This window comes from Canis lupus, chromosome 35 (assembly GCF_003254725.2).
Source record: "Canis lupus dingo isolate Sandy chromosome 35, ASM325472v2, whole genome shotgun sequence".
Taxonomy (NCBI): Eukaryota; Metazoa; Chordata; class Mammalia; order Carnivora; family Canidae; genus Canis; species Canis lupus.
Window position 1 is genome coordinate 25702030 of NC_064277.1, and position 70832 is coordinate 25772861.

The following is a 70832-nucleotide window of genomic DNA, read 5'->3' on the forward strand; positions in this document are numbered from 1 at the left end:
AGGCAGTTGGCCCGGGAATCCTGCAGTGGCCACAGACGACCGGTGCCTGCGGTTGGAGCGCCCACGGGGACGCAGCCGCAGCAGATGGCTGTTAAGAACCGCAGAGCGCCAAGCACTGTTCTCAGCACGGTCTACAGAACCCAGCGACTCATGTACCGGCCCAATCACGTGGCGACTAGTACCGCCACTTTCCCTATGGAGACACTGACACAAGGATAGCCGTGGGTCTGCCCGAATTCACTTAGTATGCCTGGAAAACTAGTACCTACACTGCCAGGTCCTTTAGCGGGTATGAGATGGTGAGATGCCCACTCCTAAATATTTTTCAAGTAGGCACAACTGACGCAGTAGATGAAAGTGAAATATACGTATCAAGCTTATAGAGGAATGAATAAAATCCTAACCATAAATCATAAGGGACAAATGACCCCCACTTGAGGTCCTTCTTGGGATAGCCTGGACCAGGCCATTCCGGGTAAGATGACTGGTCGAACAAACATGCGTCCCCCAAAGACCACTTTCAACTGTTGGCTGAAAGCTCTGGGAGCCAATGGGTTTTCAGACCGGGGAGTCAGTGGTTTCCAATATGAAAACTGCTGGCTTTCAATGATGGTCTTACCATGTGAGCTAAGGAGTTACTCAACTGACTTTACTTATTTGGCTTTGTCAAAATCGAATTACGTCTAAAGCCTATATACAACATATTTTTATAAAATACATTCATACATATATCCTCTCTCTATATATACACAAAAAAACTATACGTGAGTAAAAAATGTGCAAGGACTCCTTACCAATTACCCCCAAAAACATTTGGAATGAGAGAGAATTCAAAGAAATTTCCAATAAAATGAACTGCTAGAGAATGTGGTATGAGAACTTTTAAGTGTGAAAGGACAAAAGTTGAGAATATTTAATTAAAGGTTATCAAATGATAATCCCTAAGAGGAATAGTGCAACTTGTTGCTCAAATTCTGGGCTTGTGGCGCCAGGAGACACCTGAAAAAACGATTTTATATACTTATGTTTCCTTCAATCTTAGAAGTGGTGTTAGCTACAAATATAAAACCCTCATCAAGGGTAGATCCATATGGGTTATTGGATAGACCCATAATGGGACATCTAAATCTTTATCATTTGTATTAGTGAAAACTGCCAAATACCCTGAATTCTGTCAGAATGGAGGGTGATCCCTTCCTATAAACATATAGAGAGCCCTCTTTTAGTGGAATGTCTCCTTTGGACACCCTCCTTAGGTAGGCAACAAGAATTGGGGTTCATGTCAGGCTGACCAAACCTCATTCAAGATTTAGTGTGCAAAGAGGGTGGTGATATTACCTTGGGTGTTTAGACCTGGGACTCGGGTTTCTAACATATCTTTCAGAATAATGACAAGAGTAAGAAAGTTTCCACATATAATTACTAGAGACACTGATTACCACTGCAACATAGGGTTCCCTCAACTGAAGTAAACAGGAAGTGTGGGCTCTGGAATTGGGCTGCGTGGGTTCAAAGCTTGGCTCCACCACACAATAATTTTGTGACCTCAGATGGCTTTGATTTCAGTTTCCCCAGCTAAAAATAAAATAAAGCACTTAGTAGTGCCTGGCCCTTGGTAAGCCATTAATGTTAGGCATTAACAAATCCTTTTCTTGACTTGCAAAGATAGCCAATAAGGCATCTGTTCAGAGCACAGGAGTACAGAGCTGCTCTTCTTGGATCTTCACGCTCTCTACAGCTGGCCTCACCACACAATTGAATGTCTTAATTGACATTCTCAATTAAGAGTCCTACTCAATCCCATTCTGCTTCCTCATTAGCTTTATTTCCCACCTAAAATTCCAGCAACCTCTTCATACAACTGGGGTTTTTTTTTGAGGGGGGCCCCAGCTTTCATCCCTTTGTCCCTTTCCATTAAATCCTGGACCCCCTGTTTGTCAGGTTACTTTTCATTTAAAGCCCCCTTTTCACTGTTTTAGTACTTTGATTCTCCCCCAATTTCTCCAGGTTTTTTTTTTTTTTTTTGTCTTTTTTTGTCTTAAACACTCAATATCTTGTTTACCTTGAATCAATTAGAAAAGCCAGGCAATCTCACTCTCCCTTATTTCTAAGCCACCACTTCATGATTCATCATTTGAATGTTACACCAGTTCTTCAACCTGGCTGTTATGTTACTATTCTCGACTGACCTTATTTCTACCTTGGACTTGCTTCAATTTCACATTTTTCTTTTCCATCCTACCGGCTGTTATTGTTGATGATTTCAAAATCCACAAAGGTAAGCTACTCCAAAGGACCCTAATTTCTAGATGCTGTCACGGTTACAGCATGTCTACCTTTTATCCATAAAGATATACTCTGGACTTCGTCATGGGGCACTCTGTTCACCACATTCCCCAGTTTCATCTCTAACCCGTCATGTCCCCCACTTGCCCCTCAGGGCCTTCGCCTTCTGTGTTGCCAGTTTAGCTGGCGTTATTCCACTCTATTTTCTCCTTATCCTGGATAGTTTGACCCCTCTGATGCCTACTTGGAAATTCCATGCCATCCCACCCTTTCTTGGTTCTGCAACTATATATAAGTACAAGAAGTGATCAGAACAAAGCCCCCACCTTCACTTTTAAACCAGTGATGAACTGTATCCTATTGAAGGGGTACATCCTGCTGCTCTGGGTCTCTGTCTACAGCTCCTTTATGTTAGGCAGTTAAGGACATCAGGGGCAGATGGAGGATGTGTCTGCGTTGAAAGAACGTGTTAAGCAGATGAACTGCACAACCTGCAAGTAACAGCACTGCAAACAGAAAATAAGAACTGAGTTCCAGTGAACAGTAAGATTATGAGAGAGGCTCAAAGGGACTATGAAGAGTAACTTCAGTTTGGACACCGTGTCTGAAACCAGATCGGATGGCAAGGACAGATAGCATCAGCTGGTATAGAGGAAAGGTGCACGTGGGTTCTCATCACTGAGTAGCAGAGAACTTGCAGGAGAGTGAGAGACACATGGCAGGGTGAGCTGGGGAACAGAAGCATACGACTGAGTACACTCAGGCTCACTCGGGGCAACAAACTGCTTTCTGGATGTAAAAAAATTAGGTGTCCAGCCCTGGCGGCTTCAATGTCTCATGGGCTCAGCACCAATGCTGGTCGTAGGATAAACACCCTAAAGAGTTTTCAACTTATGATTGAGTTGTTTTTCAAATGTTCATTTGCTTTCCCCTATTGCGAACTCAGAATGTTTTCCCAGTCATGTAAATTACAATCCCAAAAGCAAATGTGATACATAATATGCCTAAATTATAGTAGTGATACCATTATTATTTTTATATGAAAATGTGCTCACACCTACGAGCTTAGAAGCTACATATCTATTTCTCCAGAGACTCTTCTGGTTCCAAGTCAGTGATGATATGCTTATGTTCTGTAAAGGACTGTGGATAGAGGGGCAAGAGAAAGGGGCCACTGGGAAAGGACACCAAGTACATTACAGGAGCAGGGAGGAAATGGGATAAAGACACAGGGCTGGATGCAATGGGAGTTAGGAGTAGCCAAAGGATAGTTACCCTTGTCTTTTACCACCCCCTTTTGTCACTATCTTACCACTTCAAGCCCACTAACCAGCTAGAGGTGAGGGGTGGAGAGGATCCTGGAGCCACATGGGATAAGGTGGGGTGAGGAGGTAGCCCCAGAAATTGCAGTCTGCCATGGCAAGGTAGAAAGGGAAGGAAATAAGGGGAGACAGCTCAGTGAAGGTTATAGTCTCTGTAAATAGAAAGATAAACAGGGGTGCCTCAGTGACTCAGTCAGTTAAGCATCTGCCTTCAGCTCGGGTCATGATCCCAGAATTCTGGGACTGAGCCTCAGCCCCACATCAGGCTCCCTGCTCAGTGGGGAGTCTGCTTTTCCATGTCTCTCTGCCTGCCACTTGACCTGTTTGTGCTGTCAAATAAATTTAAAAATTTATTTAAAAAGAAAGTTTAAAAAAATGGTAAAAATAAAAAGACCAGGAGCCATACATGCCTCTACATGGCTGCCTATTATCCACAACAATAATCATCGGCCCTCATTAGGACATAACTATTTACTCAGTAATACAGGAGTAAAGTTAACCAGTTATCAGTTGATCTGTGTTTTCACAAGTCCCAAGGGACAAAGTCACCAATCTTTGGCTCTTTCATGTGCTCAAGAAGGTATATAGACCAAAAAATTGTAAACTAGTTCTAGAGAGCAGTTATTAGGGAATTCAGAACATGAGAACCGTATAGTTGGGTAAAAAGAGAGGTTAGGAGTAAAACAGAACTCTAGCACCCTCCCTTAACTAAACATACACAGACGTGTGCTCAGATGACCCCTGGAAGCCTTCAAATGTAGGTTAGTCTATTTTGAAAGCCTTAAGTATGAAACAGTAGGAAGGCCATTCTGAAGCCCTAGGGGCTGGACAGTGGTCTAGTTCCCTGTCCACTAAAGCACTGGTAGCACCTGGCTTTCTTTAATGCCTCAAATCTGCATGGGTCCCTGTTTACACAGACTGTGTCCAGGCGTAATCACTCCACAGGCAACCATGAAGGGAGCTGGGATTCAATGCAATGTTTCTCAGATTTATAATCAGGTGACCACAGAGCTATACAAATGAAGATTCTTGCCCTCATTCCAGACTTAATGAAGCAGAATGTCTGTGAGTGGGATACAGGCATTTCAACAAGCTCCATGGGTGATTCCGATGCTCAGAGGAATCCCTAGAGCAATGGATAGGACCTGAGGTCAGAGACCCAGGCTTCAGGGGCTGGCCTTTCCCTTTGTGTGATGTTAGAGCTATGTCACCATCTCCATAAGCAAGGGTAGCCTTGCTTTTAAGAAGGAGAGGAATGTTGGGATGCCTGGGTGGCTCAGCAGTTGAGCATCTGCCTTTGGTTCAAGGCATGATCCCAGGGACCCAGGATTGAGTCTCACATCGGGTTCCCAACAGGGAGCCTGCCCCTCCCTCTGCCTCTCTCTGTCTCTCTCATGAATAAATAAATCCTTAAAAAAAAAAAAAGGAGAAGAATTTTAATTTACAGAGATATTTTAGGAATTCAGTAAGAGTGTTCTGTAAGTGCCTTTGGTTAAGAGGCTCTTTCGCCCTCCCAATCTGTCCCCAAGTTCTGTTTCCAGCTTACTGCCATCAACTGTCCAACTGAAGCTGGTCTACCTCAGGTTGGCATGGATGCTTCCAAACCATGAGCACTCTTGCCTCTGCTTACATCTCCTTTACCCTAAATGTTTCCCATTTTGCCTTCCAAATCTGCCCATCTAACCCTCATCATCCATAGAATCTTTCTTGACCTGCTTAGGCATCAGTGATCTGTCCTCCAGAATTGGTAGCACTTACTGTGTGCCAGGTGCCACTTCAAAGATACAGGACTCATCAATCCTCCTGCCCTGCTGCCATTTGATGATCTAACCTCACACGTGGATCTTAGAAATCCCAAACTAAATTGTAAAACTTTTGAGAAGGATAATTTGGTGTTCTGCTTCTTGTTCTCCACAGCACCTGAGAGAATGGGCAGCACACAATGAATTCTTTGTAAAATATCTGAGGTTTCCTTTTAGCGAGTGACTGACGTTTTGCCCTAAAGGATTTGAAAGCTAGTATTTCTCTCCAGCCTCCACTGTGAGACAGCTTCCCTATAGTTGTCATACAGAAACAGATTTTTTTCCTCTGTGGATAATCTGATGTTGAATTAGAGCTGAAGTTTGCCTGAAGGATTCCCTACACTCTTTAAATTTACAGGGACCATCTCTGTTATGGATTCTCTGGTGTTTACTAAGATCTGACCTCTGCCTGAAGGCTTTGCCACATTCATCACATTGGTAGGGTTTCTCCCCAGTGTGGATTCTCTGATGCTGAATGAGGCTGGTTATTCCTCGGAAGGCATTCCCACACTCATCGCACTTGTAGGGCCTCTCTCCAGTGTGGATTCTCTGATGTTCTGTGAGGACTGACCTTTGAGTAAAGGCCTTCCCACACTTATCACATTTATAAGGTCTCTCCCCAGTGTGAATTCGCTGATGTTCTCTAAGACTTGTCCTCTGAATAAAGGCTTTTCCACATACATCACACTTGTAGGGTTTCTCCCCAGTGTGGATCCTCTGATGCTGAGCAAGGCCAGTCTGACTGAAGGATTTCCCACATTCCTTACACTGATGGCACTTTTCTTTGTGGTGGATCTCCTGGTGGGAAATGAGGGATGAGTTATAAACAAAGGCCTTTCCACACTTGCTGCACTCATAGGGCTTCGCCCCAGTGTGAACTCCTTGATGTTGAGTAAGTATCGAGCGCCGACTGAAACTTTTATTACACTGAGTACAATGGTATGGTTTGTCTCTTGTGTGGATCTTGAGATGGTGAAAGAGGCCTGCTTTCTGGCTGAAGGCTTTGCCACATTCATTACAGTGATAGTGCTTCTCTCCTGTGTGGAGCCCCTGATGTTGGTTAAGAGCTGACCACTGGCCAAAGGCTTTGCCACATTCATTGCATTTGTATGGTTTCTCTCCAGTGTGTATTATTTTGTGCCGAATAAGTACAGTTCTCCCACGGAAAGTTTTTCCACATTCCTCGCATTTGTAGGGCCTGTCCCCAGTATGGACCCTCTGATGCTCTATGAAGTGCAAGTGCTGACTAAAGCCTTTCCCACATTCCTCACACTCGTGAGGTTTTTCTTCCAGATAGACCATCTGCTGTCCAGCCAAACTGACTCTGTTTTCATCACCTGTAGATTGTTCACCTTCCCTGGAGTGTCCAGAAGACTCCTCTGCTTTTGCTGCAGATTCATTAACTTTTCTGTATCGAGTGGACCAGAATACTTCACTTTCAAACCTAAACATATTCCCACATGGTTCCATTTCTTCAGAAACTTCTTGCTTTAAATTCCTGTACTCCTTTCCAGTCTCAACACCTGAAACTACAATCGATCACCAAGTCAGCTAATTTCCAGCATAAAATTATTCAGGTGAAAAATACATAAGAACCTAGAGTTTCTGTAGGACAATGAAATGGCATTAAAACACAGGACTGACATAATATATAAAGCACTTCAAAAACTATTATGGAAAAGACCAAACCCAAATCAAACTGGGCAAAGGAAGAATTGACTGTCTCCAGGAAAGGAAATAATTAACTCTTAAACACAAGATACTCCACCTTAAGATAAGGGAAAAACAAATTTAAACAGTATCAGGATACAATTTTCACCCATCATCTCTGCCCATGAGTATAACACCATGTTCATGAAATGGGCGTCACACATCGCCAGTAGGAGTGTAAACTGACCCAGGCTTTACAGAGAGCAATTTGCCAATATCCATCAAAATTACAAATGTACTCAACATTTGGCCAAGTAACTCCACATATGAGAATCTATACTGAAGTACTCACACACATTCCCCACCACTACCTGTTAAAGTAAAACACTGAGGACAGCTTGGGGGATGGGTAAGTTAATTGTGTGGCTCGTCCATACACTTTAATATCAAGCTGCTGTTAAGAAATAAAAACTGCAAATTTTACTATCTTAGTGATAAAAAGAAAAAAAGATACTTATTTTGAATACGAATACATATTTTGAATTTGAAAAACATATGTATGTAAAAAAATTTCTAAGAAGAACACATAAGAACTTAAAAACAGTGACAATCTGTTTCAGGGCTGGGAGGAGACCAGATTGCCAAAGGAATTGAGTGGAATGAAAAACCTTTCACTGGGTAACTTTTGTTTTTGAACTATATGAATTTTTACCTATTTTAAAAAAATAAATATAGACAAAGTAGAGATAGGAAAATATGGGTTCTTTCACCCATTCACCAACTTTTATTTTTATTTGTTTATTAAAAGATTGTATTTATTTATTTTTAAAATGATTTTATTTATTCATGAGAGAGAGAGAGAGAGAGAGAGGGGCAGCAGAGACACAAGCAGAGGGAGAAGCAGGCTCCATCCAAGAAACCCAATGTGAGACTTGATCCAATGACTTTAGGATCACGCCCTGAGCCAAAGGCAGACACTCAACCGCTGAGCCACCCAGTCGTCCCTCATTCACCAACTTTTAACACTCTGCTATATTTGCTTTGTCGTTCCTGCTCTTTACAAGCATACACATTTATACATTTTTTTTTCCCAAACCATCTGGAACTTGCAGACATCGTGGGGCAGAGGCCTGTCTACTGACCGATAGCCAAAGTGAAGACAGTAGTACTGTCTGATCGGATAAAGGCTAGAGAAAGCAGGGAGATAAGGACAGGAAAATAACTATCAGAAGGACTAAATTAAGTGATCTCAAATAAAATATTGCAAGAATTCACACACAAAAAATTTAAATACAAAGAGAAAACAAGAACGGAAGAGTGACAAACCAAAGTGGGTGAGTCTATGCATGAGAGCCCTTCCTGACTATACTGATCAGACAGAACAAAGTACTAGAGGCCCCATGTCATGGGCCAGCCTGCCTTTTCCTTTCTCCCAGGATGGTTCTGTCTTCTTTACCTTGTTCCTCTGGTTGGGCTTCAGATTCCAGAGACTCACATTTTAGTTGCACTGTCAGGGGTGGAAGGGACGTGCTGGGCTCCTGCTCTGTCCTCAAAGGGCCCATGTCCTGCAAGGGCTTTTCCTGTTCCTCAGTGTGGACCAAGACCTGGGGCAGACGAGACACAGTTCAGACACTCTGCAAACAGCAAACAAGAGGATACAGTCCAGGGCAGTGACACCAGCTCCCCGATACCTGAACTTCTCTCCAGAGACCAGTCTGTCCTAAGCCTACTCATGGCACCTCCTCTGGGAAACCTTCCCTTCTCTCGTTCTTCACAGCTACAAAATGCTGGTTGTACCACCTTCACTTCATTTATGCTCAAAGAAGTGGAGAAAGGGAAGGGAGGCAGAAAGGAAGAGAACAGAACTTGGGGGAGAATAAAACAGGAGAAGGAAAACAGGGTGGGGATAAGCAGAGAGGAACGAAGGACAGAGGTGCTGAAGAAGGCAGAAGGAAACTAAGGGGGAGGAGGACGGAGAGGAGGTCTCCTCCCTACAGACTCTGCCCTGCCCAGGCCCCCACCCCACTTCCTTCTGGGAGATGACCTTGATTTCTCCTTGTACACGGTCAAGGTCACAGTCACATCAGGGACCGCCCACCCTTCATTTCATCACCCACCCCCACACACACACTTCTCCTTTGGTTCCCACTTAGAGGAAAAGGCCTTTTCTTGTTTGAGGCTTGTATTTCCACCCTTGCCTTCAACCCCATCCCTTCTTGCACCCTTTACCCCTGCTCTTCCAACTAACTCATTTATTTATCAGTTTAAGCTGCCTTGTAGCTTCCATGCCTGGACAAAACAATTCCCCTTGTATTTGAAAATAATAGGTTTCCCCAGCAGGGTGCAAAATGCAGGGGCCAGGGACCGCTTAGTCTGTTTCTTAGTTCAGTAGCTCTGTGACCAAGGCCCAGTTACTCGGACCGTATGGCATTGATTGTGTACCAAAGCACCTCACCCAAGGGGGGGGGGGCACTGGCACACACCAGGCCCTCAAACTGCTCCCCAATCCCCTACAGTGGCTAAATTTTGTAAATAAGAAATCACCACACACTGCCTCTATTCCGACTCAGTTTCATTTTGTAACCTCTGACCCCAGAATAAGAGCCAGAATTAGCATGATGCTATCTGAGATGGACAGAAAAAGATGTGTCCACCTCAAAAGTGGAAGGAGAAAAAGGCTGGTACAGTGAGCTATGCCTTTCACCCATGGATCTCTGGCAGGGCCTCAAAAATCAAGTTTAAATTCCATTAGCTGCCCCCAGCGTGCTCTGAGGGAAAGGGCTAGTTGGTAAACAAACTCAACATGTTTAAAACCAAATTACTGTGCTTGAGAACTCTGCTTCTTTCTTCTGGTTCTGCCTAGAATGGTGCCTGGTACAAAAATCAACATTCAGTATATGTCTTCTGAATGCGTGGACTTTTCCTTAATCCACCTTCCCCTATACCTTGAACTCTGTTAGGAGCACCTGGATCACACTGGAAAATCTTAAGCTGGAAATCCCCAGTGCTCAGCCTAGAACAGAATCCTCGGTAGACAGTTTTCATCCACTAGTCTGTCATTGTTTCCAATTAACTTATGGACGACATGCTTCATCCTTGTAGACTTACCATCACAACTCCATTTCAAACTCACATCCCTCTCCAGTGTTTCTGCCCCAATGCTGGAATGCACTTCTTGTTTGGTTAGTTACCTGTCTTACACTCTTCCTACCAAGACTTCCCAGTCTTGACTTTATGACAAGTTGGGTCAGATAATTCTTTGTGGTATGCGGCCGTCCTATGCACTGTAAGACATTCCCCAATGTCCCTGCCTGTTAGCCACTAGATGCCAGTAGCACCTCACCCTATCTGACAACCCAAAATGTCCCAAGACGCTGTCAGATGCCTCAAGGGCACAAAATTGACACCGGTTGGGAACCACTGTCTTTTAACAATGTTTAAACAAAACAGAACAGAACAAGCTTCTATAACTTTGGTTACATCCTGGGGTTAGAGAAACTCATTTAGATTTAAAGAGAAACAGAAGCTTGTATCCTACAGAATAAAATCTACACTCCAGAGATGATATTCAAGGTCCTGGACTCTCTGTTCTCAACCCTTCTACTTACAACTCGCCTGTCCAACCTAAATGGGCTTTCTCCTACTCCAGGTAACTTGGCTCCTGCCCTGGCCCTCAATCCTAACCTTCCACTCTGCTCCAACCTCACACGTCTCCAAGGTGGAGACTTTGATTTTGCCATCTTTTAATTCTTTAATGGAGGCAGGGCAGCAGATACACTATACTGCAAAACAGAAGTGATGTCTGTTTCAAACGACTGTTGCCCACCCCATTACCATGACCTCTCTAACATTTCCTCTTAGAAATCTGTTTCCAATGTTTTTGACCAACATTTCACCAACTAGAACTCTGTAGGCCTAGTACAGAAATACGCGATCCTTCCACAGAAAAAAATATAATTTTAACCAACTTTCCAAGAGGGTCGAGCCTGATACACCAAACTGTCAAGAACACATTTTGTGAAACAATGCTGCGCTTCACTCTGGCCTAGAAATCCATAATCCACCTTTTCTCAATCATAAACCAGATCTCTTTTTCTCACCTGCTCCCTGGGCTCATCCAGCTCCCTCTCCAGGTCCTCCAGCACGGCCACCACCTCGTCCCCGCTCTCGGGGTGCTGCTCCCGCACCCAGGCCTGGAGCTCCTCGGGCAGGATGGTCAGGAACTGCTCCAGCACCAGCAGCTCCAGGATCTGCTCCTTGCTGTGGGTCTCAGGGCGCAGCCACTGGTGGCAGAGCTCGCGGAGCCGGCTCAGGGCCTCGCGGGGCCCAGATGTTTCCTGGTAGCAGAACTGCCTAAAGCACTGCCGGAAGACTTCTCCGCTGTGGGTGTTGTTCTTCTGCAGGTTCTGATCCCGTGTGGGGGTATCCTTACACTCCTTTTCCTCCTCCTCGGTCTTTACTTCCAAAAGCTCATCCGGGTCCTCGTGGGCCTGGACTGCCCAAGTAGATGCCATCGTGTCTTCAAAAGCTTTGTCAACGCTTTTAGCAAGAATCCCTGGTCAAGTTCGTCCTGGGCGGACCCGAGGGAGAAGCCATCCCTTCTAACACAGGCTACACCACACAGGCAAAAATGGCAAACTCTAAAAATTCACTTTGTGCTTTGAAAGCCTCCTCCAGGTTAATTGACGATACTCGGGGAAATGCTCTGATTTCAAGAGACTTGAGAACTTAAGTAAAAGATGCCAAGTGGTCTGAGGGTTTACAAACGAATACGACGCGGCAGAAACACCTGCATTCTGTTCTAGAATAAAGGGCAAAGCGCCTACAACTAACATTTAGAGCAAATAAGCAGTAGTAAAAGGTGGAGACATCATTCAGGTCTCCTTTGTTCTGTGACGGCCGAAGTGCGGCGGAAGCCCAGGAGTTGGCAGGCAGCGGCCGCGGGACTTTATCCCCGCGGGCGCAGCCTCCGCTCCTTCCCCGCGGCCCTCCGAGGGCGGGAGACGGCCGCACGCTCGCTCACGCGCGGCGGGCAGAGGCCAGAGCACTCACCCCTCCGCGGCCCGAAGGCCCGCGGCCTAGAATAGGCCCGGAGCGGGAACAGCCGACAGCGCCCCACAAAGGCCGGAAGCGAGCGAGGTCCGCGAGGACGCACTTCCGCTACAGCCGCAGGTGGGCGGGCGACTCGCCGCGCAGTTCCCGCGGGCCCCGCGAGGTCGCGAGAGTTGGGCGGGTGGGAGCGCGTGCGCCCTCCCCGGCGGTTGCAGGGAGCGGCGAGCTAGCAGGTGCCGTAGCTCTCCCCGTCGCCCCCCACGGCGGGCGAGGCCCGGCACACCTCGAGTAGGTGCCACTTTGTCCTATAATGCTTTTTATGACTTATTCGAGTCAACTTGGCAATGTTTTGTTGGGGGTTTGCATCCCTGTTCGTGGAAAATACTGCCGGTTTTCCTTCTGTGACCTTGACCCCATGGCGCGCGGCTTTCTGGAGGAGGCTGACCTGGAGGAGGCGGCACCGCGGACGGGCCGAGGCGACGGTGGCCGCGGCGCCTACTGGAACGGGGTGGCCGTGGACGGGGGAGGAGGGCCGCGGGGGTGTGTGTGGCCACAGCAGAGCCCCAAGCACGGAGAGCATCCCCGTCGTTTACAGGGAGGAAACCCAGGCACGTAGGGATGCAGAGCAGACACCAAAGGTATAGAAACGGATCTCCAGAAAACTCATTCATCACTTTCCGTCCAAGTTTATTCCTAACATTTGGCCATTTTATAAACCAGGTAATGCTAATTTATAAGAGAGTGTTTCTTGTGATAATTTGATGAGCCTTCTAACTACTAAAAGAGGGAAAAAAAAAAGCAGACTTTGAGATCCAGGGCTCAGGAAATAAATGGTGAAACTAATGTCAGAAGATCACTTTACTTTGTGTATAAAATATGAACGTATACATTTGATTAGCTCGTAATCATGTTGGGTGTATTTAGGGAAGTTGAAAGGAAGCAAAAAAGGAGGAAAAAGTTGAACAATTATTTAGAAAAAGAGAATCCCAAAGGAACTTTATTATTATTTTTGCCCCAAGCTTTAAATCTGGGTGGACAAGGCTGTTTTGGAAAATTAAAGATGGCTACAAATTCGTCAGCACTTTTACCATTAAGAGGTAATGTCATTTGGGGGTCTATGTCATTTTCCCTTAAGTCTGAGTCGATTTGATGACTGCTCTAATAAAATACAGCAAAAGTGATGCTGTTTAAGTTTTCCAGCCTGAGCCTTTTAGAGAACAGCAGCCTTCACTTTTTGTTTTCTGGAACAACTGGTTTTTTTTTTTTCCATTTGTTTTTGTTGAAGTTCAATTTGCTAACATATAACACCCAGTGCTCATTCCATCAAGTGCCCTCCTCAGTGCCCGTCACCCAGTTACCCCAATCCCCTTCCCACCTCCCCTTCCACAACTCTTTGTTTGTTTCCCAAAATTAGGAGTCTCTCATGGTTTGTCTCCCTCTCTAATTTTTCCCACTCAGTTCCCCTCTTTTCCCTTATCATCCCTTTTACTATTTCTTATATTCCTTGTATGAGTGGAACCATAATGATGATTGTCCTCCGATTGACTTACTTCACTCAACACAATACCCTCTAGTTCCATCCACGTGGAAGCAAATGGTGGGTATTCATCCTTTCTGATGGCTGAGTAATATCCCATTGTGTATGTGTATATATATCCATTCATCTCTCAAAGGACATCGAGGCTCCTTCCACAGTTTGGCTATTGTGGACACTGCTGCTATGAATGTTGGGGGTGGTGTCCTGGCGTTTCACTACATCTGTATCTTTAGGGTAAATACCGAAAAGTGTAATTCCTAGGTCATAGGGTAGCTCTATTTTTAACTTTTTGAGGAGTGGCTGCACCCGTTTGCATTCTTACCAACAGTGCAAGATGGTTCCCCCTTCTCTACATCCTCTCCAACATTGGAACAACTGCTCTTGGAGACCTGAGCCATCACAGAAAAAGTCTGAGTGCCCTGCTGGAATCATCAAATAAGGAGGCCCTGTGACCATCTTTCTACCTGTCCCTGTCCCCAGTGCACTGGTCATGGCACTGCACTGTCTTGGATTTTCCAGAAAAACCCAGCTGCCAGATGAAGTGCCAGTAGAAGATGCCAGATGAAATGGAAGACTCTCCCAGCTGAGCCCTTCCAAAATTCCTGGCCAAAAACATCATGGGATGGCTTTCTAAGCCATTGTTTTGGGGTAGCTTTTTATGCAGCAACAGATAACCAGATCATGTTTACTATTACGGCTTGGTTAGACGATTCCCTGAGAATATTAAATTTCCTTAGGTTAAATGGTATAGTCTACAGGGAATTTTCAATTTGTAATTGATTTCTCAACTACTAACCAGAAAAAGATGTGGAAGATATGCTACTTTTTTTTTTTTGCTACATTTTTTTAAGTTGAGAAGTTTATTAGGGAAATATGAGAAGCAAAGACACTCCAGTGACAGGAAGAAAATTCTGAAAATGTCCCTTCAAGCCAAGTTGGGGCCTGGCCTTGACCTCCCCAAAAGGACAAGAAAGTGATGAGTTAGCAACAAAACTCTGTGGTGGCCACCTTGCCAGGACATGAGGGACTCAGCCAGGACTGCCTTTCACTTCTCCACCAAAGGCTGAGAGGAGACAAAGATTGTTTATAGAACCAACAGCAGAAACCATGAGAGCTCTAAGGAAAGTCTGAGAGAGAGGAAGGGAGGACTGTAACAAAGTCCCAGGGGTTTGGCTCTGAGCACCTCAAATACATTGACAAATAGTTCTACAAGATGTTACTTAAAAGGTAAAATGCCTAATGTTTCTGAGTTCCCCAGGTCCACAACCAGCTGTTTTATTATTTTTTTTAAGATTTTATTTATTCATGAGAGACACACAGAGACAGAGGCAGAGACACAGGCAGAGGGAGAAGCAGGCTCTATGCAGGGAGCCTGATGTAGGACTCAATCCTGTGACTCCAAGATACACCCTGGGCCAAAGGCAGGTGCTAAACCACTGAGCCACCCAGGGATCCCCAGTTTATTTATTTTAAGTAATCTTTACCTACAACATGAGTCTTGAACTCATGACACCAAGATCAGGAGTCACTGGTTCCTCTGACTGAGCCAGCCAGGCGCCCCCAACCTGATGTTTTTTTTTTTTTTTTAAAGATTTATTTATTTATTTATGATTAGACACACACACAGAGAGAGAGAGAGAGAGAGGTAGAGACACAGACTCCATGCCAGGAGCCTGACTCGGGACTCGATCCCAGGACTCCAGGATTGTGCCCTGGGCCAAAGGCAGGCGCCAAACCGCTGAGCCACCCAGGGATCCCCAACCTGATGTTTTTAATAAGTTAGTTGCAAGTGGGGAGATAAGGAAGAGGAAACTATTAAAAAAAACTTAAGAGATATATCAACCAAAGTATGTTTTCTTCTTGGGATCCTAATTCAAACAAATAAGCTAAAACAAAAGAAATTTAAAAATTCATGACATCATTGAGACAACTAGAAATTTGGTATCAAAGGATTATTGTTAATATTTATACATGTCATAATACTATTATGGTTAAATAAATTCCTGTCTTTCAGTCATACCTCTAAGAATCCATCTTTTGAGCTATATATTGAAATATTTACATTTGAAAAAATATATCTGAGATGTACTTCAAAATTATATGGAAAAAATAATACGGCAATGAGTTATAAATGAGATAAGATGGTCATAATTTGATAATGTTGAAGCTGGGTGGCAGGTTCATGGAGATTCATTATGCAATTTTTTTATATAGATTTGTACTTTTTCCAGAATAAAAAGAAAAAAAAAGTTTGTGGCTTTTAGTTGGTAGTATGTAAAAAAAGAAAGAAAAAAGAGGCAACTTAAAAACCCTCCATGGCTAGTTAAAAAATAATTTGAGCTTTTCCCGTAGGAGCCACTGGGTTGAGAGGAGTGCAGTCCTCTCCTCTTCATGGTGTGTACTCATCCACTGATATTTGTGTACTCTGAAAAGAGGTCATTTGGCAAAAATGTTACCTTGCCTGCTGTGCTCAAGGCTCCCATTCAACCTAATATTGTGAACTCTGTTCACACCAACTTGTGCAAAAACAACAGATGACCCTATGTGAATTAGCAGGTCATCTAGCCAGTGCTGCATCTTGGGGTACTGGCCTCCCAGGGTACAAGGTGATGGGACTCACCATTATAGCCAGGGTGCTTCTGGGAATATGTGCTGTGGGAGCTGCACGTTTGTACCAAGCAAACAACACAGAAGCAACAATGCTATCTGCTCTACCCTGGCTGCATGAGCCTTTCCAGCACTGCTCATGTCTATAGGTCATTGTACTGAGGAAGTTCCTGAACTTCCTTTGTTGGTTAAAGATAAAGTTGAAGGCTACAAGAAGACCAAGGAGGCTGTTTTTGCTTCTTAAGAAACTTAAAGCCTCGGATGTCTGGGTGGCTCAGTCGGTAAAGCATCCAACTCTTGATTTTGGCTCGTCATGATCTCAGGATTGTGGAATGGAGCCCTGTGTTGGGCTCTGCACTCAGTGGGGAATCTGCTTGAAGATTCTCTCCCTCTGCCTGTCCATACCCCCATTTCTCTCCCTCTTTCAAATAAATAAATCTTAAAAAAAAAAAAAAAAAAAAAAAAGGGAAGGAGAAGAAGAAGAAAAAACCTTAAAGCCTGGAATCCACTGAAAAACCTAGGAATCACAGTGAAGCCAGACCTGCACACAAAGACCACGTGCCAGAACATCATTCTTCGCGAGGGCAAGAGTCACAATCCAGAGCAGCAGCCTTAAAAGCCAAATCAGATGAGAAGGGGTTTCTGGGCAAGAAGCCTGTGTTAGGGAAGAAAGTAAAAAAGGATGTTGGTGTTGGAAGCAGAAGGAACGTTTGGTGGGAAAAGGCCACAGCTACCAAGAAACCAGTAGCTGAGAAGCAGCTTGTAGGGAAGAAACCCATCACAGAAGACAAGAAGCCTGCTGCATAAGCTTAAATTTGTTTGTTCTCTAACAGTTGAACCATTTTGGACAGCTAATTTTGAATAAAGACCTGATCAAAGGCAAAAAATAACAATAATTTGATACCCATAAAATGAAACCTGTTAGTGGGATGCCTGGTGGTTCAGTGGTTGAGTGTCTGCCTTCAGTTCAGGGCATGATCCCAGAGTCCTGGGATCCAATCCTGCATTGGGCTCCCTATGGGGAGCCTGCTTCTCCCTATGCCTATGTCTCGGTGTCTCATGAATAAAATCTGGGCAGCCCCAGTGGCTCAGCGGTTTAGCGCTGCCTGCAGCCCAGGGCATGATCCTGGAGACCCAGGATCAAGTCCCACGTCAGGCTCCCTGCATGGAGCCTGCTTCTCCCTCTGCCTCTGTCTCTGCCTCTGTGCGTATGTGTGTGTGTGTCTCGTGAATAAACAAATAAAAATCTTAAAAAAAATCTTTAAAAACAAAAAAAGAAAAAAATTTATGCTAGCAATATGTATGCATAACATGTAACTCTTATGGATATGTCCATAATGTATTATTAAATTTAATAGTAGTGGCAGTTGATATGTTCAGTCTGATTATATTTGAGCATATACGTGTGCTTCTCTAACAAGCACATAAAAATACTAGGTTTGTTTCCTGTACTAATTTTTTCAAAATGCACATTTAGAAATTTTTGTATTGCACATAGCTTTTGAGTCATTTTCTATTGGCTTCAATGAAAAAAAATGTTCTGCCTCTGGGTTAAGAGGAAGTTGGTAGGGATCAGGGAAGTTGGTAGTATTAAGTTAGAATGGAGGAACTGAACCATTCAATAGGAGTGAATTTTCAACAATTCTAGTCAAAGAAGTGAAGGAAGAATCACAAGGTGAAAACAATGTGTTTAAAGGAACAGGTTAAAAGTGGAAAAAAAGAGCAAGTGAAAGGTAGGGAAAAATGTTAGTGATGAGGTTTGTTTGGAAAAACACAAGAAGACATTTCCTATCTTTTCCCCCGTTGGGATCTCCTCACCTTTCTCCTGAACAGGGTGCAGCTCCCAAGGTTCAGAAGTGAGCTGACCCATTCTGGCTGGAGCCAACTCTGGGGTGAGTCCTGTGCTGCTGCCACATAAGCTGTTTGCCCCTGGGTCCCTTCCTGTTGCTGCAGGAGGACTAGGACCCAGGGACAATGAGATAAATTTGACCAGGGAGCTATATGCTGAGAGTTCTAGAGCTTCAATCCCAATATCAATGGGGAACATAGATTAGGAGAACAGAGGTTTCCTTGACCAAGGGCAGGGATTAAAAGGACAGGGAGGGGAACACAACTCTGGCCAATACATTTTTTTTTTTAAGATTTTATTTATTCATGAGAGACACAGACAGAGGGAGAAGCAGCCCCCCCCCCCCCCCCCCCCCCCCGGGAGTCCAATGCAGGACTAGATCCTGGGACTGGGATCATACCTTGAACCAAAGGCAGACGCTCAACCGCTGAGCGACCCAGGTGTCCCTGGCCAATACATCTTGACAATTTCCCTCCCTACATGTGAGAGGAGATCACAAATCTCTTATCTCTCTCTCTCTGGAGAGAATACCTGCCTTCCGATGATAGATCACTTCTTCCTTATCTCACCTTTTGTCTGGGATGATCCAGCTTCCTGGACAAGCCTTCCAAGTCCAGCAACAGCCTCCTCCCTATCCCCTGGGCTGCTCCTGCACCTGGGCTGGGAGCTCTCCCACAGGGTGGTCAGTAGCTGCCCTGGCTCGAGAAAGTCCAAGCCCTGCTCCTTGCTGTGCATCTCTGGTCTTAGCCACTGACAGCAGAGGGTCTGGAGTTGGCCTTCTGAGGCCCAGAGGAATCCTCCCAGCAGAACTGCCTTAAGTTTCGTCTGAAGAAATCCTGTCAGAAGGACCACTTCTGTGCAGGTTAGATTCTGCTACTCACATTCCTTCTGTTCTTCTGCAGCCCAGAAGGGCTGGATTGAATCCATTCCTGGGCAAACTGCTCAGAAGATTGGCTCATTATAACAGCAGGGGGAGCTTAAGGCTCATGATAACACATAACACAACACTTAACAGATCAGCTCCAAAGAAAGAACATATTTAGTCAGAGTGAATCGCTGTGATCAAGCCAGTGATTTGAAGGTAGAGATGCTCTGTAAAAGATAAAATGAACACAAACTGTCATTAGAATACTGTCATAAAATTATGCAAAACACATTACTTTAGGATTAAAGAACAATACTAGTAACTTTTAGATCTAGAAACTTCAGTGGCATATTCAGATAACAAAATATTCAGGTAACGAAGAAAAAACAATGCAAACAGTTGTCCGCTTAAGCTGCATGTCAGAGGTTTAGTCAGTTATATTTACAAATCAACCTGTCTGCCAAGAATTGTGCTAGATATGTTCCAAGGCGTTCTTAGTTTTAAAAAAGAACAGTGTGCATGTCAGTCAATGTGTCCCAAATTTGAGTCAAGAGTCCCAAGTCAATAAACTGAAGCCCCCTTTGTACACAAACCCAGTGAATATTTTTCAGTCCTTTACTTATCAGATGCCCCTACAGCACCTAACACTGCTAGCCACTCCCAGTCTTACAAGGAACTGCAATCTTGTGGCTGTTTTCCATAAGTTGGTCTCTGTAAAGTGCTTAGACCAATGCCTGGTGCTCAGGGAGTTTTTGTTTTGTTTTTTAAGATTTTATTTACTTATGAGAGCACAGACAGATGAGAGAAGCAGGCCCCTCATGGGGAGCCCAATGTGGAATTCCATCCCCAGACCCGGGATCATACTCTGAGTAGAAGGCAGACGCTCAACCACTGAGCCACTCAGGTATCCCCGGGATGTATTATATAACACTTGTCATAACTCATTCTTAAGTCTACTTTATGGCCCTTCTTCAGCTTGTCAAGAAATGTCTGGTACCGTAAGTTGAGACCCAGCCGTCTTCTCATTCCATTTTCATGCTGGGCAACCTTGTCCATTCAGTAGTAGCATCTGAGAAGTGAGATGTTGTCACCTAAGAACTCCTAAATCTGATTCTTTTTTATCCCAATCTTGCTTTGGAGCTCCAGACCATTATAGTCCAATGGTGTATCAGACCCTTCCACTTGCATGTATTAAAAGCATCTCTTGGGATGCCTGGGTGGCTCAGTGGTTGAGTGTTTGCCTTCAGCTCATGATCCCAGGGTCCTGGGATTGAGTCCCACATCGGGCTCCCTGTAGGGAGCCTGCTTCTCCCTCTGCCTATGTTTCTGCCTCTCTCTGTCTCTCTCATGAATAAATAAATCTTAAAAAAAAAAAAAAGGCATCTCAGCACCACCAAAATTAACTCATTTTTCCCCCATAATCAATGTCTCCTCCAAAATTACCTACCTACCTCACTCCTTCCTTCCCCCATCTCTTTTAAAATGGCACATTCACGGGGCACCTGGATGGGTCAGTCAGTTAAGCATCGGACTCTTGATCTCAGCATTTTAAATTCAAGCCCTGCATTGGGTTCCATCCTGGGTGTGGCACCTATTTAGAAAAAAATGGCATATTCATTCACCTAATCATCTAATTAAAAAAACTAATTATCCCTGGCTATATTTTGCTTTATTATTTTTTCTAAAGATTATATTTATTTGAGAGGGTGAACAGGGGAGAAACAGGGAGAGGGACAAGCAGACTCCAAGCTGAACATGGAGGCCTTTCACCAAGTTATAGTATTGGTTCTTTCTGTGACAACAGCACATCTCTTCTCTAGCTTCTAGTCTTGCCCCATTCCAATTCATTTACCACAATGCTTCTAGAATATTCCTAGTAGCCTAGTAGGATTATATTACTAAGCTGTCTGTAGAGTAGACCTTCCCATCTACCGTGGATGCCACAGTTCACCGGGTGCCTAGATACTGCCAGCATACTGATGAGCATAACTGGCACAGCTGCAGCCCTCGGCCTGGACTCTTCTGCAAGGCGGCTGCACTGCTGTACGTTAAATGTATGAGCTGTTACATTAAACGTGGAGCAGCACAGTGCCTTTCAATGTTTAGGGCCCTTGGCATACCCAGTTATTACTACTTTCCTCTGGGCCCCAGCTACACCACACCCGCCTTTCATTTCAATTTTCTCATCTGTCACCCACAATCAATCCCCTAAGGGCCATTTCTTTCCTCTTCGCCGTCTGCCTCCTATTGAGAGGCAGCTCTAATGGCTTCAGGGGGGTGACCTCTAACTCGCCCCTGCCCGCCTCCCAAGGCCTATATGAAGCTTACTTCCCTGAGGCACTTACACTATACTGTAAGAGTTTCCTCATCACACGGTAATGTCTGTTCCGGTGCTTAAGGCACGCACGGCGCCCAACAGACGGCCGTGCTACCTGTGGACCCGTTCTTGGCCATAGGAGCTCACGAGGCGCTGCCCTGGGCTCCTCGACATCGTGCAGGTCACGCTGCCGTATTTCAGCGAGAGCCTCCCCAGCACTACATGCAATCCCACGATCATTCCCCAGGATTTCTCACTAGTCCTCCGGCAAAACCACCACCTGCGGACCACACCAGCGCTGCGCAGCGCCTGTGTCCGCCAAGGCCGCCCAGGTCTTGGGGGTCCAGGCTATAGCCATCCCGCCCGCGGGCGGAGAACCAGCCTCCCGCCCACGCCCACGCCCGCACCCGCGACGGAAGGGGCGCCCTGGGGCCGCGGCGCCCGCAAGACCGGAAGTGCGTCACGACCCCCGAGCGCGCCTCCGCCGGCTCCTCGCCGCCTCTCTAGGAAGTTAGAGGGCCCGTCATCTCAGTGGTTAGTTGGCTCCCACCCGCAGCGGGGCCTCGCTGGCGCGGTGGGCTCGGAACCGCTCGGGAAGGCGGGTTGGCCTGGTGTCCGGCAGCCCTGGTGCCTGGGCCCAGGTCTCTCTACTCCATTGAGGACACCGGGCCCCTGGTCGTTGGAGGTCCTGCCCGCAGGGTCCCTGAAGATGCCCGCTGTCCAGATAACAGTCCACTCTGCCCCCCGGGCCAGAAGCAGTAATCAGCAGCCCCCGGAGCAAGGCTGGCTTGCTCTTCATTGTCTGCAGCCTTGTTCACACAACTTGGGTCCTTCTGAGTAACGGAACCGCATCAGATCCCTGACTACTGGGCTGGCAGAAAGCTAGGAGGATACCACCCCCTACCCCTACCCCTACCCCTACCCCACCCTACCCTCGGGAACACAACGGCACACGGGCCTGCGGCAGGGGGGCAGCGTCCGTGCTGGCCGCAGCGAAGTAAGTGGCTCAGTTATAGTAACTCAGGAAGCTACTTGGCACAGGATCTGGTCCCCATTCATCCGAGCTACTTCTTAAAATGGCTCACCTTCTGCTTTACTCCTTCAAGGTTCCCATCTAGTGCCCTACTGTCCCATCTTCCCTCTACAGTTTGAAAGTGCACATCCCATACTAGTCCATAGTCCCTATGCACTGAACGGCCCTTATGCTTCTGAAATGTCACCCTTGTCTGGTAAACCCTTCTCTCAACAGGTTCACATTAGGTGACTACCTGTATTAACAGCTTTGTTGTTTGTGTTTTGAGGGGATCCTTTTTGGGTGTTTTTTGTAGGCATACTCACCCTTTCTTACCTAATCCAATAGATGCATTAACAGGGATTATTTCAAACCAGGCAATTGGTGGTGACCCTGGTCTAGGTGGCTTCATCTAAATCTCCCATCGCTTCCTTCATAGATGTTCTACCTTTGCTCTCATGAGAACATGGACTTCTTTCTGCTTCTATCTCATTTTCTATCTCCTCAGCTGGAAAAGTCCTAAGTGGGAAGACCACACATGCTGATTTAGGCCTCTTATCTGGGTGAAATTAGTAACTGTCCCTTTCATTCTCAAGTGTCCCAAATTGGGCAATAAATTATATATATGATTACCTTATGTCTGAGAGCCACTGATAAACTAGCTAAAATACTCCCAGGTTCTGCCCTCAGAAACATTCAGCCAGTCTGGGGTAGTGCCCAGGAAACTGCAGTTCAAACAGCGCAGGGGGTTCTAACACAGGTATATATTCAAAAACAGTGGCTTCATCAAAGAGCTGAGATGCTGGCATGGAAAACTGGGTGTGGGTCCAGAGACCTAAAAAAAAGTCAGTAATTTATACACTGTGCTCTTCTCTTTCTTATGTAAAGCACCAAAATGAGTAAGGAGTGAAGAGCAGTGGGACTGTTTTCACTGTTAAGACAAGTGGACTAACAGAGACAAAGGGATCTCTAGTAAAAGGTATTATAAAGATAGGAGCCCAGGATCATGACCCAGTGGAAGGCAGCCGCCTAACTGACTAAGCCACACAGACACCCTTACTTTTCTCTCAACTTCTAACTTAAATTAACATTGAACCACAGACACACATGTATACTGGTACAGACTTTATATTTCAAAATTGCTCCTGAGAAAAATACTTCATATTTTATAATTTTGACTTTAGATAAACTTTTAAAAAAAGATTTTATTTGAGAGAGAGAGCAAGCACAAGCAGGGGGAGCAGCAGAGGGAGAAACAGGCTCCTTACTGAGCAGGGAGCCAGATGCAAGGCTCAACCCCAGGACCCTGAGATGACCCAAGCCAAAGGCAGACGTTTAACCAACTGAGCCACCCAGCTACCTTGACTTTAGGTATACTTTTATTTTAAAATCTCCTCAGAGATTTTGTCTTTGTCTTACTGGAAAAGTATAAAACAGTCTTCCACTATAAATAATAATTTTTAAAGGAAAAGTATTGTCAGATACAGAAAATAGGAGTCATTTCCAAATACAAAATGTGGACAGAGACTTGGTTCTCCTTGTGTCTTGACCTTCAAATAAAAATTACAGTGAAAGAATCTTTAGGGCTCTTATCTACATCTCTAGATAGGTGTTAGTTGCAAAATTCTCAGCCATTTTTTTCCTTACAGTGTCCAGTCTCCCAGCAGTGTTCAGAGGGGTCCTGGACTATCCCTCAAGAACCAACAGGCTTTTTAATTGGATTTCAGTCAGTATTTTTTATACCTTGCTCAGCTGTAAAACTGACTACGCTTTCAGATTAGACTTTCAAAAGCATACGGATAGATGGTTGCTGGCTTAATGGAGATCACTGCCAGAGACTTCGTGGGTTGAATAAAAAGAGCCAGGGTAGAGAAAGAAGAGAGAGAAGCGAGGGTAATTTAGGAATGTAAAAGGGACACAAGCAAGAACTTCTGGCCAGGAAGGCTGGAATAATCACAGAATAGCCAGGATCTGCATGCCATTGTCTACAGGCCACATCAAACATTAGTTTTCAGCGAATGACAAATATGCATCCCAGATAAGAGAATTAGCACAATTAGTATCAGAAACAAGTAAAGTTAGTTTAGTGAACTGTAAGTAATTTTAATCACGTTAACCATCACTGCATTCTAAGTGGCACATATCTGTACAGCATATATAACATCTTTTGTTTCTTGGTATTTCATCAGTTGTTGAGAAAATTTAGAATTTTTGAGAAGCTGTGAAAAAACAAAAAAACAAAAACAAAAAGACAAGCACAAACCAAACCAAACATCCAATCCTCAACTGCAGGTGTAAAAACAATCCATTAGAAATACATTCTTTAAAATTCTGATCTGTTCATATTTTAAATCTTTTAAGAGCTGATATAGCAGAATTATCCAAATATGCTGCTTCAGTATATGCAGATACATTTAAGATATTTATGAACTCAGGTTATAATTGTATATGTATTATATTACTATATGGAATATATATTTATTTGAGAAGTAGATTTTATTTCAAACTTAAGTCTACTATATTTTCCTTCACTTTAAAATCCACATGTATCACTTTTGGAAATCATTTAAGCTCGAGACACAGTAAAATACACTCTTGAGAAAATTTAAGATTTGGGGAAAGACCTGCAATTAGCCACAAATGGTGACAGAAATGGTTTGAAATATTATAAATAAGGATTTATAATAGAGCCAAATACACAAGACTGAAAATCACCCCATCACTTCTGCATTTCTCTGTAGAAGAATTAGGTGCAACTTTAGTTACTCAAACCCTATTTCCTAGCTCATGTGGAAGTTGTTAGCTTTTAAATGGTTTGGCTTGAACCAAATTTGGGAAAAGAATGAAACAATCTGTGACATTGTAAAGTAGTGATTGTGCATCTACGGGAGTGTGTCAAACTGCAAGAGCACCAATAAATCAAATACTGTCCCCACTAGCAAACAGAACGAGAAAGCTCTGTTACTCTAAAGACTACTGTTTCATGAACACAGAAAGGTCTAGAGTATATCATCTTTCTGTGTAAAGAAAGGAAATAAGGTTATATATACTAACATTTTCTTGTATTTACATAAACACTGAGGATACATAAGATACTAGGAAAATGGCTATCTATAAGGTCAAAGATAGGCTCCCTTTTTAATGTTGTTCTGATACTTGAACTGGATGAAGAATGAGTTATTTTTCTTGAAAACTCTGGCTAAGTAAATTAAAATTTAAAAGTTAAAAATAATCAGGTTGCCTGCTGTTTCAAGTCAGTGAAGTGTGTAACTCTTGATCTTGGGGTTGTGAGTTCAAGGCCCATATTTGAGGTATATAGATTACTTAAAAATAAAATGCCCCAAGTGAGGGATAAGTGGTGAGTCTTTCCTGGAACTGAATAGAGGAGCTGTGCATTTACTAAAACACACAGATGGGAGGCTTTGTTGAGCTACAAAAGCAAAGCCTCAGTGCCTTCTAAATCTTGTAAGTTCCATTTACTAGTAATTTCTATTTGGAGATAAAATGCTTCCAGTGGCTTAATGGAAAGAGCACTGGGAATTAGGAGACAGAGGTCTAGCTCCAGCTTCATTAATTAGCTATCTGTATGATCTTACAGTTGCTTCCCAGAACCTCCATTTCTATATCAATCATACAAGGGGGCGCAGAAGTGATCTCTGAGGGCCCTTACAGTGTTTCTATTATTAAGGCGTATTTGGTACTTCAGATTGTCATCACCAGAGAGTTTCCATTTCTTTGTGTTCTGGGCTTAGTATAAAGTAAACACTCAGTTACTTTAGGGGAAAGAAGTTTTTTTTAATGCATGACCTTGGTGATAATCAATAGGTAGTGCTGAGAAGCATGGAGCTTATAAAAAGCCAACAACAAGGAAGACTGATCATACTTTTCTCCTTTTTTATGTATTTGAAAATATCCATAACTAGGGGTTAAAGAAAGCAAAAACTGAAAACGCTTGTAAGTCACAGGAAAAATACAGAGGCCTATATTTTCATAACAAAGATCAGAAACGAGATAACCAGATTTTTAGCTAAGTTTCTTGGCCTGTGCCAATTGAATATCTCAGGCAATGTCTGCTACGTCTAGCCACTGAGCTACTAGTAACATATGATTGTTCAATTCCTTGGACCCTATCCGGAGGCTGAGTTACTGAAATGCTACAGAGCGCTTCCATAGGGAAAAGCTTTGTGTATGTCTATGGGACAATTCATCTGCCCCCCTGCTGCAGGTCAGAAAGGTATGATAATTTTATCATACCTTAATGAAAACAGAAAATAGCCAAATAGTTTATATATTTCACTGCAATTACTTTTCAATTAGTTTTTAAATTCTCAGTGAGTGAACTACTTTTAACATAATTTTGTGTTCAGGCAGCATTTAATTTTTAAAAACTTTTAAAAAGTTTCCTAGAACCAGAATGAAGAAGGCTTCCTGAAGCACACCTAGAAAACTTTTTGCACAGGTGTGTGTGAGACTGAAGACTGTGTTGATTGAGTCAACACAACAATGTTCAGTACTGCAAACTGTGGATGCTGTTGACCCCAGAAAACCTGACAGAGGTACTTACGATATTAACACTTCTCTCAGCAGAAAAATACAATTTCACTGGCTCTCCTAGGAGCTTCCTACTCGAGAGGATTACACTACTTTTTACTATTACCTTACTCAGGGACAAAGTGAGAACCCCCCCCCTGCAACCTTGCCTAGTGGTCTGATGTCAGGAAATGTTGCCCTACCTGTTCCAAGGGGCTGGCTGGACTCAGCAGAGGGTGCACTTTCCGGTGCTGAATGAGGTTGCATTGATAAATGAAGTTCTTGCCACATTCTTCACATTCGTAAGGCCTCTCCCCAGAGTGAATCCTTTGATGCTTACTGAGGACAGAGCGTCGACTAAAGCTCTTACTGCACTGACCACACTGGAAGGGCTTCTCCCCCGTGTGGATCCGGAGGTGATGGAAAAGCCCCGCATTCTGGCTGAAGGCTTTGCCACAGATGCTGCACTGGTAGCGCTTCTCCCCAGTGTGGAGTCTCTGGTGCTGAAACAGGCCTGACCGCTGCCCAAAGGCCCGTCCACACTCCTCGCACTCGTAGGGCTTCTCGCCTGTGTGTGTTCTCTGGTGCTCGATAAGGATGGAATTCTGGGTGAAGCTCTTCCCACATTCACCACAGATATAGGGTCTTTCCACTGAAGAGCTCACCCGCTGCCTTTCCAATCTGCCCTCATGGTCACAGGTGTCTCCACATTCAGGCGTCTGAATAATATCATCATTCGATTTTTCAGGTGCTTCCACAAGAGATTTCATTTCTTTAGAAAGCTCCCTCTTTGGAGTTAACTCCACATTCCAAGTCCCAGCCCCGTCACCTGAAATAATAAGTAGATCACATAAATGTTATGTTTCCAAAGGAAAATGGGAAAAAACAGCCAGGAGAGTAGGTGGCAGGAGACAAATAACCATGGTTTCTGTTTACTGTCCCTGGGTAAACAATGATGCCCAGCCCCCAGGGAGAAAACTCACGGAACCATAACTGCTGTGACTGTCTGCCTCTCCCACCAGGCTGCAGACTTCCTGAGGGCAAGGAGCATGTCTCCCCTGCCTGTCACAGTATCCCTAAAACCAAGCACACTGCCTGGCACACAGCAGACATGGAACAGAGGTGCTGAACTGATAGACACTCGGGGAGTGAGGAAGGCCTCCTGAGGAAACTCTAATCCTCACCGATCTCCTGAACCGGGCACATCTCTCGAGAATTGCACTGATGCAGCTCTTCCAAGGTTTGGAGCCGGCCACCTGACACCTCGTGGGCTGTTCCCCGGGATGCTTTCTCCTTCACAAACTCTCCCTGTTCACAGACATAAGTTAGGACCTGATGGAAATTAAGGACAGTTAGGAATCAAATATCAGAGAAGACACTGTAAGGGAGCCATCTCAGGTCCACTGCACAGGAAAGGAAGGACCAAGAAACTGGCAAAGAGGAGAAGGCAGAGAGATAGAGTACCCACAACACACCCCATCAGGAACAAAGAAATCCTCCTCTTCCTCTTGCTGCACTGAAACCCACACTCTCCCTGTAGGTACAAACCTCTGTTTTCCTATCTTCCACCTGTTCTCCTGGCTCGTCCAGCTCCCTCTCCAGGTCCTCCAGCACGGCCACCACCTCATCCCCGCTCTCGGGGTGCTGCTCCCGCACCCAGGCCTGGAGCTCCTCAGGCAGGATGGTCAGGAACTGCTCCAGCACCAGCAGCTCCAGGATCTGCTCCTTGCTGTGGGTCTCGGGGCGCAGCCAGTGTCGGCACAGCTCCCAGAGCCGGGTGAGGGCCTCTCGGGGCCCAGGGGTCTCCTGGTAGCAGAACTGCCTGAAGCGTCTACGGAAGATCTCTCTTGTATGAGGGTTATCCCCCTCTTGTTCTTCTACCTTTACTGCCAGATGTCCCTCCTGCATCTCTGGAGTCTGAAGGGCCAAGGCTGTGGCCATTTTAGGCTTAACTATTCAGGAAAAGAGTCTATGCTCGATGATGCCTTTTTGATCTTTTCTCCTAGAAATCCCAAAATCTATAAAGTAATTGCAGAGAAAAAAATATTAAAATATAGAAAATCTTTTCTGCTGGCAGGCACAGGGAGTACTTGTACCAAAAGCAGTCACTGTCTAGTGAAAAACTCTGAATGCATGAGTAACAGTAAGGACTACAAAAATTCTGATGCAGGTGATATGGGAAGGGAAATAGAACACCCACCCTATCCCAACAGACAGACAGACAGACACACACACACACACACACACAGAGTTTTATTGAAGGAAGGGACCATTCTGATCATCATGAATGAATCAGCTCAAACAAATCAGCGGGAACATACTAGGCTTCCATTTCAATGGCAAGATACTGGACTCGGAGTTAAGTTTTCAGTTGGAGGTAAACCAACGTTTTGGTGCCAAGGGGTCACAGAGGACACTAAGAATAGGAGCAAAGGGAAACAAAATGGAGAAGAGAGAGAAAGCAAAAAAAGATAAAAAGACAGAATGAGGAGAAAGGCTCCATCCTTGCAGTCAGGTGGGGTGTGGAGGAGCGAGGTCCGTGTGGGGTGGGAGAAATACGGATGGAGACCTGGTCCTCCAGGCACAACCTCTGCTGACCTATCTTTGTAGGTGGATATAGAGATCAAGTAAGACCATGGATAAAGAGCACAAGAAGCTGGGAGCTTGGGATATTCTCAAGTATTATAAATTACCAATATTATTATTTTCCTTATAAATGTTGTTGAAAGATTTAATGAATCCTAGCGGTCAAAACATTATGGCAAAAAAAAAAAATGCTCTTGAACTGTTCTTGACTCAGAGATATTAAAATGAAAGAAATACTGGTTCTGATATTTTAAAACAGAGGTAGAGTTTGAGCTGTTTCTTGTTCTTTAATTTTCTGAAAACTGTTTTCTCTTTGAATATTGAGGATGGAGAATGGCAACCGTGTGTAAAAGAAAATTAGAGCACGTAAAGAGACAAATGTCTATGACCACGTAAAACTTATGGTAAAATCTTAACCATGAGAGTAATTAATGAAAGCAATTTTCTGAAAGAATATTATATAAACCAAGTGATTTCAAAGGATCATGTTTTGGCAGAGGCTTTCAAACTTTTTTGACCAGGACTCTCAGAAATATTTTATATCGAAACAAAAAATTTTTACATTGAGACCCAGAGCATGTATGTATACATGCACAGGAATGCATGTTTGCACATGAGTGAGGTACCCCCCCCCCCACACACACACACAAATAGCTAAAATAATAATTTCACAAAACACTATGTATCCTGAATTACATCATATATACTATTAAATTCTTTTTTGAAACCCCAAAACAAAAAACCCTGCTCACAGCTGACCACATAGATTTCATGATCCACAAGTCATGATATACAGCTTTAAAAAGTTTCCACATTTAAAAAAAATAAAAAAATAAATAAATAAATAAAAATAAAAAGTTTCCACATTTAAGTAAAATTATTAAAATTCACTGTAAATACTGGGGCAACTGGGTGACACAGTCAGTTAAGCATCCAACCGTTGGTTTCAGCTCAGGTCCTGATCTCAGAGTCCTGGGATTGGGCCCTGCATTGGGCTTCAAACTCAGCAGGGAGTCTGCTTGAGATTCTCTCTCCCTGTGCTCCCCCAAACCCCCTCCTCTCTCATATAAACAAATCTTTAAAATATATATATATATGTGTGTGTGTGTGTGTATATATATATATATCCATACATACATATATGTGTGTGTGTGTGTGTGTGTGTGTGTGTATATCCCAACACTATTCTTAGGCATTGGCATGTATCACAAAATAAAAAAACTAGGAGTGGGGTGGGGGGGTTGGGGGTTAGGGGGTGGGGGGCTCCCCGGTGGCGCAGGGGTTTAGCGCCACCTGCAGCCCAGAGCATGATCCTGGAGACCCAGGATCGAATCCCATGTCAGGCTCTTTGCATGGAGCCTGCTTCTCCCTCTGCCTGTGTCTCTGCCTCTCTCTCGCTCTGTGTCTCTATGAATAAATAAAAAATCTTTAAAAAAATTAAAAAAAAACTAGGAGCATATTTAAATTACAACTGAATACAGGTCACACTACAACCACAAAGTTAAATCTATATTGCCATTATTAGTTATATTTAATCTGCAAACATAATCCTCCTCCACAAATTTCTGACATTTCTGGCTTCATTGATAGTCATGACCCTAGCACATCTTAGCTCCTTTTCGAACCCAGTGCCTCTAAAATGCTTCCCAAGTGTTTTATAACCCTAGCCTCCCAGTCACAAACATATAGTTTTTAATATTGTTTAGGTTCACCACCCCATTGTACAGGTCTTCCTTGACTTACAATGGGATTATGTCCTCATAAACCCATCAAAGTTGAAAATATCACAAGTTGAAAATGCACTGAATACACTTAACCTACCAAACATCATAGCTTAGCGTCACCTACAGTAAATGTGTTCAGAACACTTACATTAGCCTACGATTGGGCAAAATCATCTAACACATATCCTATTTGGTAATTAAATGTTGAAAATCTCATGTAGTTTATTGAATATTGTACTGAAAGTGAAAACCAGAATGGTTGTACAGGTACAGAATGGTTTTAAGTCTATCAATTGTTTCTTGTAAACAACTCGAGAAGATCAAAACTCAAAATTTGAAGTAGCATTGAACATCTATCACTTTCCATCATTGTTATGTTGAAAAATCATCCTACATCATTGGGGCCTCGGAAACAGGTCAGGAATATAATTAGCATAATAATCTCTCACAGTTAAAAAAAGAAGCACATCAGCATTTTATTTTATTTTTACATCAGCATTTTATTTATTTTTTATTTTTTAAAAAATTTTTAAAGGTTTTATTTATTTATTCATGATAGACACACACAGAGAGAGAGGCAGAGACACAGGCAGAGGGAGGAGCAGGCTCCATGCAGGGAGTCTGACGTGGGACTCCATCCTGGGACTCCAGGATCACACCCTGGGCAGAAGGCAGGCGCTTAAACCGCTGAGCCACCCAGGCTGCCCAACATCAGCATTTTAAAGCTAGTTTTTCCTAGAGCCTCAGCAAGATCAATACTTCAAAATCTACCAAGACTCTCAGAGAGAAATGTTCTTTACCAACAGGGATAGAGGTTAAGACAAAGCAGCATGCAATACAAATGTCTCTATCATAATGCCTCCCCACACTCTCTCCTCTGATGTCACCATCCAAGGCCCCCACCACTTACTGAACACATGCCCACACTCTCCCTTCTGATGTCATCATCCAAGGTTCTACCACTTACTGGACTCATCCCCACACTTCTCCCTCTGATGTCACCATCCAAGGCCCCCACTACTTACTGGACACATGCTACACTCTTGCCTCTGTCACCTTCAAAGGCTCCCACTACTTACTGGACGCATCCACACACTCTCCCCTCTGATGTCACCATCCAATGCTCCCACTACTTACAAGATGCAATCCCACACTCCCCTCTGATGTCGCCAGCCAATGTGCCCAGTAACTACTGGACACATGCCCACATTCCCCCCATGATGTCACCATCCAAGGTCCCCACCACTTACTGGATTCATCCCCACACTCTTCTCTCTCTGTCACCATCTGAGACCGCCCACTACTTACCGGACATATCCTCAAACCCTCAAGCTTGGTTTAAGACCAGTCACAGCTCAATTGTTGGGCCACATTCTTGTTTTCTCTATTCCACATGCAAAAACTGCCAACTCCATTTAGGCTTTCCTTCTCACTGCTCTTTAATCAGGCCTTCCTCTTCCCTGTTCCATGTCTGTGGTCTTGCTTTCTGTACTTATTCAAACCCTATCCAAACTCAGCACATTGATCTGACTCTCAAATCCTCTGAGGTCTTCCCCATACACTCCAGTCCATCCCCTCCTCCTCCCAGCTCTTCTATTATGAACCTTTTCTTTTCCCTCAAGTCACTATCTTGCAGTTATTTCTCATATTTAAAAAAATCCAGAATGTACAGAATAAATTCCTTCATCAAGCTCTACTCTCCAGAAGTAGATACTGTTATAGATAAGAATGGATCCTTTGGACTTTCTCTTTATCTTCAATCTCAGAGGCGTGAATGTGTGTGTGTACACACACACACACACACACACCTCTTATGTTTCCTGTTTATCTGAAGTAAGTAGAAGGTAGTATGAGGTAGCAGATCTGGTTATGAATCCTGACTTATGAACAATGTGATTCCAGGCAAGTTTCCTGATGGATTTTTCTGACCTTCAATCTCTCTTACAAAACGAGGACAACTACTTTGTAAAGTTGTGCAAGAGTATTAAATGAGATAATGCATATAAAAGGATTTTGCACAAAACCTGGCACTTAATAAGCTTCAAATCAACTACCTTCTAAAGAGATAATGTACAATTTTTGGTTTAAGGTGGCTTAATCAATAGCTGCTACCAGCGGTTTGGCGCCTGCCTTTGGCCCAGGGCGCGATCTTGGAGACCCGGGATCGAATCCCACATCAGGCTCCCGGTGCATGGAGCCTGCTTCTCCCTCTGCCTATGTCTCTGCCTCTCTCTCTCTCGCTCTCTCTCTGTGACTATCATAAATAAAAAAAAAAAAAAAAAAAAAAAAAAAAAAAAAAAAAAAAAAAGCTGCTACCTACCCTAGCAGCCAAGACTGTAATGTTTTCTACTTCCCAAAGCACAGCATGGGTATGTGGGTGGCGAAATGTGGGTACCACACAGGTGAACACACAAATGAAATCGCTGTTTCATCAAGTTTGCAGACATATTCTGCAAGACATTCAAGTCTTCAGATCTATTCTTCTGCAATTTTAGTCTTCTTTTTTTTTTAATTTTTTATTTATTTATGATAGTAACAGAGAGACAGAGAGAGAGAGAGAGAGAGAGAGAGAGAGGCAGAGACACAGGCAGAGGGAGAAGCAGGCTCCATGCACCGGGAGCCTGATGTGGGATTCGATCCCGGGTCTCCAGGATCGCGCCCTGGGCCAAAGGCAGGAGCTAACCTGCTGCGCCACCCAGGGATCCCTCTTCTGCAATTTTAAATCCTAGCTAGAAGACTAGGTCTCCTGAGGTCCAAAAGGTGCAGGATCAGATTCAAACAAGAGAAGTAACCTCCTGGGTTGTGGCTGGAAAGCTAATCCAGAAAGAGAGCAGAATCAACAGAGAGAGCAAAAGGTTTAAGAAACAGACCCTGGTGCCAGACAGCCTGGATTTGCAAGCTGACTACAGCCCTGACCCTAGCAAAGTTACTTGACCTGATTTTCTTTCTCGATGTTAAAAAGGGGGGCAAGGGGGCTTACATCATAGCAGTGCCTACCTCCTAGAGTTATGGGAAGTAAATATGCTAATACGTGCGCTTTCAACAATGCCTACCTGGAACATAGTAACTGCTATTTAAAGCCGCCGGAAAAAAACAAAACCCAACAGAAGGCGAGAGCCTGCGCCGGCTGTGAGCCAGACCACGAGAGGCTGCGGCACAGGCTGAAACGACCCCTGCTCATTGCTTCAAGCAAGTCCCCAGCAGAACTGCCGGCCGCGGCAAAACACAAACACTGTCCCACGACACGGACAGGGCGGGCGCGAAGCGGCCCGGGAACCAGGTCAGCGAGCGAACTAGGTCAGCGAACCGGTGGACGAGCTGGAAAGGGACAGAGGGGAGGGGCCGGGCGAGGAGGGAGGGGGGAGGGTGTGGCGATAATGGGTCCAGGCGCCGCCGCCGCCGCCCCGTCCGCCGGGACCCCTCGGCCCCCGCCTCACACCCCAGCCCCGCCCCTCCCAAGGCCCTGGCGTAGCCGGACTTCGAAGCTCACCGGGCATCCGTGGGACGAGAGGCCGTCGGCCAGACCGCTCCACCTCCGAGTCCTTGACAACCGCAGCCCACGCAGCCAACGGGGCAGCCCGGAAGTGCTTCCCGCGGCCCGCCTCCCAGGGACAGCAGTTCCGGCCGCGTTCGCTCTAGCAAGCTCGGAGGCCTCGCGCCTCTGTGATCGCCTCTGAGTCTCCTCCCCAGGTGGAGTGAGGGCCTGGGTGGCACGGAGCCCCCCAGGCGGGCAAATGTAGTAACGGCCGACTTAGTGTTTTGCACACGTTAACTCACTCATTCTAAATAGCAACCCTGTAAGTTAGGTACAGTAATCCCCATTTAACAGAAGAGGAAACTGACCCGCATTACTTGCTTGTAGGCCCTATCAATAATTCCTATTTTCTTTAGGATTTTATAGAATGTTTCCAATTCAAATACAAAAACATAGAGTACAGGGATCCCTGGGTGGCGCAGCGGTTTGGCGCCTGCCTTTGGCCCAGGGCGCGATCCTGGAGACCCGGGATCGAATCCCACGTTGGGCTCCCGGTGCATGGAGCCTGCTTCTCCCTCTGCCTGTGTCTCTGCCTCTCTCTCTCTCTCTCTGTGTGACTATCATAAATAAAAATTAAAACAAACATAGAGTACTTAATTTGAATGAATTCTTTCTTTTTATAGTTATGTTATAAACTTGGTATACAGTTAGGATAAGTTCTTTCTGTTTGTTTTTCTGTTTCAGGGTTTATTTTCCTTTCATCCCTTTTCATTTCCTTTCCGAACATGCAAAACACTTAATTCAAAATCTAAATGATATAAAAGGATATAACCAAAGTTTTGCCTCTATCCCTAACTCCTTTACTCCATATACAGTGGACCCTTTAATAAGATGGGTTTGAACTGTGTGCATTCACTTATACACAGATTTTTTCAATAAATACAATAGAGTTCTATAAATGTATTTTCTTAATGATTTTTCTCAGTTTACTGTACTATAAGAATACAGTATATTATACATATAACATACAAAGTGTGTGTGAATCTAATTATGTTATCATAAGACTTCAGTCAATAGTAGGCTACTAGTAGTTAAATTTTGAGGGAGTCAATATGTGCGTTTTTTATTGCATTGGGGTCAGTTCTCCAACCCCTGCATTGTTCAAGGGTCAACTGTATACACCCCATTTCCAGTAGTTTTAACTTATCCTGTCTTTCCCTCCTCTTTCCCTTCTTCTCTACTCTCCCTTACAAAGATAAGCACTTACCTTCTTTCTGTCTATAAACTATCATATTGTTTTGTACCTTGCTTTATCACTTACTAAAATAACCTGGAAATTATCTGTTCAATGAAATATCCGTCTTTGATTTTTTTTTTTACAGTGTCATAGTACTCCATCATGTAACTGTACCATAATTTTTCCAGCCAGTCTGTGAGGGATGGGTATTTGGATTGTTTCCAACATTTTTTTTAATTCCTTTTTTAAAAATTTCTTTATGATAGTCACACAGAGAGAGAGAGAGAGAGAGAGGCAGAGACATAGGCAGAGGGAGAAATAGGCTCCATGCACTGGAAGCCCGACGTGGGATTCGATTCCGGGTCTCCAGGATCTTTTCTTTTTTTTTTTAATTTTTAAATTTATTTATGATAGTCACACAGAGAGAGAGAGAGAGGCAGAGACACAGGCAGAGGGAGAAGCAGGCTCCATGCACCGGGAGCCCAACGTGGGATTCGATCCCGGGTCTCCAGGATCGCGCCCTGGGCCAAAGGCAGGCGCCAAACCGCTGCACCACCCAGGGATCCCCTCCAACATTTTGTTTTAATAAATAATGCTTAAGTGAACAACGAAGAAAGAGGAGAGAGGAGAGAGAAAGGGAAGTATCTTTGTAAACATATTATTTTGCACTCTCAACAGCAAAGTGTGAGAGTGCCTGTTTTCACATAACCTCCCCAACTGTATGTTTTCAAACTTTTGAATTTTATCAATATAGAGGTCATTAAGTATTTATTTTTTAAAAAAGATTTATTTATTCATGATAGACATAGAGAGAGAGGCAGAGACACAGGAGGAGGGAGAAGCAGGCTCTATGCCAGGAACCGGATGTGGGACTCGATGTGGGACTCCATCCCGGGGCTCCAGGATCGCACCCTGGGCCAAAGGCAGGCGCTAAAGGGCTGAGCCACCAAGGGATCCCTCATTAAGTATTTCTTAAGCAACCACAACTCCCATGCTGAAATCCCTGTTAAAAATGGATTCATAGGGTACTCCAAAAACTATAAAACATTAATGGAAGAAATTGAAGATACCCACGCTCATGAATTGGAAAAACCTATATTGTTAAAATGTCCATACTACCCAAAGCAATCTATTGATTTAATGCAATCTCTGTCAAAATACCAACAATATTTTTCATCGAACTAGAACAAATAATACTAAAATTTTTATGGAACCACAAAAGACCTTGAATAGCCAAAGCAATCTTGAAAAAGAACAAAGATGGAGGTATCATAATCCATGATTTCAAGGTATACTACAAACTTCTAGTAATCAAAACAGTATTGTACTGGCATAAAATTAAACCTATAGATCAATGGAACAGAAAGGAAAACCCAGAAATAAACCCACACATATGTGATCAATTAATCTTTGACAAAAATATACAACAGGGAAAAGACAATGTCTTCAATGAATGGTGCTGGGAAAACTGTACAGCTGCATGCAAAGGAATGAAACTGGACCACTTTCTTACACCATACACAAAAATAAACTAATGGATTAAAGACCTAAATGTGAGACCTGATACTGTAAAACTCCTAGGAGAAAACATAGGCAGTAATTTCATGACATTGACCCAGCAACATTTTTCTAGATACATATCCTCAGGCAAGGGAAACAAAAGCAAAATTAAACTATTAAGGCTACACCAAAATAAACAACTTTTGCACAGCAAAGAAAAATATCGATCAAATAGCAAGGCAAAATACTGAATGAGATTGGGAAAAGATATTTTCAAGTGACATATTCAATAAGGAGTTAATATCCAAAATATAGAATTTATACAACTCAGCACCAAAGAGCCCCAAATAATCCAATTAAAAAATGGGCAGAAGACACAAATAGACATTTTTCCACAGAAGACATACAGATCACCAACAGACACACAAAAAGATGCTCAACATTACTAATCATCAGGAAAATGCAAATCAAAACCACAATATCACATCACACTTGTCAGAATGGCCAAGACCAAGAAGACAAGAAATAACAAGTGTTGGCAACGTGGTCTCCATGCACAGTCAGAGGGAATGTAAAATTGGTGTCACCACCTTTGAAAAAATTGTATGGAAGTTCCTCAAAAAATTAATAGAGTTACCTTATGATCCAGTAAATGCACTATTGGATATCTGCCCAAAGAAAACAAAAACATTGATTTAAAAAGATATATGTACCCTATGTTTATTGCAGCATTATTTACTATAACCAAGATATGGAAGCAACCTAGTATCCATCCATGGATATAAGAAAAAATGGATTCACAATGCCATATGTTAGCAAGGATTATGGAGCAATGAGAACTTTCATATGCTGTTGATGAGAGTGTACATTAGTATTATTATTTGGGGGAAACTTTTGGGCATACCCACTAAAGCTGAACACATGCATAGTCCATGACCCAGGAATTTCACTTTCAGAGATAGCCACCAGAAATGAATATATATTTGCATCTAAAGGCATGACTGAGCAGCATTTTAACAGCTTTAAAATCGAAACAACCCAAACATCCATTAACAGCAGAATACATACAAAAGTTTAAGTTTATTCATACAATAGAATACTATGCAACAATAAAAAGGAATGAACTATAAGCCACAGCGATAATTTTCACAAAAATAATAGTGAAAGAAGGCAAACACAAAAAGATACATATTTCATGACTCTGTTTACATAAAGTTCAAACAGGGAAAGCTAATATCTGGTGTTAGAAGTCATAACAGGAAGGGGGGATGGAGCACAAGTGGGTCTTCTGGGGAACTGGTAATGTTCTCTTTCTTGACTTTGGTGGTGGCTATGTGGGTAGTTTCATTTTATGAATTTCATTTACCTGTACACTTATATTTTCAAATATAGGTATATGTCAATAAAAAGGCTTTGTGTGTGTTTTTTATTTTAATTTTATTTTTAAAAAGATTTTATTTACCTATTCACAGAGAAGGGCAGAGACATAGGCAGAGGCAGAAGCAGGCTCCCTGCGGGGAGGCTGATATGGGACTTCATCTCAGGATCATGCCCTGAGTCAAAGGCAAATGCTCAACCACTGAGCCACCCAGGTCCCCCTGTGGGTGTTTTAAATTCAAACCGTTTTACAGTTGAAGAAATCAACGTTCAGAGAAGTGAAGTATGTTGCTGAGGTCAGCACAGCTAGGACTTAAATCCAGGTTTCCTGATAAGGTAGCTTCCTTGACTCTGAAAAATCCTTTAGCTAGTAATCTTTGCATATGGGTCTTAAAGGGGCCATTACTTTTGTTGCAAGTTTAACACGGTGTCCATTAGGCAAAAATACAATTGTTAGTAATACTTAGATACATATATATGATAATATTCATACTCAGTTATTCCACAAATGCTTCCCAAGTAGAGGTGGAGATATATAAAGTCTAAAATGACCTAAAATTATTATACCAGCTGTAAGGTGATTATATAGAAATATGGAATGTTTTCTTTAAATAGGGGTTATGGATAGAACAGTTCAGAAAAATTTGAAACACATTATCTAAAATTATGTTCTCTCTCTCTCTCTCTATATATATATATATTTGTTAGATATATATCTATATATAGATATATTTGTTTACTATATGTAAACAAATGAATATATAAATAAATAAATGTGTAAACAAATGAATAAATAAATAAATATATATCTCCAAATAGTGTAAATACATGAAAATAATTCTCAAATTAGGGAGGTAGGAATCTAGAGGAATTTTTTTTATTTAAAAATATCCTTTATTGGGGTGCCTGGTGGCTCAGTTAGTTAAGCATCTGCCTTGGGCCCAGGTCATGATCTCAAGGTCCTGGGATCGAGTCCCATTCAGGCTCCCTGCTCAGCAGGGAGTCTGCTTGTTTCTCCCTCTGCCTTCAACGCACTCATGTTCAATCTCTCTCTCTCAAATTAAAAAAAAAAAAAAAAAAAAAAAAAAAAAACCTTAAAAAATATATCCTTTATTACTAAGTTAAAATGGATTTGGGCTGTATTTTTCCCCAAATCTTTTTAGTAACATTAAAAGAAGCCTGGTAGGGACGCCTGGGTGGCTCAGTGGTATCAGCGGTAGAGTCTCTGCCTTTGGCTCAGGATGCCTTTGGCCCAGGATGTGATCCTGGAGTCCCAGGATCGAGTCTCACATCGGGCTTCCTGCAGGGAGCCTGCTTCTCCCTCTGCCTATGTCTCTGTCTCTCATGAATAAATAAATAAAATCTTTTAAAAAATAAAAAAATAAAAGAAGCCTGGCAAGTTTAAAGAATCTCCAATTCATGAGCTTTACCTATTCCCACTCCCTGCTTCCCAGTTTTCTTTCTCCTTGCTCTATTCTATTTTTTCTTTTTCTTTTTTTTAAGATTTTATTTATTTATTCAGAGAGACACAATGAGAGAGACGGAGACATAGGCAGAAAAAGAAGCAGGCTCCATGCAGCAGGCTCTGTGCAGGGAGCCTGATGTGGGACTCCATCTCGGGACTCTAAGATCATGCTCTGGGCTGGAGGCAGGCGCTCAACCGCTGAGCCACCCAGGGGTCCCTCCTAGCTCTATTCTCCTAATCTCTCTTTTTTTTAATCCTAATCTCTTAATATCCATCCACCACTGTATCTCCTAGTTCTAATTTTGTGCCTTGCACCCTTTATCATTCATTCATGCATTCATATGTAAATCAGTCTTTTAGCACACATTTATTTAACAATTCAGAACTCAAAAGATTTGAGACTGTTGGCAGAGATTGTTTGCCTACCAAATAAGTATTCTGTTTTCTTAAGTAACAGAACTCCAATTTTTATCTGTGTACTTTGGTATCTGGTATTATATTCCCTGGCTACTTTTAAAAAATATTTTATTTATTTATTTGAGAGTGAGAGAGAAAGAAGGAGTAGGGAGAGGAGCAGAAGGAGAGGGAGAAGCAGACTTAGGCTGAGCAGGGAGCCCAACATGGGGCTGGAGTAGGGGCTCCATCTTGGGGCTCATGATCATGACTTGAGCCAAAAGCAGACACTTAACTGACTGAGCCACCCAGGCCCTTTTTCCTACCTACTCTAGCAGCCAAGTGTGGTCATGTAACTCAATTCTGGCTAATTAAATGTAAGAGGAAATGTGTGTGTTCTTGGAAGGTTCCATGGAAGATGCTGTTAGCTGGCAGAATCCCTTTTTTGCCCTTCCTGCTGCCTGGAATGCAGAATTGATGGGTGGTGCTTCAGCAGCAATGGGAAGAGAAGATGTATGCAGAAGATGGGGAAAATGTGAGAACCTGGATCCCCAAGGACCCCATGAAATAAACCAACAACTGTAAATGATCTGCATTTAGATGTCTTTTACATGAGAGAAATATATTTTGTGAATTTTTCAGATTTTTGTTACTAATAGTCGATCATAAATTCTGACATAGGGCGTCTGCTCCTTGACTTAGATACAGATGTATGATAATCTTCTTACTCAGCAATTATGTGAAATGCTTCTCAAATATATATATATTTGAGAAATATATATTATATATATATAATGCTTCTTAAATATATATATATATATATTTAAGTCTAAAGTGACCTAAAATTATTATCAAGTCATAAGGTGATTATATAGAAACATTGAGTGTTTTTAAAAATAAGGATGATTAATAAAATAGATGAGAAAAATTTGAAACTCATTATCTAAAATTATGTTCCCTCTCTCTCTCACCTTAGAAAACTCAGGTTTTCTTTTCCTTTTTGTGTAAAATGTGATCCTTTCATCTCTGACTGAACTATCTCTGCTTCCTCCCTGAAACATAGATATTTAGGAAACACAATTTGGAAAGAACGTAGATAATTAGGCAGAAATGATGTGGCAGAAAGAATGTAAGTAGTCAGGGAATAAAAGGGAGGAGAGAGCAGGCAAAAAATGGCACCGCATTCAGTGATTCATCAACCACTCAGTAAATTATGTTAAAAATGCCATAATGTCAAGCCAGGCTCAAGTGTCCATAGCTTGAGTTACCCTCCAAGATTGTTATGCTTGGAAGTTTGATCTCTCCCTTGAAACCTGGGGGAAGTTAGGGTCTTTCCACTTGTAAGTATGCTGGCTAATCAATATAAAAAGGATAGCTCTACATTAACAGTGATATGACACTTAATAGGAATGACAGCTAATGCCCTCAGGGTCACTGGGTCTTGAAACAAGTTAACTCTCATGTGGGAGCCATGCTAAAGGAGCATATTTTCTAGCTTATCCAGTTTAATCTCACTAGGGTATACTCTTTTTGATCCCTGCTACCCATCTTCTGATTGAACAAAGTATCTACATTCTTTTGATTTGAACCATTCTCTGCTCTTTGTTTTGGGAAAACCTCAGAACTCCTCTCCAGAACCAACCCATTTTATTTTTCTCTGCATTAACATAGCATTAACGTAACAGTGCCTGGAAGGAGCACTTCCTAGGACCTCCATGAAAGAGCAAGATCTTTTATTTTTTTTTAAAGATTTTATTTATTTATTCATGACAGACACACACACACACACACAGAGAGAGAGAGAGAGAGAGAGAGAGAGAGAGAGAGAGAGAGGCAGAGACACAGGCAGAGGGAGAAGCAGGCTCTATGTAGGGAGCCTGAAGTGGGACTCGATCCCCGGTCTCCAGGATCACACCCTGGGCTGAAGGCGGCGCTAAACTGCTGGGCCACCAGAGCTGCCAGAGCAAGATCTTTTAGAAGGTAATCCCAACTGTCACCACATTTACTGAATGCGCACAGACAAATCTTCCAGGGCTCTGAAGGGGAGGTACTGGACAGTTCACTACTCCATAAGCCAGGCCACTTTTAGTGACACATCAGAAGCACTGCTATAAGCTCTGGGAGACCCAGCACTCAGAAAGGTTATTTATCCCAAATGGGGTTACAGCAGGACATACATAAACTTAGGGAATCAACGCCCCCTCCAAAAAAAAAAAAAGGGTATTCAGGGCATGAAGGGGGAGGAATGGAAGACAGACATGGAAGCTGGAGTGTACTTGGGTAGCTAGGCAAAGTGAGACCAGAAAAGGAAAGTAATACGGAAATCCTGGGACAAATTTGTGGAGGACACTTTTGAATGTTTAGGAATTAAATATAGAGGGTTGATGGTATTCACAAAAACCACTTACTTTTAGAGGTGGAAGGGACCTTTGAGAGATTCTACTATTTTATTTTTTTTTAAGATTTTATTTATTTATTCATAGAGACGCAGAGAGAGAGGCAGAGACACAGGCAGAGGGAGAAGCAGGCACCATGCAGAGAGCCCAACGTGGGACTGGATCCAGGATCTCCAGGATCACGCCCTGGGCTGCAGTTGGCGGTAAACTGCTGCGCCACGGGGGCTGCCCAGATTCTACTATTTTAATCCCATAATTCACAGATGCCCAGAAAGCATGGGAGACTTGCCTAAATGCAAATGCTGCCCAACAATTTTACTACAATAATTAAAGCAATGGGTTTTGATTAGTTGTGTGTGTGTGTGTGTGTTTTAATGTTGAAAGAGACCTGACCTCTGTTTGAGGGATTTTCCACACTTATTACACATGTAGAGTTTTTCTTTGTTGTGGATAATCTGGTGCTCAGTGAGACATGAGGTCAGATGGAAGGCCTTCCCACACTCATCATACTCAGGGTTTCTCCCCAGTGTGAATTCTGTAATGTCTATTAAGGTCAGAACTTACACTGAAGGCTTTTCCACATTCACTGCATTCTAAGGCTTTTTCTCCTGTATGAGTTTGCTGATGTTGAATGAAATCTGAACTTTCCCTAAAAGCCTTCCCACACTCCCGGCACTGGTAACATTTTATTTTTTTTTATTTTTTTATTTTTGGTAACATTTTATTAAGCTATGGTATCTCTGCTTGCCACAGCAAGTCCTATGCTGTTACTGAAGGTTTTGCCACATTCACTGCACCCGTTCAGTTCCTCCCCAGTGTGATTTCTCTGATGTTTAATAAGGACTGAGCCTGGACTAAAATTTTTACTACACTGATTACACTGATACGGTTTTTCACCCGTGTGAATTATGAGGTACTTAAACAGGGTTGTGTTCTGACTAAAGGTTCTCCCACACTCTTGACACTGAAAGGGCTTTTCCCTGTGTGGATTCTTTGATGTCCAAGAACTTCAAGCTGTGCATGAAGCTTTTCCCACACCGATCACATTATGTTGTCGTCCTTCCTCTGAATTTCCTTGATGCCTGCCAAGCCTGTCCTTGCATTCATGAAGGTCTCCAAAATGGAGAAACAGAAAAATATTCCTACCTCTGCAGATTCTATGGAGTATCATCTTCTGTGATTCCATTTCTTTGGATACTTCCTGCCTTCCAGCCAATTTCCCAGTCTCAGGCTTGGTCTCACTATCTAAAATAGGAAATAGATCATTGAAACGTCCCTTTCTTTTTCAGCTTTTTTTTTTTAATAGAAAGTTTTAGACATTTAAAAGCAAACAAAATGGAAGTGTCACCTGTTTGAACTGATGGAGTCTTACACACCAAGGGACCATTTGTCTCTTTCTTAGTCATGTTCCCTCAACTGATAAATATCTCTTCAGCTCAATTAAGGAAAGTGCTGGAGAGGAAAGGTGAGATAAACACATCTTGAAATAAATAACTTATGTCGTACTTACTAACGTAGGATCGGGAGCAATCTTTACCATGAAAAGGGCACAAATTATTAAAGCATTTGTTAAAAGTCTGAGGGTATGAAGAGTACTTCAAACTGCATTCAAATACAATTATAGAGGAAAGGCAAAAACGTATTTATTCTATTGCTTGGAAAGAAAATTCTTTGTCTTAATCTTCCCCCAAATAGGACATTGCTTGCAGATTCAGTGTAAACTAATAATTCCCTCATATTAACTAAGATCAGTATTCCTTTATGAACACAACAGAAAAATACAGTTTTAGTGAAATTTGGCCTGAAGGAGATAAGTGTTCCACCAAACTCATTAAAATGAAGATTGTACCTGAATTCAAAGGAAATCTGGAAAAGGACTGATTTCTTGGCTCTTCTGGTCACTTTATTGCTATTATCTAGACAGACTGTCAAGGGGATCAGGATATAAAATGGGGGTAGTTTGTAAATGGAAAGCATATATGACATGTCGAGAATGTGGAAAGGAAAAGGTACCAAATGTAGACTGGAGTGAAATGAAAGGGAAAGTATTGGCATGAAAAGAGGAGAGAATTTAATGTGGAAGAAGATAGAAATGCAGTCAAAGTGAAAGGTTTAAAAGGTGGCTTTATCCTTGATGGGTAGAAAAAAATTAGAGAGACAGAGGGTAGGGCAGGACACTGAGGAGGTAAAGGAGAGGTGGTTGTAAGAAGCAACAGGCTGATGTGATAATTCAGTGCTTTAATAAAAAGCATAAATAGGTATCTGAAAAACAAACTCCTTTTGCTTTGAAGGCCAAGAATAAAGGCTGTACTTTGTAAAGAAAGAAGTAGATGAGACAGTAAGGATTTCGGGTGAGTCAGGCAGAAGCACCCATGAATAAGCTGTCACGGACGGCTTTGATTGGCCAAGAAAGAGCCTGCTCCCCTAACACATCTCCCCAGAGAGTCTCCTCCTCTTGTCCTCACCTCTCTCTTGTTGGGAATGGGCTTTCAGAGAGGCATGTTGGAGCAGGGTCTGCACGTGCTGGAGCGGATAACTTCGTGACTGGTGTGTGGCTCCCAGGAACATCACCTCCTCCCAGAGCACTTCCTGTCCATCTGCTTGGGATGTGCCATGGAGACAGGCAGGGACTACTGGGCTTCGGAAGAAGCTGCTGTGAGAATCAGAGCTAAAGCTTCAGGAAACATTTCCCATGGAGACAGGATTGGGGAAAGGATTCAAGGACTCAGAACAAGGGAGAGACAGAAACCATGAAGCATGATGGGGGGTGGACTCCTAGCAATCTCACTGCTTTCCTATTAACCTAACCTGCAGATACTGCACTTTGCCACCACAGAACACCTGCTCTTGTCTCCTGAAACCCTGGATCATCAAACTCTCTATCCAAATCTTCCAACAAAGACACAGCCTCATCCCTGCATCCCTGTTCTTGGGGTACTACTCTGGCACCCAGGCCTGGAGCTCCTCGGGCAGGATGGTCAGGAACTGCTCCAGCACCAGCGGCTCCAAGGTGTGCTCCTTGCTATGGGTCTCGGGGCACAGCTAGCATTGGCACAGCTCCCAGAGCCGGGTGAGGGCCCATTTCTGGTAGCAGAACTGCCTGAGGCGCAGAGCTCCTGACTGGACTGGCTGTTCTTCTGCAAGTCAATTTCTTGTACAAATACTTACCTTCCTCCATCTTTATTTACTATTACAGGTTCTTGTTATTTTCCGTCCTGGATGATGAGCTCTGCAGCCATCTTCTCTCAGGTGAGGGGTCCCTGCAGATGGCTTTATACCCCAAGGAGAATCCCTTTCACAGAATATAGAAAAGTATTAAGATGAAAAATTGCCACCAATTAAAAAAGAAAATCTACATGTACTATTAAAGGTTGCACAGGATACTTTAAGAAAAACACAACAGAAGAAGTTTTTGAAATTTTGCTAACAGTGACATAGATGATTTAAGGATTTGACACTCTTGGTAATGAACATTTAAATGACTATTTTGGAAATTAAAGAGTAATCTTTTTTCCTTCTTGTCTTTCCTGTCCTCACTCTACCCCCAATAAAATCCCCTTCAATTTTAGACGTGTCAAATGTGTTCTACTTGAGGGCCTCGACACCTGCTTGGGATGCTCTTATGCAGATATTTGCATGGGATATTCCCTCATTTGATGACAGCATGCTCAAAAAGCATATCCTCCAAGAGACATTTCTAGATCACGCTGTATGAAATAGCTCTCCACCCACCATCACTCTCTTATCCTACTACAATGTTTTTTGTATCATTCACCACCACCGGAGGTTGTATGTTTACTCCTCACTCCCACAATAACACAGGCAGGGCTTTATCTGTTCAGAACACAAACAGGTGGTGCCAGAGCAGTGCATGATACATAGTAAGCCATCAATGATTAGACAAATACAGCAGTGAAAACATGAATAGGCCCACAGTTGTGAACTTCCCGAATGCTCTGAAAACCAAGAGCATTTTCTTTATTACTAGAAGGCAATCCTCAAAGTGATAAGTTTATTAACAAAACTTGTCCTGAAATGACAGTAGGCTTATAGTCTCAGTGTGAATCATGTTCTGTTACAGAACTAACACGTTTGTACACGCGGCTGCCCTCGACTCCCCAGGTGCTGTGCGTTTAAAACACCATATAAGCACCACGCTTTTCAAACAATCCCTCCAAATCTGGTTCCGAAATCATTTCTGACCCCCAGGGTTGGAGAAGAGTTTTCTGTGTGTCAGGGACCCACCGGCTCGCAAGAGAGCCACGCGTCTCCCCGGAGTCCCCGGCTTCCCGCCCGCGCTGGACAGCGGAGCCGCGCCAGGTGTCAGCCCCCCGGATGCCCGACGGCCCGCGGGGTCCCACTCGGGCGGCTCAGGCCCCTGCAGCGCCCCGCCTGGTACATGCCTGCCCCCCCCCCCCCAGCACCCAGCACCCAGGACACTACCGCCCCCCAAACCCACGCTCCCGGGTCGAGGCGGGGCTGCTCCGGAAACCACCGCGCGGTCTGCAGTGTCTGATGCTTTCCTCCCCGCCCCGCACCCCGGGGTAGTATCTTCCTCTGCACCGCCCCCTCCCGCAGGGTGTGTGGTTCTCCCGCAGCCCCTTCCTCCGCCTTTCCTTCCTGCTCACCTGACCCCACGGCCTGGCACATCTGCACCCTACCGTGGGATAGCTCGGTGTCCGAGCTCGACTCGGAAACCCCGCTTAGAGCTCTGGATGCCCTGTCGCCTTGGAGGCCCTTGTAGGAGGGCTGAGAATCAGACGAGACTGTTGCGGTGGCCGGTGACCGGGGGCCAGAGGTTTGCACCAGGAGCGGAACGACGAGCAGGACGGATTTGATTCTCTCCAGGGAAGGAGAGGGCCCAGATACGCAGAGCTGCGGCTCGGTTCTTTTAGGCTGGCCCGGAGTTTTAAGGATGTGAGAGGGTTGCAGGAGCGCCGGTGGAGGTGGGACGGGGGGTCCATTCTTGGCCAGGTAGAGCGGGAGGGGCAGGTGCTCTCGGGATGTGGGTTGTGGTCAGACTAGAGAAGAATGTTTTGTATACGTGGAGTCGATTTTCCCAAGATGTAGGGCACTTGAAAAGCAATGAGGTAGGGCCAAGTGTAGACACCTGTAAGTTTTGTCTGTAAGGTGGCTGGGGGAAGGGGTGGGGTGGGGTTTGAATAAATTTCTTTTAGGGATGAACCATAGGAAATCAAATTTGATAGCCTACAAGTGGGGAAGTCCACAGACATGAAATTCCAAAGACAGTCAAGCAAAATAAGATATAAATGTCCTCAACAAAGGAGAACCTGGCAGGAGTCTGGGACTCACAGGGAAGGAATGCAATCCTCAGGAAGATGAAAAAGAGTAACTGTTTGGTAAACAAATGTTTTCTTGGCCACTCAGAAATACTGGGGCATAGAGGACCTTGATGAAACTGGCCTTGCTAGGTTCCTCCCTGTCCACCATACCTAGTTCACACCATAATGTTGTTATCCGTGGTGACACCTCCCTTCCTGGAGCAGGACCTCTATCTACATTCTGTTTAGGCAGTTGTGGGGGAGGTAAAGAGCTTTTCCTGAAGCTCCTGGGTTTCAATTGCTTTTTAACTCAAAATAATCATCATGCTTAGGGAGCATGTCTTGAGGCAGCCTGCCCTTGGCCCCTACAGAATGCAGTTACTTAATCTCTGTGTGCCTCATTTTCCTTATCTGTAAAGTAAAAATAATAGTACACTCATCAGACAGTTATCGTGAGTATTGAATGATTAACCTGTAAAGAACCCCCGGCATCCAGGTAGATCCTTGCAAATCATCTGGAATAGTTCTTAAGCATTATTTTTAATGGCCTCAAGGCATTTATTTTAATAGCTAACTTACTGTCAAGCATACTAAAATATATTTTTTGCTATAATGACCAAGTCTGAAGCATTTCTTTTTTTGCAACATTCTTATACATGATGTCTTCTGCACACATATGATTTTATTTCTAGAGGATAGGTTCTCACAGTAAGATTGCTGGATGGAAGAATATATATATATATATATATATGTATATATATATCTTTTTAAAGATTTTTTAAATTAATTAATTAATTTATTTATGAGAGAGAGAAAGAGTGTGTGTGTGGGGGGGGCGGGAGAGGGAGAAGCAGATGGAGAGGGACAAATGAGCTCCATGCTGAGTGGAGCCAGATGTGGGGCTGGATCCCACATCCCAGAGATCATGACCTGAGCATTAACCAAGAATCAGATGCTTAACAAACTGAACCACCAGTGTCTTTTTAATAATGAAAGATGCTGTTAGATTGCTTTCCAAAAGGCTGTAACATCTCATATTTCAAAGAGCAACAGTCATTACAGCTTTTCAAAATGAAGGCCAGGATGGCCTCATGTCACATGGGAGAGAAAGTTTTCCCAAGCTTATCCTTGATCCTTGGCCCTCAGATCTCTTTCTCTGGGGTGCTATTTATTCCCTCCAGATAACGGGATAAAACTAATTCCTATATTCTAAAGTATTGCTCACATTTAAAAAATATTACTTTCTAGGGTGCCTGGATGACTCAGTCAGTTGAGCATCTGCCTTCGGCTTGGGTCATGTCCTGTGATGGAGCCCCAAGTTGGGCTCCCTGCTCAGCGGAGAGTCTGCTTCTCCCTCTCCTATTCCCTCTGCTTGTGTTCTCTCTCTCTGTGTGTCAAACAAATAAATAAGATTAAATAAATAAAAAATATTACTTTCTAAGATCCATCAACTTTCCTTCATATGTGTGTCACATTTCCCAGTTTGTATTAGCAGGAGTTAAAAGTCCATGTCACCTTGCAACCTCGTCTGCACTTTTAAAAACTTGTTTGTAAGACCAAGTTTTGTCACATAAAGGTATGCCTATGTTTCCTATACCTAAGATATCTATATTCATCAACTTTTTATGTTGTTTTGTGTTTATTGTGTTACACACATCTTTATCATTTCTATTCATCTTGTTTGGTCTTTCTATCTATTCAATTGTCAGAAGTGCAAATCTCTTCTACAACTGTGACAGTAAAGTATTTTATTTTTAATGAAAAGCTTTTTATAATGTTAACCTTTTGATTTAAATTTAATTTGTTGTAATTTATGGTATGAAGAATAGACCCAAATTAAGTATTTACCATACCAACTTTTTGATTTACATTTATGTTTTTATAATTAACAATGCATGTTGTAATTGTGTTTTTTTTAAACAAGGGTGTTTATTTTCATAAGTGAAGTGTGAGAATAAGAAATATGTATTTGATCTTTGTGCCCAGTTCTTGACACAGAACTTTGAATTTCCCAAGTGATGGAGTGATAGGAGCATCCTATGTTATTCATAACAAGCCAATCCAACCATACCTGAATTTATTCTAATAAGGTGACTCTTGGTGGGCCCATAGGTGGCTTCAGGATGAAGGGCCTGATTGCCAGAGGAAACAACCGGGATTGGAGGGTTGGAACTTTTGGCCCCCTCCCTTGACTCTGGGGAGTGGAGGAGGCTGGAGATTGAGTCAATCACCAATGGCCAATGATTTACAATGGCCAATGATTTAATCAAACATGTAGTGGAGGCTTTGTAAAAACAAAAACAAAAACAAAAACAAAAAAAAAACAATGGCATTTGGAGAACTTCCAGGTATGAGGTACTGTGAGGCATCATGCCCTGAGAGTGAATGAACACTTCACCCACCATCCCTCCCTGCCAAACCTTGCCATATGCACCTCTTACACTCAGCTGCTCCTAGGTTGTATGTTTTAGTTACAAACTGGTAAAAGTAAGCAAAGTGTTTCCTTGAGTTTTGTGAACTGTTCTGGCCAATTATCAAATCTGAAGGTGAGGTTGTAGGAACATTTTATTTAGCTGCTGGGTCACAAGTACAAGTGGTCTGGACTTGCAATTGGCGTCCAAGGTGGAGGCCGCTTTTGTGGGACTGAGCTCTTGAATTGTGGAGTCTCTGCTAACTCTGAGTAGTGTGAGAATTGAATTGCATTGTAGGCCACCCAGTTGGTGTCAGAGAATTGGCTGGTGTAGGAAAACCCCAACGTACTTGGTAAACACAGTTCATGAAAACTTTCTTGACTTGACTTTTGAGTATGATTTTGGTGAAACATATTTAAAAGAGGACATATCTTAGATTATTGTTGGGCTTTTCCATTCAGAATAAAGCATCATTTTCTCATATTCTTTTGTACTAAAAGGCTCTTCTGAGAAGTCTCCTCAAAGCTTCTTTAACATCCTTGCTCCTCAGGGTGTAGATGAATGGGTTGGCCATAGGAGTAATAACACAGTAAAACAGCATTAGAACTTTGGTAAGGTCTTGAAAGCTATCCCCCAAAAGCTGCATATAGATGTAGATGCCAGGGCCATAAAATAAAGATACCACCAGTAAACGTGAAGAACAAGTGTCGAAGGCATTAAGTCTCTTATCAACAGAGGGGATTCGAAATACGGCTTGGGCAATACAACTATAAGGGACAAGAATCATGGAGAGGGGACCCATTATCAGAAAGGTGGCCACCACAGCTAAAGTAACCTTGTTGATTATGGTGTCCACATAAACCATCTTAATAACCACAGGCAGCTCACAAAAGAAGTGGTCTAGCTCCTGGTTCCCACACAGGGGCAGCTGGACCATGAGTATGGACTGCAGCAGTGAATTTGCCAGACCATTGAGCCAGGCAGTGCTGGAGAGCTGCCAGCAGTGCTTGTGGTCCATGACTACAGAGTACCTCAGAGGCTTAAGCACAGCCACATAGTCTAAGGCCATGATTCCAAGCAGGACACATTCAGTACAGCCTAGCCAGTGGAATATATAGGCCTGGGCCATACAGCCTATATAAATAATGTTCTTGTTGGGGCCCACCAAGTTGAATAGCATTTGGGATACAGTTGTGGTATCCCAGTTGTGGTAAACAGAGATCCAAAAAGGAGAGGCTCATGAGGAAGAAATACATAGGACTTTGAAGTTGGGAATCTAGTGGAGAAACCAGAATAATAGCAATATTTTCCAACTGTGCACATGTAGGAGATGAGAAAGGCAAAGAAGAGAGGAAGACCCAACCAAGGGTACTTGGCAAAGTCCATAAGAATGAAATCCTCTGGGAAACTTTCATTTATATGCTTCATTAAATTTTGATGGGAGACACCTGCCAAAATCAAGGAAGATATGAGTGATTTAAAAACCCCAAGTTAGCAGAAGTTTTGAGAAAAAAATATACATTTTGGGGGGTGGAGAGATAGGTTACACTCCCAATAGAAATCATAACATTAATGAATATAATAATTACAATTAACATTATAAAGTAACATTTGGAAAATCCTTTCAGTAGAGAATGTTTTTAGTAGAGAAGTTTCTTTTTTTAAGATTTTTTGATTATTTATTTATTTATTCATGAGAGACACAGAGAAAGAGGCAGAGACATAGGCAGAGGAAGAAGCAGGTTCCTCGTGGAGAGCCTGATGTGAGACTTGACCCTGGAACCCCAGGATCACACCCTGAGCCAAAGGCAGACTCTCAATCACTGAGCCACCTAGACATCCCAAGAAGTTTCTATATATATATATATTTTTTTTTCCCCCTAAATCAAAGCACTGTGTGATAGGTTAGCGGCATTAGTGGCTATGGCGCTTTTGTATGATTAAAGAAGCCATAGGGAGGTGGGCAGTCTATTTTCCCAGCAACTTTGCAGCTAAGGGTGCATGTGATCTACATTTGGTCATCAGATGCTTCAACACAGGATTTGAATCTTGGTAAAAGGATGCAAAAGAATGAGGAGGGGGAAAGGAATTGTCAGAGCAGATGCCTTCCTGATTAATGTCCCATGTGGCAACAGTAAAGGATGTGTCCTATGTAGTCTCTTTCTGGAATGGGATTTTGGCTGTACCTTGTTTCCCTTCTGCTTGTTTGTGAAGTTTGGTTCTTTACCATTCACATCAATTCTGTGAACTACTACTCTTAAAATATCTTCTTTCTGCTTAAGTTATCAGAATTATTTTCTTTGTTTACAACCGGGTACCAGAAAGTGGGTTGAAATTTTCTGAAGATCTCATTAGTCAGGGGACTGGTGAGGAAAGAATGGAACTCCAAGAATTGGAATGAGGATATATGTGGCATCCAGGGTATTCATGGTTCCGCACCACCCACCCTCCCATTCTAGCCAAGGCACATTTCTTTTGTCTAATAAAGCTGCCATGCTTGACAATGCTATCCCTATCAAGATAATGAAGTGAGAAGCTACAGACTGGGAGAAAATATTTGCAAAAGACATATATGATAAAGGATTGTTATTCAAAATATATAAATAACACTTAAAACTCAACAATAAAGAAACAACCTAATTTTATTTATTTATTTTTAAAGTGTTCCTTCCAATGTAGTAGGATACATAGGAGGAGGTTTTTGTTTGTTTGTTTTTGTTTTTTTTATTCATGAGAGACACACAGAGAGAGGCAGAGGGAGAAGCAGGCTCCAAGCAGGGAGGCTGATGTAGGACTCGATCCCAGGTCCCCAGGACCAGGCCCTGGACTGAAGGCAGCATTAAACCACCTGAGCCACCCAGGCTGCCCCAACAACCCAATTTTAAAACAGGCCAAAGTCCTTAGCTCATCAAAGAAGAAATATAGGTGGCAAATAAGCAAATGTAAAGATGTTCCAAATCATATGTTGCTATAGACTAAATATTTTATTCACCCCCTTCACCAAATTCATATGTTACAACCTAGTTCCCAATGAGATGGTGCTAGGAGGCAGAGCCTTTGGGAGGCCTTAGGTCATGAAGGTGGGCCTTTATGTCTGGGATTGGTGCTCTTATAAAAAAGAACCCAGGGGATCCCTGGGTGGCGCAGCGGTTTAGCGCTTGCCTTTGGCCCAGGGCATGATCCTGGAGACCCAGGATCGAGTCCCATGTCGGGCTCCCAGTGCATGGAGCCTGCTTCTCCCCCTGCCTATGTCTCTGCCTCTCTCTCTGTGACTATCATAAATTTAAAAAAAATAATTATTTTTTATTTTTTATTTTTTTTTTTAATTTTTTTTTTAATTTTTTTTTTATTTATTTATGATAGTCACAGAGAGAGAGAGAGAGAGAGAGAGAGAGAGAGGCAGAGACACAGGCAGAGGGAGAAGCAGGCTCCATGCACCAGGAGCCCGATGTGGGATTCGATCCCGGATCTCCAGGATCGCGCCCTGGGCCAAAGGCAGGCGCCAAACCGCTGCGCCACCCAGGGATCCCTAAAAAAAATAATTAAAAAAAGAGAACCCAGAGACCCCTTGTACTTTTCACCATGGGAGGTTATAGCTAGAAGGTGCTATCTGCTCATCAAAAAGTGGTTCCTTACCAAATACGCCTGTCTCATGATCTTGGACTTTTCAACTTCCAGAACTGTGAGAAAAATGTTATAAGCCACCCAATCCTGGGCATTTTGTTTCAGCAGCCCAAATGGGCTAAGACGTATGTCATCAGGGAAATGCAATTAGAACAATGAGATTCCACTACATGACTACTAGAATGGCCAAAATTCAGAACAATGACACCAAATCTTGAGAAGGATGTGGTGCAATACAAACTCATATTCATGGCTGGTGGGAATGCAAAATGGTACAGCCACTTTGGAAGATAGCCTGCAAGTTTCTTACAAAACCACACATACTCTTACCATTTGATCCAGCAATAACCCTTCTTCCTTTAAAGACCTTATAATCTATTCATGGAAGCAAGATATTTCATAAGAGGAAATGTATACAAGAGAAAATTAACATATGCACAATTCTCAAGACATAGCATATAGCCTTAATATTTAAAATCAGAATATTTTGGTTGATCCATTTACAGTTATTTATCCATTCACTCATTAAATTAACATTACTTTTATGCCTACCAAGCATAGGGCATAATATTAGGCACTGCAGGGCAGGAAAACTAACCAGATCTATCCTTCATTCCAAGGATATCATACACCAGTATCTCTCTACATGTGCATAAATAAGTAAGAATAACTAAAAATGTGCTAACAGCCATCCTAGATGTACAGGTAAAGGGTGAAGAGAATTTAGAGGTGGGAGAAATCATTCATAGGCGGGAATCAAGAAGGTGATGGTATCATGAAGGTGAGTGCTACTAAAGAAAATCTCATATTAGATATGGATTTCAGCTTAAACATGGCACACGTAACAAAGGTATTTGTCCCTACCTACCACAGTGGCAGTAAAATAATTTTTTAAAAGGTAAAAACTCACAAAGGAGAAGAGGTTGAGAAGGGAGATGACAACAGAGAAGCAATGTCAACAGGATTTTGGAAGATGGAAAGAAAGTAGGTGTTTGGGTGATGGTTGTCTTGGAAGATCTGGGAAAGCAGAGACCTTGAGAGCAATGGGAGGAGCCAACAAGCAAGTAGACTCATAGGGGAGAAACCGAGAAAGGTGTAGGATTGGAGGAACCACAGACCTTGAAGGTGATAGCTGTGGCATGAAGTGAAAACGAGAGGACTGTAGGAGGGATATATTAAGAACAGTTAGACCCTGAGGTCCCCTACTTCTTCAGTGCTACCAGGTGACTGCAGGAGGCAGCATGTTTGCTCCTCTGTGAAGGTGATCTAGGGGCACTATGCACTTGGGGACACCAGACAAACCTGATCCCACAGGAGAGGACAGAATGAAAATGGGGCAATCACAGAGCACTCACCAATTTGTGAGACTCTCAACTTTTCTCAATTATCAGAATGTTGGCAGCCATGCCAGGATGACTTAAACAGGAATTAGAAGGATTTGTGATTTGAGAAACAGTCCAGGAAAAGACCTACATTTTCAAATGAAGATTTTAAAATGAAAAGCTGCATTCATACTTGACCAAACTACAGGGAAAGCTGCCATCAACAAACTCCTTGTATTCACAAAATTACCAGTCAGCCCTGTTGTGTCTTACCCTGAAATATGAGTGGACCAGAATGACCAAACATCTCAGAAAAGCTTTTAACTATAATAGACCAAAAAAATGAGCTTAAAAAAAAAAAAAAAGAACTGGGATCCCTGGGTGGCGCAGCGGTTTAGCGCCTGCCTTTGGCCCAGGGCGCGATCCTGGAGATCCGGGATCGAATCCCACGTCGGGCTCCCGGTGCATGGAGCCTGCTTCTCCCTCTGCCTGTGTCTCTGCCTCTCTCTCTCTCTGTGTGACTATCATAAATAAATAAAAATTAAAAAAAAAAGAACTTAGATATAAGAGACAATGCAGGAAGGAGAAACCCTCAAACATTAAGGAGATACTATAACCTTGAAATACAAGCAGAATTACTAGAAACCGGGGGCATTATTTAGAGAACATGAAATAGTGGTTGAAAACTATATGATAGGGCAGCCTGGGTGGCTTGGCGGTTTGGCGCCTGCCTGGGGAGACCCAGGATCGAGTCCCACATCGGGCTCCCTGCATGGAGTCTGCTTCTCCCTCTGCCTGTATCTCTGCCTCTCTGTCTCTCATGAATAAATAAATGAAATCTAAAAAAAGAGAAAACTATATGATATAAAGGAAAGATTAAATAAAAGGTTTGAAAGGGAAATTCTTAGAAAATAGAACAAAAATATAGAAATGGAATAAAATAGATAAAAAAGTATCAGACCAGAAGACCTATCAGGTTTTAGAGGAGTTGATTAATAACACTGTCTTCTCTTCTTGAATTCAAAACAAAATGAAAAATGGATATAGATGCCAGAGTGATGATCAAAAAATGTGTTTGCATTATTGTTTGAAGATCACAGTTTATGTCATGCAATCAAATCATCTTGCTTTTTCTACATCCCTGAGAGCACTTACCCCATCAGTTACTAGCACAAATGGACAACGCCCACCCCTCCTCCCAAAACACACACAGACACAGACACACACACACACACGCACACATACACGCACACACACAACCACATGATGAATCTGTGCCTATAGGTCAGGCATAGTGAAAGTAGAGCGGGATGAATCCCAAAGACAGGTGAGATTCAACCAGAGAGAAAGTGGCTGAGTCAAGCACTGAATCAACCAACCATGCTTGGTTCCATTTGTCAAATTTACCAGTCTTAGTATGGTTTTATCTTTTAAAGATTTATTTATTTTTTAGAGATGGTGGGGAGGGGCAGAGGGAGAGGGAGAGAGAGCCTTAAGCTGACTCCGTGCTGAGCTGCTTGGAAGGGAGCTCGATCTTACCACCCCAAGACCATGACTTGAGCAAAATCAAGAGTGGGATGCTAAACCAACTGGGCCATCCAAGCACCTCTATTTATTTTTAATTAAAGTACAATTAACACATGGTGTTAGGGGCATCTGGATGTCTCAGTCAGTTAAGCCACGACTTGGATTCAGCTCAGGGTCCTGGGATTGAGCCCCATGTGGGGCTCCCCACTTAGCAAGGAGTCTGCTTGTCTTTCTCTCCCTCTGTCCACCCCAGTCTCTCTTTCTCTCTCTCAAATAAATAAATACAATCTTTTAAAGAGAGAGAGAACACAAGTGGGGAGGGGCAGAGGGAGGAGAAGCAGACTCCTGGCTGAGCAGAGAGCCCAAAGCAGGGCTCCATGCCAGTACCCTGGGATAAGCACCTGAGCCAAAGGCAGATGCTTCACTGACTGAGCCACACAGGCATCCCTTTAAAAAATTAAAAAAATATAACATTGGATGTTATATATTTCAATTTTTTAATTAAAAAATAAGTTTACCAATCTGATAAATTCCTTTTTCTTTCTCAAAACTATGAAGGAGAGAGTTGAGATAAATTGGAAATATTCCCCCATACACTTCTTGCCTGATGAATGTACTAGAACTTCCTCCACTGTATTAGAAATGGGGATTAATGGGTTGCCTGGGTGGCTCAGGACAGGGACAGGACCAGATATGGAGGCAGAGGCAGTGGCAAAGAAACAAGTCTCCAAAAACAGAGAACATAATAACCTATACTTGCTGGAAAATTCATGCATTTGCATATAAGATGGAAAAGAGTAAAACAAGATCCACAGCAGCCCCCACCTCCCCGCCCCAGTCCTCAATACTTTGGCTTGTTGGTCATTGTTCATAAGGTTTGGTCTTCAAATTTATAATCAGAGTATTTAGTGCTTTGACCTGCTCTGTTTTCCTGCCTCCTAGATAATGGGAACTTTTGGACATAATTCTGAGATTGAAGGGAACAAATGATAGCCTCGGGTCTGGCATAATAAGAAGTCATTTAGCTCATGGAGTGATCTTACCCTGCCTGATCTTGTTCAAAATTTGGAACCTTCATTTTCTGTCTCAAAACAAAATAAAATTGATCAACACTCAGTGCCATCTAGGCTGATGTGCATAGAATGAGACATCACAAAAACATACTTCTTCTCATTTGAACTTGTATTAACCAGGTGTCATTAGCTATAGAATTTAGTCAGGAGAAGGGTTGCAAAAGGGTTGGATTCCAAAAGTTCTGAGAGAGGGAAGAAGGTACAATCTGTCTAGGGCTTCAATAAGAGTCACTAAAGGTCTTGATACGGTGGATAGGGTGAATGTACTTTCCAGAGGCATAGGTTCCAAGTCTGATTCAATGGCAGATAAAACCAGTTCTCACCCATTACACCAGTGGTCCCAGAGGGGCTGTCATTGGCAAATGAATCTCTCTGGAGGAACACTGTCCATCTTTTATTTTCAGTTTTGGTTATGATTGCAGATTACATTAGTTCTTCCACTCATTAATCCCATCTCAATAACAAGGGAGAGTAGGATTTACCCCCCAAATTTTCAGAAAGCAAACAATACTGCATTAATGATGATGATGATTGTAGTTTAATATATCCTAGTTACTTTACATGAATGGTCTCATATAATGTTCCTACCAACTCCTTGACATGGATATTATTATTGTCTTAATTTTATAGTTGACCTTGAAGCTTCAAAAGGTGTCATTTGTCCCACCTATGTAAGGCTTACACATTTTCAGAACTCAAACACGAAGTGAATGCTTTGCCAATGTCATGAGTAAACATCGGTTTTCTTGTCAGTGTTTGGGGGATGTGTTTATTTGGTGTGTTCAACCATACCAAAGGCTCTTTAAAGACAAGGCTCAGGTCCTCTTTTTCAACTGATTTCAGCGCAGTAATAGTCAACTTAAGTCCTCCTTCTATTTCTTACAAAGGAGGGTAAACCTTCCAGCCATCTCAATCATATGAAGAATATCTCAGAGCAGGTCACTTTTCAGGACAAGGTAGAACAGAAGAAGGAATTTAAAAAGTGCTTTAAAGGCAAAATCCTTGCCAACTCCATGACAATACTTTTATCTCCACACTTTCATCACATCCACAAAGCTGCCTCTTCAGGCACTTTAGCTTATTAGATACTCTCATTATGAAGTTGTTACTCAGAGAAAAGCCATACAATTCTCCCTCTCCTACTTGTTATGGACTGAATTGTGTTCCCCCTTTCCAACTCAGATGTTGAAGCCCTTACCCCTGACCTGACTACATTTTGGGATAGGGTCTTTAAGGCCTTAATTAAGATTACATGAGGTCATAAGGGTGGTGCCTTTACTTAATGAGACTGGTGTCCTTATCAGAAGGGAAAGATAAATGAGAGCTGTCATACCACCTCACTGTCTTCCTCTCTCTCTTCTTGAAAGGCCATGTGAGGAAGCAGCAGGAAGGTGGAGGTCTACAAAGCAGAGGAGAGGCCTCTTCAGAAAATGACTCTGACAGCGCCTTCATCTTGGGCTTTTAGGCTCCAGAACTATGAGAAGATAAACTTCTGTTGTTAAAGCCACCCGGGCTGTTATATTTTGTTACAGCAGCCCTAGGTGACAACTACACTATATTTACATCGAAAGAATCGGCAGATAAGGAGAGCATGTCCCAGGCAAAAGCAGATAGAGCCTAGGAGATAGAGAAGATCAATTCGGTTTGTTCATATGGTCTGTACCTCCTGTGAGGAGAAATTCTTATATAGATTTCTAAGGTTTTATTTTACATCTTCCTCTTCCATGTTTCAAACCTGAGTCAAGCAGTTGTTCACTGGACAAGTCTTTTTTCACAGAAAATAGAAGGTTATCTCAGGCTATCTAACCCATAGGACCAAGGTTTGAGATCAGTCTAAGTTGCTTAATTTTGCTTAGCTCTGTGGCCAAAAACTTAATTCTTGACTGAATAAAATAGAAGACAGGTATCATGAGAAAAGCATGGATTCCAGAATCAGACAGAGACTTGGATTCGACACTGCACTTTGTCCTTACTACAAGTCTGTGAACATTACTGAGCCTGTTTCCTCATCTTCAGTGGATTATTACACATATTTGACAGGATTGTCGGGTTGATTAGGTGGAGTGTGTCTGCAAACACCTGGAATATTGTAGACTTCCAGTAATTCTAATTTGATAATAGGAGGGTAAGCGGATGTTCATGAATCAATATAAAAGTGCTAAAGGCCTATGTTGACCTCACTTTTAGTTCAGCTATGTAATATGGAGTTTTGCAAACGTAATTCACTTGCTTCAAAATTACTTGGAGTGTTTGCTCAAAGTACTTATTTCTGTGTCCTTCACCAAACCAGAATTAAAACTTCTGGGGATGAGTCCCAAGAAACTATATTTTTAACAAGTTCCTTAGGTGATTTAAATGCACATCCAGCTTGGGAGTCACTGCATCATAGGATCATTCTGTGTTTTAAATTGCAGAATTAAACTTCAGTTTCCATTGGGGCCAATTATTTATTTCCTTGGGGACTAAAACTCTTCCTTGAATACTGAAGACATATAAGAAAATATGCATTACTATTTTATAATTTGGTGGTATTTGGAAAATCATATGTAAAACGTAGCATGCTGGGTTCTCTGGAATCCCTAATTAATTACATGGGAATTCAGGAAAAGGCTTAAAGAGTTGGGAACATTTTTGTTGTTCTCCCCCCATTCCTCCCCTAAAAAGAGAGGACAGAGAGGAACTTCAGCAAAGACATCACAAAGGAAGTTACTGATTTCTGGGTTGCTCAGCTCTCAGAGCCACAGGAAGTGCATTTTCTTCTCTTCACAGTTATCACTTTGATCATAAAGAAACACATCCTTGGTCCTTGAGAGTGAGAATGTTCAGTCCCAACTGCATGTGAATGATTGGATCAGAGTTTAGAGTAACACGGAATAATTTGGGAGAAGAAAAGTCAAGGCCCCACTGGGAGTCGAACCCAGGATCTCCTGTTTACAAGACAGGCGCTTTAACCAGCTAAGCCATGGAGCCCATATAGGTGGCCATGATTGTGTTAGATCTATCCTTGCTATTAGATCAAATAGTATTGCCAGAGCCCATAGAATGCAGAGCAGTCTCTCATAAGAAAACGGACAGACTCCAAGAGGACGTTTTTGCTCACTTAGATGCTGCAGAGCTAATAGAAGTGGGAAAGGCTGGGCGCAGCTGGCGGGTTAGGACTCCTAACACTCCACTCAACCCAGGAACAACTCTCAGGAAAACCCAAGGCCAGGCCCCTCTTCTTCCCAACTAGAGCCAAGCCAGGACTGTACCTGCTCCTTTGTAACTTAGACTCACGACCTTCCAATATGCTAAGTTATAGGATCTCTCAGGACCGCAGGGCACTGCTGAGACCGGTGACACAGGCACAGGTGTAGGGTGCTCGGGTTGAAGGCGAGGAAGCGGGGGGCCCCCCAGCCCAAAGTGTTCCCTGGGTCCGAGGACAGCCCTTCGGAGGTGAGGGTCTGTACGGTTCCTGGAGGCATCGCTTTGCCCCTTCCGGCAAAACCGAGGCCTGCTTCCCAGGGCCGTGCGTCATCAGTTCGCCCAACAGGTGACGCCTTCTCCCCTCTCACCCCATCCTGTGAGGTCGCAGCTCCGCGGTCACTCGCACCCCCGACACTGCACCCCCCCAAATGGCCTGCCCCCTTCCGCGAGATCGTACCCGGGGCGCAGAGAGCGGGGCTCTCAGGTGGCATCTGGTCGCGCTGTGCGTGAGTACTAGGGGCCTGAGACCGGGGTGGGGGTGGGGGTTTGGCCGGCAGGGGCTTTGAACACCCGAAGATGAGGTGCGGAGGGGATGAGGCTGAGAGGCCGAAAAGGGCGTTGGAGGAGATCCCGGGACCACCCAGACCGCGCTGTGCGCTGGGGGCCGCGGGGACTGGTCCTCTTCTGCCCGGAGGACACCAAGACTCTCACAATCCAAACAGATCCCTTCCCTAAACTTTGAGTCTTGTTAACGTCTCTGTCTCTCAGTCTGTCTTGCTCCTGTAGGCACGCACAACCAGGACTCCAGCTCCACTCCTGCTCCCGTGAAGAGGATGCAGGGTTGGGGTGGGATCCCCTCTGACTTCCACCTGCAGACTTTGAAAACACCTCCCCGCAACCTTCCCCTGAGACTCAGCCCACCACAGGCCTGAGATTCAACACAGCAATGCAATGCCAATCAAAATTCCAGCAAGTTACTTCATGAATATTGACAAATTGACTCAAAAGTTTATATGTAGACAGAAATGACTCAAATTATCAACACAAAATTGAAGAACAAAGTTGGAGGATGGTCACTACTAGACCTCAGATTTACCATAAAGAGACAGTAATAAAGACTGTGGTGCCTGGTGAAAAACAAAACAAAACAAAACAAACAGATCCATGGAGCAGAATAGAATGTCCAGATATAGACCCACATAGTCAACTGATCACTGACTAAAGGCAGTACATGGAGCAAACACAGTCTCATCAACAAATGGTGCTGAGACAACTGGATGTCCACATGCAGAAAAAACAAAAACAAAAAGAATCTAGACACAGAACTAGACACAGACCTTATACCTTTTACTAAACTTAACTCAAAATGGATCCTAGACCTAAATTTAAAATGTAAAACCATAAAACTCCTAGAAAATAGCATAGAGGAAAATAGGTGACCTTGGGTTTACTGAAAACTTCTTAAAGACACCAAAAACATGATTCATGAGAGGAAAATGTGTTAAGTTGGACTTCATGAGAATTTAGAATGTCTGTTCTGCAAGACACAGATAAGAAAATGAGAAGACATGCCACAGACTGGGAGAAAATATTTGCAAAAGACACACCTGAAAAGGACATATCTAACATTTGCATAACTAACATATGCAAAGAACTCTTAAAATTCAACAACAAAAGAAACAACTCAATTTGTACCATTTTTCCCCATCACGATAAGTGTACCCTTTAATTCCTACTCTCTATTTCCTCCATTCACCCATCCAAACCTCCTCTGTGGTAACCATCAGTTTGTTCTCTGTAGTTAAGAGTCTGTTTCTTGGTTTCTCTCGCTCTCTCTGTTGTTTTCTATTTCTCTGTTCCCCCCTCCCAAACATTTGTTTTGTTTCTTAAGCTAAACACATGCGTGAGATCATATGGTATTTGCCTTTTTTTGACTTATTTTGCTTAGCATAGCACTCTCCACCCCATCCATGTTGTTGCAAATGGCAACATTTCATCCTTTTATGGCTGAGTTATATACATACATAAAACCTCTTCTTTATCCGTTCATCCATCGATACACATCTGGGCTCTTTCCATATTTTGCCTATTGTTGATAATGCTGCAATAAACATCAAAGTGCATGTATCCTTTGAATTAGCACCTTTCTATTTTTTTGGGTAAATACTGTGATTGTATTTATGTGATTCCTGGCTCATAGAGCATTTTTAATTGTAATTTTTTGAGGAACTTCCAGACTGTTTTCCACAGTGGCTGCAACAATTTGCATTCCCACCCACAGTGTAAGAGGGTTCCCCTGTCTCCATGTCTTCGCCAACACTCGCTGTTTCTTGTGCTTTGATGTTAGTCATTCTGGCAGCTGTGAGGTGACATCTCCTTATGGTTTTGATTTGCATATCCCTGATGATCAGTGATGTAGAGCATCTTTTCTTGTATCTGTTGACCATCTGTAAGTCTTCTTAGGAGAAATGTCTGTTCATGTCCCCTGCCCATTTTCAAACTGGGTTGTTTTTTAGGTGTTGAGTTATATCAGTTCTTTATGAATCTTGGATACTAACCCTTTATCACATAGGTCACTTGCAAATATGTTCTCCCATTCTGCAGGTTGCCTTTAAGTTTTCTTGATTGTTTCCCTTGCTGTCAGAAGTTGTATGATTTTGATGTCCTCCCAAACACTCCATTTTTTAAATGTGCAAAGACCTGAACAGACAACTCTACAAAGAAGATATAGAGATGGCAAATAAGCATATGGAAAGATGCTCAACACCATATGTCATTAGGGAACTGCAGACTAAAACAGCAATAAGATACCAACAGATAGCTATTAGCGTGGCCCAAATCCAATACACTAACAACACCAATTGTTGGTGAGGATGTGGGGTCATAGGCAGTCTGATTCCTTGCTGGAGTAAATGCAAAATGGTACAGCCACCGTGGAAGACAGCTTCGCAGGTGTACACAAAATGAAACATAGCCTTAACACGTGATCCGGCAGTATTGCCTCATGGCACTTACCCAAATGAACCAAAAACTTAAAGCCACACAGAAGTCTGTACACAAATATTTAGACCAGCTATATTTATAATTGCCAAAACTTGGAAGCAGCCAAGTTTGTATGGATAAGCAAACAGTGCTGCATCCATACAGTGGATTATTTTTCACTGATAGAAAGAAGCGAGCTACCACATCACAAAAAGACATGGGGGACTCATAGGTACATAATATGAAGTAAAAGAAGCCAATCTGAAAAGCCAATCACCTTGTATGATTCCAACGGGATGACATTATGAAAATGCAAAACTATGGAGACAGTAAAGAAGTCAGTGGTTGCAGGGGGTTCTGGAGGAGGGAGGGAGAGGGGGATAAATATGGGGAGCACAGGAAATGTTTAGGGCAAGGGAGATATCATTTTGTGCAATACTGTACCAGTAGATGCCTGTCATGGTACACTTGTCAAAACCCATAGAAACTCCAACGCAGAAGATGAATCTTAATTGCAGAAAAGTAGACCTGGAAGAGAGGCATGTTTCAGTTAGATGAAGCGAAGATCTTGCCCTAAACTGCGGGGTTGTGTGGCAAGAGAGAAACAGGGAAGAGGCAGAGGCCGTGGCGATGTGGTTCACGACCACTCCTCACCCAGGCCCCCATGGACTCTCAGAAAAACTCCTGTAAAGGTGGGATCTAAATGACAACTTAACCACTGCCCCCTCAGACCACCTTACAGGAGGTGCAGTGATTTGACAGCAAATCCAGTCTCCCAGGGAAGAGGGAAGTCTTGGGAGCCTGATGTCTTCAGGACGAAGTGTTCCCTCTCCCTGTGCTGGTAGAGTCCTCATTCCGTGTAACCCGCGGACTCTTCACGGTGTACACGGGAGACCCACAAAGATCTTGAGAGTGCTCCACGAGCACACACACGCTGCCAACTTGCACAGAGAGAGGACAAAATGAATGGAGGACATTGAATTCCCCACATGCGATAGTGAGGAAACAGGCTGATGACTGTGGGATGGGCTGCAAACATGGACCCCCCCCGCCCCCGCCCCACTGCACATGGAAGTGAACATGCCTCTAGCCTGGCGGAACTTCGAACACCCAAAGGGGATTTGGAGAATTCACTCTGCAATTACTTAGGGTTGGTGACCCTTCTTCCGTTCCAGTGTATTCCTCTTAAACGGGAATGTCTACAGTGGTCATCCTACACCTGTCCCAGTCCTGCACTGGGGGAGCAGGTAACCATGTGGCTCGCACAGATTTGTAATTGGAGAGGAATCGTGCCCAGAATGGCTGATACAGGAGAGCCTAATTCATGCCTACTTTGGGGAGGGCAGTTAGATGAGTTCGTGCTGAACTGAGTTGAGATCTGGAGGAGATTGGGACGGAGTGAGCATTGTTTCTTGTGGGATAGGTGTAGGTCTTTGGGAACCAGGGGGCAGATCATGTTCAGTGTAATAGAGCCTCCGCCCCCGCCCCCAGCCCTCCCTGAGAGCTCCATCTCCTAATGACCAAAACCTGAGAGTGTTGTCTTGCAAGGCCAAAGGGCCTTTGAGGGTGTGACCGAGGTAAGGATCTTGAGATGGGAAGAGGAGGCGGGCCTCCCCAGGTGGGCTCAAGGTAATCACAAGGTCTTAGGAAAGGGTGGCAGGAGGGTGCGGGTCAGAGGAGATGTGACAACAGAAGCGGAGGCCGGAGCCAGATGGTCCTGCCGGGAGCTAAGGCACGCGGGCCGCCTCCGGCCACGGGAAAAGGCAAGAAGGAATTCCCGCCCGCCCGCCAGCCCGGCGGCTTCTAGAAGGCAGGCAGCTTTGGCACCTCTCGATTCCAGCCCCGGGGCCCTGGGTCGGACTCGTGGTCACAGCGCTCCGACTGGGGTGGGAGGCGGGTCGCGGTCTGCCCGGCCTCGCTCCCTTCTCAGAGCAGGTGGGAGAAGCGCCAAAAGCCTCGTGCCTTCTCTGAGGCTCGAACTCAGGACCTTCAGATTATGAGACTGACGCGCTGCCTGCTGCGCTAAGAAGGCACCGGCCCGGCTCCTCTCGGCAGCGCTTTCACGGTCGCCCGCTGCACGCCAGGAGCCACTTCTAGGCAGCCGGGGTTCTGCCCAAACTCGTGCGCGCGCCCGGAGGAAGAGTGTGTGCGAGGTCACCTGGGTCACCGGGCCCCGGGCCCCGCCCCGCAGCCCGACGGCGCCAGAGGACGGCGGCCTGCGCACAGCCGGGGCCCAGCCGGGGGCGTGCACCTCAGGCCGCCTCGGGGTCCGGCTCCGCGCGCCGCCTCCCCACCCGCCCCCCGGGCTGCCGCTGCCGCCCCCGCGCCCGGCCCCCCGCGCCGCACCCCGTCCCCGCGACCCGGGCGCGTCCCCGACCGCAGCACCCCAAGGGCAGACGAGGTGCGCCCGGACCCCCGAGGGTCGGCAGCAGTGCGCGGGGTGGCAAGGTGAGTGGGAGACGCCCTCACTCTGAAATGGTCGCGTGGAGTCACCTCCCCCACCTCCCCCACCCCTCCCACGTCTCCCACCCCTCCACCTCTCCCACGTCTCCCACGTCTCCCACGTCTCCCACGTCTCCCACGTCTCCCACGTCTCCCACCCCTCCCACCTCTCCCACGTCTCCCACGTCTCCCACGTCTCCCACCCCTCCACGTCTCCCACGTCTCCCACGTCTCCCACGTCTCCCACGTCTCCCACGTCTCCCACCCCTCCACCTCTCCCACGTCTCCCACGTCTCCCACCTCTCCCACGTCTCCCACCCCTCCACCTCTCCCACGTCTCCCACGTCTCCCACCCCTCCCACGTCTCCCACCCCTCCACCTCTCCCACGTCTCCCACCTCTCCCACCCCTCCACCTCTCCCACGTCTCCCACGTCTCCCACCCCTCCCACGTCTCCCACCTCTCCCACATGCCGTTTAGTAACTTAGGAAGAACGATTCACTTGGCTTTCTTGACAGTATAAGTGACTTAATTTGAAAAGCTTCCTTACCTGTAAAACGGGACATTTCACACTACTACATAACAAACTGAATTCTTGACACAAAAAGTTGTTTAGTGAATACTCATGAGTGATACAAATAAAGATAAAAGCTTTACTGGGAAGTGCTCTTTAGCCACTTACATGAATTTTCAAAATCAATCTATCTACCACTTTTCTTCAGGCAAAAAATAGTTTTTAATGGAGTCCACTTTACAGATGAGGAAACTGAGACCCGCCAGCCTCAGTGATTCGCAGGGGCCCCGTGGCCTTGAGGCGGGGCTGCTGGGTTAGAAACGCTGGGGCGGAGGGCGGGTCGCACCTGCATCGGGCCCCGCAGGTAGGCGCGTGTGCAGGCTGTTATCCCCCTGGACTTCACCAAAGCAAGTGCAGGACGCCCTCCAGCGGGGGAGACACCCCCCACCCCCCCACCCCCGGCTTGTAGCCGAGGACCTGGAGCGCATGAAGCGGGGGCGCCGCGGTGTCCCCAGTACAAGTCTGGCTAGTGAAGTTTGTGGGAGGTCTGAGCGCAGTGGTCCCAGAGGAACACCTGAGAAAAAGAACGGGGCTTAGGCTGGAAGTGGAGGGGGTGGGGGGTGGGGGGTGAGGGTTAGTGGTGATGGGGTAACCTCCCTGTAGGCTTAAACCTTGCGGAAAAAGCAGAGCGCCGCGCGCAGGAGACGGCGGGGCGGAGCGGTCTAAAACGCTGAGTTGAGGCTCGGGTGTCTGTGAGAGCGTAGGTTCGAGTCCTACCGCTGCCAACCCTTATAAGGCTGGATGATTCCACCAACCTCCTGGGAGGGCCATTGCGACGTCATTCCTCACAACTGAAGGACTCTGGAGTTCAAGAATCAACTTTATAGACCTTAGAAAAAGAACAGTCTGACTACCAATTATTTATATCTAAGGTCAACAGGTTCATACAGAAATGAGTAAAACCTTCATCTGGTTCACAATGACAAAAATATAAGAGTACATACACCCGAAAATGTACCTTAATTCTACCTTGATCCACACCAGCACCCAACTTTGCACCAGCCACATTTAATTACATAAACAATGTTGCAATAAATTACACCCGCATTTCACAAAGGTGCAGTATTAGAGAATTTCCTAAAAGTACTATTGCTCAGTCAAATCACTTGTGTGATGGTAATTTAATGAGTTGTCTCAGCCTTCCCCAAACGTTACTAATTTATCTTCCTGTAGCTCCCGGGAAGGGACTGTTTCCCTCACACCCTGACCAGCATTGTGCTGGTGACAATTAACTGCCATTTATCTCTACTAAGCTCCAGATTTTGTCATAAGTCCCTTACATTTATTTTCATATAATATTCTCAATATCACATAAGGATTCTTCCCCAACAGCCTCAATAGCCAGTATGACCTTGTCAACACGTTCATCCACCACACAGTTATACTGACTTTTGGACTTCTGGCCTCCAGAACTGTGAGGAGGGAAAAAAGGGATCTGTTGCTTGAAGCTGCTGAGCTTGTGGAGATTTGATACAAGAATCATAGGAAGCAAATTCAATCTGTTTGAATGCTAGTAGGCAACACACCAGGAAACAGTTGTTTTTGTTTGTTGTTTTGCCAAATCTATTAGGCAAAAAGTACCATTACCATCATGGTTTCATTTTTGCATTTCTCTTAGAGTAGAATTATCGTTTTTCCACACTTTCAGAAATATTTATCTTTCTTCTTTACAAAAGGTATGTTGAACCCAACCCTGAAATCAAGACCTGAGCTAGGACCAACAGGTACTTAACCAACTGAGCCACTCAAGGGCCCCTTGTCCTTTTTTCTCATGAACTCAGTATTTATATCCTTTGCAAGTTTTCCCCAACAGTTGGAATTTTTCTTGCTGAGGTGTAGTACTTATATTAGGAAATTTAACTCCTCATGACACAACTTACACATTTTCCCCAGTTTGGTCATTTGATTCTTTCACTTTGATTATGTATTTTTTGGAGGATATGAGGGTATATCTAAGCAGAATATTGTTTTAATATAGTAAGTCACTTTCTATGTTTCTGAATTTTTTGTAAACATTAGTTTTCTACACCAAAGTAATAAAAATGTCTGTTTTGACAATGTTAGTAATTTGTGGTTTTATCCCTTCTTTTAAAATGTGCATCTATCTAGAATATATTTTATTGTTGCAGGTGATATATTCAGCTTTATTATCCTAGATAGCTACTCAACACCATTTGGTACATATTCCATCTACTTCTATTTGACTTACCACCTTTCTCTAATTCTCATGTATATAATTATCCCCAAACCCCATCACCCATGTTTGGAATTTTTTTTTTCTATATCATTTCCTATCATTATTTGTATCACTCATGAGTATTCACTAAACAACGTTTTGTGTCAAGAATTCAGTTTTTTAAGGAGTAGTGTGAAATATCCCGTTTTACAGGTAAGGAAGCTTTTCAAATTAAGTCCCTTATACTGTCAAGAAAGCCAAGTGAATCATTCTTCCTAAGTTACTAAACGGCATGTGGGAGACGTGGGAGGGGTGGGAGACGTGGGAGACGTGGAGGGGTGGGAGACGTGAGAGACGTGGGAGAGGTGGGAGACGTGGGAGAGGTGGGAGAGGTGGGAGACGTGGGAGACGTGGGAGAGGTGGGAGACGTGGGAGACGTGGGAGACGTGGGAGACGTGGGAGACGTGGGAGACGTGGGAGGGGTGGGAGACGTGGGAGGGGTGGGAGACATGGGAGAGGTGGGAGAGGTGGGAGACGTGGGAGACGTGGGAGACGTGGGAGACGGGAGACGTGGGAGACATGGAGGGGTGGGAGACGTGGGAGAAGTGGGAGAGGTGGGAGAGGTGGGACACGTGGGAGAGGTGGGAGACGTGGGAGACGTGGGAGACGTGGGAGACGTGGAGGGGTGGGAGACGTGAGAGACGTGGAGGGGTGGGACACGTGGGAGACGTGGGAGACGTGGGAGGGGTGGGAGACGTGGGAGAGGTGGGAGACGTGGGAGAGGTGGGAGGGGTGGGAGACGTGGGAGACGTGGAGGGGTGGGAGACGTGGGAGAGGTGGGAGTGGTGGGAGTGGTGGGAGACGTGGGAGACGTGAGAGACGTGGGAGACGTGGGAGAGGTGGGACGTGGGACACGTGGGAGACGTGGGAGAGGTGGGAGGGGTGGGAGACGTGAGAGAGGTGGGAGAGGTGGGACACGTGGGAGACGTGGGAGGGGTGGGAGACGTGGGAGACCTGGGAGACGTGGGAGAGGTGGGAGGGGTGGGAGACGTGGGAGAGGTGGGAGGGGTGGGAGACGTGGGAGGGGTGAGGGAGGGGGGAGAGGTGGGAGGAGTGGGGGTGGGGGGAGAGGTGGGAGGGGTGGGGGTGGGGGGAGAGGTGGGAGGGGTGGGAGGGGTGGGAGACGTGGGAGACGTGGGAGGGGTGGGAGACGTGGGACACGTGGGACACGTGGGACACGTGGGAGGGGTGG

At 44.1% G+C, this 70832-nt stretch overlaps 2 protein-coding genes, 2 non-coding genes and 2 pseudogenes across 15 annotated transcripts; 1 reads left to right on the top strand and 5 right to left on the bottom strand.

Moving 5' to 3' along the window:
- Positions 1 to 2618: 2618 nt before the first annotated feature.
- On the bottom strand, positions 2619 to 12196 carry ZSCAN12 (zinc finger and SCAN domain containing 12). 4 transcript variants are annotated; one of them, XM_035710650.2, is made up of 4 exons: positions 11161 to 12173; positions 8517 to 8664; positions 5814 to 6939; positions 2619 to 2792 (listed from the first exon to the last, which is right to left on the bottom strand). In XM_035710650.2, exons 1-4 carry the CDS (start codon positions 11572 to 11574, stop codon positions 2756 to 2758), a joined length of 1725 nt encoding a protein of 574 aa, XP_035566543.1. In that variant the 5' UTR covers positions 11575 to 12173; the 3' UTR covers positions 2619 to 2755. The 4 variants fall into 4 exon arrangements, 3 of the variants coding, with proteins under 3 accessions (XP_035566543.1, XP_035566541.1, XP_035566542.1); XR_004812342.2 differs by having other exon boundaries at positions 2655 to 2792; positions 5367 to 6939; XM_035710648.2 differs by lacking the exon at positions 2619 to 2792 and having other exon boundaries at positions 5028 to 6939; positions 11161 to 12196.
- Positions 12197 to 12957: 761 nt separating this feature from the next.
- Positions 12958 to 34740, bottom strand: ZSCAN23 (zinc finger and SCAN domain containing 23). 9 transcript variants are annotated; one of them, XR_007408330.1, is made up of 7 exons: positions 34193 to 34462; positions 28378 to 28847; positions 28014 to 28161; positions 27033 to 27658; positions 22933 to 23134; positions 22626 to 22818; positions 20423 to 20561 (listed from the first exon to the last, which is right to left on the bottom strand). XR_007408330.1 is itself a non-coding variant. In XM_049105890.1 (5 exons), exons 2-5 carry the CDS (start codon positions 28768 to 28770, stop codon positions 19168 to 19170), a joined length of 1197 nt encoding a protein of 398 aa, XP_048961847.1. In that variant the 5' UTR covers positions 28771 to 28847; positions 34193 to 34459; the 3' UTR covers positions 12958 to 19167. The 9 variants fall into 9 exon arrangements, 5 of the variants coding, with proteins under 5 accessions (XP_048961847.1, XP_048961845.1, XP_035566545.1 ...); XR_007408331.1 differs by having other exon boundaries at positions 20426 to 20561; positions 22636 to 22818; XR_007408332.1 differs by lacking the exons at positions 22626 to 22818; positions 22933 to 23134 and adding an exon at positions 12958 to 19197 and having other exon boundaries at positions 20418 to 20561; positions 34193 to 34461.
- Positions 16041 to 17063, top strand: LOC118353402 (60S ribosomal protein L4-like; annotated as a pseudogene).
- Positions 34741 to 51168: 16428 nt separating the features above from the next.
- Positions 51169 to 52103, bottom strand: LOC112674440 (olfactory receptor 2B11-like; annotated as a pseudogene).
- Positions 52104 to 61117: 9014 nt separating this feature from the next.
- TRNAT-UGU (transfer RNA threonine (anticodon UGU)) lies at positions 61118 to 61191 on the bottom strand. Its single transcript has one exon. It is a non-coding gene; the product is annotated as a tRNA-Thr (tRNA).
- Positions 61192 to 66348: 5157 nt separating this feature from the next.
- On the bottom strand, positions 66349 to 66421 carry TRNAM-CAU (transfer RNA methionine (anticodon CAU)). Its single transcript has one exon. It is a non-coding gene; the product is annotated as a tRNA-Met (tRNA).
- Between the last annotated feature and the right edge of the window lie 4411 nt (positions 66422 to 70832).

Coding starts and splice junctions, on each gene's coding strand:
- ZSCAN23 (XM_035710652.2), bottom strand. CDS start 28,770: ATGGCCACAGCCTTGGCCCTTCAGACTCCAGAGATGCAGGAGGGACAT. Junction 27,659..28,013: donor GTGCCCGGTTCAGGAGATCG/GTGAGGATTAGA, acceptor TTATTATTTCAG/GTGACGGGGCTGGGACTTGG. Junction 24,519..27,032: donor CAGCCAGCCCCTTGGAACAG/GTAGGGCAACAT, acceptor GTTTTTTCACAG/CTTCTCAAAAATTCTAAATT.
- ZSCAN12 (XM_035710648.2), bottom strand. CDS start 11,574: ATGGCATCTACTTGGGCAGTCCAGGCCCACGAGGACCCGGATGAGCTT. Junction 8,665..11,160: donor TGGATGAGCCCAGGGAGCAG/GTGAGAAAAAGA, acceptor CGTCTGCCCCAG/GTCTTGGTCCACACTGAGGA. Junction 6,940..8,516: donor AGCCCAACCAGAGGAACAAG/GTAAAGAAGACA, acceptor GATCGATTGTAG/TTTCAGGTGTTGAGACTGGA.